The sequence below is a fragment of the Lactuca serriola genome, chromosome 4 (genome assembly GCF_051521515.1).
Source record: "Lactuca serriola cultivar US96UC23 chromosome 4, Lser_US96UC23_V15, whole genome shotgun sequence".
Taxonomy (NCBI): domain Eukaryota; kingdom Viridiplantae; phylum Streptophyta; class Magnoliopsida; order Asterales; family Asteraceae; genus Lactuca; species Lactuca serriola.
The window spans coordinates 40,859,779-40,931,867 of record NC_136411.1 but is presented as its reverse complement, the minus strand read 5'-3'; the positions used below and the strand labels follow the sequence as shown (position 1 = coordinate 40,931,867).

The following is a 72,089-nucleotide window of genomic DNA, read 5'->3' as shown; positions in this document are numbered from 1 at the left end:
AATTAAACTTTTAATTCAATTAAATTGTAAACCTAAACTTTTATGGATTTATTAAACCTCTTTTAATTATACACCTTAATTAATTAATAAAACCATAAGGGTGTAATTTGAACTTTTTCAAAACAATACTAGGGTTTTAGAATTTAACATTCCTAATTAAACTTTTAATCAACTTTTAAATTCCAAAACTTGAGGGCAAGTTTTGAAACATTTCAAAACATTAGGGTTTAGAATTTAAATATACATCAAATTAAACAATTAATCAAAATTTAAATTCCAAAACTTGAGGGCAAGTTTTGAAACATTTTTCAAAACATTAGGGTTTCAACTATTTAAATTTCAAAACAACAAAACTTTTTGGGTTCAAATTTAAACTATAAAACCTAAAGGGGAAAATATGAAACTTTTCAAAGCACAAGGATCAAATAAAAAATAATCTAAATTAACATTTAATCACATAATTATCCATACTTGATTTATTTAATGATTTCTTGCAAAACAATTTACCAATTTAATCAAAATAATTAATCAATTATCACATAAGGAAACAAATATTTTATTAATTGATAAATATCTTCAATTAGATCAAGAATATAGTCAAATATATCATAAAATCGGATTTATATTGATCTAATATGATAAGGCAACTATCCTTAAGCAAAAACAGCAAGAAATCTCGAAGTTTACTCCATCTGACGAGTTAACTCGTCGAGTCAACATGAACTCGGCGAGTTCTGCTATGGACTCAGCGAGTCCAGCCTCCAGAACACCAAAAATCGAATTTTTCAAACATATAATGCATCAATACAATAGAAACCAGTCTAGGCTCTGATACCACTGATGGGTTTTGGTCCTAAGAACATCCTATGTGCTCATACAAACCCTAATGCTTGGATCTAGGTTTCTCTATTGTACATGCAAGTTATCCAAGACTATAAATCCTAATTCTAGCATTCAAGTAATCATATTAATATAAGAATGGGTTTAAGATGTTACCTTGATTGTTATGTAGCAATAACAATCCCAAATCTCCTTGTATTGACTTTAGAAAGCTTAGAGTCACAAATGTCACTCCTCTAATGGTTCACAAACACCATAAGCAAGAGGATGAAGATGAGAGAGGATGGAGGCTGCCCAAAAACGTCTACAAACCCTAGAGAAGTCTTGTCCACGTTTTTGGTCCTTTAGGGATCTATATATAGTGAGGCTATTAGGGTTATCTAACAAGGAAACCCTAATTTGGATTCTTAAGCCCTAAGCAACCCATAGACTCCTTTAATTAAGGCCTTGGACGATTTCCTTATGGGTTTCCCCATAGAATTCGTCCACCCCTTAATACAAGGCAATCCATGGCCCAAATTGCAATTATCTTATAATTACAATTCCAGTCCCTTAAGTTTAATTAATCTCTTTTAGTCACAAAACTAATTACCAATTAATTATTGACTAATATTAATTAAACAATATGATTTCTCCTTTAATATATTATTCTCATAATATATTAATAAATCATATTTAATCCTTTCTCTCCATAATTCATCCTATCAAGTTGCTTTGGTGAAGGCAACCCAAAAGGACCATGCACCATCGGGTCAAGTACATACCAAAATAGTTATGGACTTAGACACTAATCCAACATATACTTTATAGCAAACCATGCTTTTTGATTGAACTGAGTTTCATATTCATTCACAGTCATTCCTCCCTGTTTAAGCTCGAGGAATTCTTTCTCCAATCCCCTCCTCATGTCTAGAGGACAATACTTTCCTAACAAGTGAGTTTTGAACATTTCCCAAGATATATTCTCTTGTTCATACTTGTTCAGAGCTTCATATGTTGCTTCCCACCAGACCAAGGCTTCTCTGATGAGCATTGCAGAAGCATAATTAGCCTTGTCTTCATCAACCACATGAGAGATACAAAATACTTTTTCTATGTTCTGGATCCATGTAAGAGAAATAATAGGATTAAGAACACCTGAAAACTACGTAGCACCATTACTCTTAAATGTTTTGAATGAAGGACATTTCGCCTCCCCTTTAGAAGATTCTCCAGTGACCTTCTATTTGCCTTTATCATTATTCTTTTTGTGTTCTTCGAGAGACAGTCGAATAATAACCAGTAAGTTTATCCATAAGTCGCTCCTCACGAGGGGATACTGGAGTATCTCCTTCATCAGGACGAGGATCTCCACCCACCTCTAACATATGGCTACTCACCTGTTCAGCCATTGCTCTGAAAAATTGGGGTAACATAGTACTTTAGAATATTAGGATTTATTATCTTGTAAAAGTCAACAAAAGTCAAAAATATCAAATAAAAGTCAAACTCATTTATTAATTAATTTAATGAACTTAAATTAATGTTTTTGAGACATATAAAAACTTAGTAAAAGTGTTGTTGAATTAGAAGTTGAAAAACCCAAGAAAACCGAGGATCCTCGCTTGGACCGAGAACCCTCGCAGCCTTCTTTTTATTTCTTCTCTCGGACCGCGAACCGAAGGCCGCAAACCACATTTACGGTTGTAAACTCTTCGGACCACAAACACGTTTTCGGCCGAGAACCTCGGACCGAAGACGTGCTACACCGACTCAGCAGTCTTATCTCCTCGGTTTCAGCAGGCTTATCTTCTCGGTATTAGTTCCCAATCGAAAACCATTCCTTGGGTTGTGTTCTTAGTCGAGATCCTTTAACAACCGAAAACTCTCTTTTATAAATATAAGATGGCAGAAATCTTCCCTCATTCTTACACATTTCAGTCGAAAACAACACTTCTATCTCAAGTATCATCAACTGAAGCCTCCCCTCTCCTCTCAAGAACATGCGAAACTTCAAATTTCTTTGATTTCCATGCGAAAAAACCTTGATTATTCTTGAAGATCTTGCAAGCATCATCCATTGATCTTGTTTTCATTATAGAAACACCTTCCAATCTTCAAGTATTGGACTGAAAACTCATAAAATCGCTAGTTTTCACGAAGAACATGAAGAACACGAAAAACATCCACACACTATTCTAAGGATTATTGTAAGTCTTTTACAATAATTAAGTGTTGTTTAACACTTTAAACTTCATTAGATTATCTAATTTAAACTTAATTTTATGTTCATATAAATTAGGATTCGGTCTTTATCACAAGTTTTAACTTGTGGATTAGGTCAATTACACTGTATCTACAACCGGAAACTCACAAAAGGTGAGTTCATACCCCTACGTTTTTACTATTTTTTAACTATTTTTTTTGGGGGGGGGGGGGGATACAAGTCTAACACAAGAATATTATGTTTACAAACAAAGGATTTCTAAATATTTCTAAATCAACTTTAAATTACTGAAACTCTTTTAAATGTTTTAAAAACTCTTTTAAACCTATTTTTGCCAAAATCATATATATATATATATATACACATATATGTGTGTGTGTGAGTGTGTGTCTATATATATATATATATATATAAGATTTAAAAGGCTTAGAACTAATAACTTGCTTTATTTCCTTTTCCTTGTTTGGATGTGGGCTTAGGGTAGAGTTATTTGTCAATCATATTAGAAAAGGGACATACAATCAGTTCATTTATTTCAAAATGACTTTTCATCATTTATATATATGTAATCGTCAATATGGTTTTTGTGAGACAACATTCTGTTGTTTATTCATTTAGGCAATACTATTAAAGTCCTGATGTTATAACCAAAATCCCCGGATAAAGAGTGAGAAAAATGTGTATAGATCTATACGAGATTGACAATCCCGCTCTCAGACTGTTTGCTACAGTTGGGTTGGTATGCCTGTGAGTGACAAATGTCATTAACAGTTCCGACGCCTACAAAGCGTCATATTAGGTCGTCTTGTCATATAATGATTATAATAACTCACAAAAAGTTATGAACAAATACTATTAGTGTATAATTAATTAAACCAAAGAGTACGAATACAAAGTACTGGATTACAATAATACGATTTATAGTATTACATTACGATTTATTATTATAGCTGGTGGAGCCAGGCATACTCACTTTTAAAGGGTTTTCAAAGAGTACAATTACAGAACTTGGAAAACATAAACAATACAGTAAACAATTTTCTTATAGTTTTATTGTGAAATAAAACTATGTTACACTACTTTATCGTACAACAACACTTATACAGAACAGTTTAATGGCATTAAAACTACTTTTCAGTTATATTAGAAAATATTGGATTTTCTGGAACAATAAACATGATTATTATTTCAGGAAACAAACAGCAAACCTTTAAACATAAATACTTATGTACTCACCAATATAAATATTGATACTCTCTTTTCAAAAACACTTGTATTCTCAGGAAACCAGTAGACAGATACATCCCCGGGATTTTTGAGAAGACAGAGTAGTATAGAGTCATGTCTTCTATCTTTTGTTCTATAACTTTTGATGTCAATATATACAAATGATTGAATACATATGTAAAACTTATACTTTATTAATGCAATGGTTGTTGTACTTTGATTATTATGATGCATGTGTTGTGATACTTAACATGAAATCCTCTACCCCTGAACGTTTCCGCCGCTCTGGTTTGAGGGTGTGACAGATTCATCAGTCAACAAAAGTAAAAAAAAAAAGTACAAAAAATTCGAAAAATCAACTTTTTTTACTCCAAAATTTTCAAAATTTCAAAATTTCAAATAAAATATAAAAATGTTCATATTTTCGTATTCAAAATTTCAAATTGCATATTTTCTTATTTTCTAATTTTGAAATACTTGTTATTCATAAGATATATTAATCGTTGATTAATTTTAGACAAAATTTCATAATTGGTCCATTTGGTTTGCAAAATATATCACTTTGAGGACTTTCAACGAAAACATCACGTCATTGGTCCCTGTGGTTTCCAAAATTACATGAAAATTCCTCCTGCCGTTAAATATAACTTTTTAGCTGTTAGATTTTAATGTAAAAGACTATCTGACCATTGTACCAAAATTTCAATATACTACAAACCTCAAGGACCATTTGTGCAATTTTGTAAATTTGAAATTTTGTATATATATAAATTATAAATATAAATTTTGTATATTTATAAATTTATAACATATATATATATATATATATATATATATATATATCATTTCAACAATTTGAAAACTTTTTTTATATGTATATCATATTGTTTTTATTTATTTTGATTCGTTTAATGAAAATAAAAAAAAAATGTTACATTTAACGGCAATATACTACAAACCTCAAGGACCATTTATATATATATATATATATATATATATATATATATATATATATATATATATATATAGAGAGAGAGAGAGAGAGAGAGAGAGAGAGAATTTCAAATTTACAAAATTACACAAATGATCCTTTAGTTTTGTAGTATATTGCAAATTTGATACAAGGGTAAAATAGTCTTTTTCATTAAAATCTAACAGCTGAAAAGTTAGATTTAACAACAAGATGACATTTCATATAATTTTGCAAATCACAGGGACAGTGGCGTGACATTTTCCTTTAAAGTACTCAAAATGAGATATTTTGTAAACCACATGGATCAATTATGAAATTCCGTCTTAATTTTAATATTTTATTAATAATTTATGGTCCTCAATTAATCAATGATTAATCCCCTTCAAAACCGATTATTCCCTTAACCCTAGTCGACATTCAAGCTACCGTCGAATGATTTTTACAACCTTTATATATATATATATATATATATATATATATATATATATATATATATAAGAACTCTTTGAACTACTTGTTAGTATTTTTTTTTTAGTTTTCAGAGCTTATTAATCGGTAATTGTTGATTAACACTTCTTCTTAAAAGAACTCTTGAACTACTTGGTACTATTATTTAATTTTTAGAGTTTATTAATTGGTAACTGTTTATTAGGACTTTTTTTATAGTTTAACAAGTGTTAATTGTTGGTATTTATTAGGTTATTTGTTAGGATTTACTAAATTTTGTTAGTTTGTTAAATTTATGTTAAAATACACTTTTATAAATAAAAAAAATTGGATCATCATTTTCTCTAACTATTGCTACATTGCATGTCCTTGCAACCCTTTGTGCATCTCTCTGTCCATCTGCTTCTAAGTATTAAAGGCGTGTTCGATATGGAGCCTATAAGAGCTCTTTGGATCTTTTAACTTTCATTTTTTTTAGTAAAAAAAAATTGTGCGATAGTAGGAGCTTTTAACGGAATGGGCGGCTTTTATTTTAAACAAAAAGTCTTGAATCTAAAAAAGAGATCAAAGCTTTTGCTTTTGGTTTTATCTAATTTTATATATTTAAAAGTTAAAAAAAAAATACTTTTATTGAATACTTATATATAATTAAAAGCTACAACTTCCAACTATCACGTAGCTTTATGAAAATTGATAAAATTTATGTATACTAATGTATAGGTGCAATCTTTAGAAAAATTCTATGATGTGATCCTATATCTTTCTTTCTTATATGATATCTTATCTAATAAAATTATTTGCAAATAGTCAAAATTGGAGTGCACGGGGATAAAAAAGAAGATAATGGTTTGATGTTTCATTTTGTTTTTTATTCTTATGTTAATATTTTATATAAATTATAATTATCAATTATAAAACTATTCATAGTTGATGGCATGATTTTGTTGTCATAGGAAAAACAACAAGATACGAATAATATTATTAGTGTTTTAAACGAGTTTTATTAAGCTTCGGGTCTAAAATATAAATAAATCAAATTTGTATAGTGTATGGTATTGGTGTAGACTTGAATGTGATATAGTTTATAGCCAAATCGGCATGTTGTTCCTCAACAATGCTACCGTTTCAATATCTTGGTATAGATCGGTTCAGAGAAAAGTTTTCTACTTGAAAAGTTAATATTCTCTCAACAGGTGGTTGCTTGACTCTTATCAAATCAGTGTTAGGCAGCCTTGACATTTATTTCATGTCTATCTTCCATGTTCCAGAAACAATTATCAAGACTTTAGAAAGATCAAGGGCAAACTTTATCCAAGGAGGTGATGAAGAAAAGAAAAAATTAGTTTGGATTAAATGGGATGTTGTTTTGGCATCAGCGGAGAAAGAGGGGTTGGGCATAGGAAGCTTAAAAGCATTTAATCAACTTTATTACAAAAATGGGGAAGAATAATTAAGAATAATGCAACCACTCTTTGGGTTAAGCCGTTAAGGCGATAAAGGCAATTTATGGAGAGGAAGACAGTTTTGTGTACTCTGAAAAAACATGCAAGATACAAGGTGTGTGGTCAAGTATTTTTGGTTCTATAAACGAGTTACATGATTCTAATATTATTCCTATTTCAACTATGAATTATAAAGTTGGAATGGGTGATAAGGCAAAGTTTTGGATTGACCCTTGGTTGGGTAATCAGCCTCTCAAAGATTGTTACAACAGGTTGTTTAGATTGGAAGCGAATGCGATGTACAAGGTTTGTGATCGATGGCAACATGGTACATGGCATTGGGATTGGGTTCGGTTTTGGAGGAGTGGTGCTATCAGAGATCAATTTCAGGATTTAATTTCAAATTTAAGTTTGTTTAATGTTATTTTTAAGACGGAATCGTGGCAGTGGGATTTAATTGCCATAGGCGACTTTTCGGTGAGGATTACTAGAAAATATATTGGCAATTTAATTATGCCAAATTAGGGTAAGGTTATACGGTGGATTTATGGTGTGGCTAAGAAGGTAAATGTTTATATTTGGAGATCTTTGGTTAATCGACTCCCGACTCGGTTCAATCTTTCTAATAAAAAGTGTAGATTTTCATTCGATTACTTGTCAACTATGTCATGTGGCAGTGGAATCCGTTGAGCATGTTTTTTTCAAGTGTAAAGTTGTTTCTAGCTTATGGAGGTCAATTTCTTTATGGTGTGATATAAGGCTACCGAATTCAGTTTTAATCCAAGAATGGGTATCTTGGGTTGATGATTCACGTATGTCACATGAGCATAAATAACTGGTACAAGTGGTAATTATTACCACTTGGTGGATCATATGGAGGTTTAGGAATAATATTGTGTTTGATTCTTGCAAACATGCAGAAGAACACTCTTTTTGATTCAATTCTTCTTTTTTTCCTTTACACGTTTTAAATTTAGATGTTCCAATGTTATTTCGTGGAAGAGAAATTAAATATCCTCCTATTTTTTTGTTTCTATAAATCTTCTTACCCAATTAAATGGTGACATGTGTAACATATAATGCTAATTTAATGAAATTTAATGATATTTTAGTATACTAATGTAACACATGTCATCATTTAAATGGATATGAGGATTTATAGGAACAAAAAGTTAGAGGATATTTAATTTCTCTTCTTGGAACCATTGGATACAAACTCCTTTGTAATTACTTTTCCTTCTATAATTGCTAAAAGTGTGAATATATAGATTGTTATGTTGTTCAAAAAAATGATGAATAATCTCTACAATATTGTAAGGCATTAGACGAAACCAAGTTCAATGATTTTCTGAACAAAATGGGTATGATGATGTGTGATCCTCAATTCTTTCAGGAGTTATGTACTCTCTGATGTCAACATTAGAAAGTATAGTTGGTTCCGAAGCAAAATTCTTTTACATTTCGGAGCAATCAGGATCATATTATGTGTCTTTTTATCAAACCTTCTATCTCATTGTAAGTTGTACAGCTCCTAACTCTTGAAGTTCAAAGACCAATATAGTCGCATTGGTTGGAATCTTATCTTCGAACCTGCTTCATAAAATCATCTCGGAATTCAAATCCAGAACGGTAGTAAATTCTTTCTATATTTTGCTTCGGAACACCCTAAACCTTGCTTTGTAAATTGTCTTACAAATTTTTCATTCCGGAATGTTGTCTCAAAATTTTGCTCCGGAATTTTAAAGAATCGTGCTCCGGAAAATTAAAGTTTTTTTTTTTTTGGATTTTTAAAGAATTTGGCTCCGGAAGTATTTCAAATCTGACTGGAATTTTTTAAATGCACTCCGAACCTTTTCAAAATTCACTCCAGATATTTCAACTCTTTGCTCCGGAATGTTCCTCAAATTTGCTCCAGAATGTTTTTCAAATTTGCTCCGGAACTCTTTTTCTCAAATCCTCATTCCGGAATGTTCTTTCAAAATCATCTTCGGAATCTTTCAAAATCATTCTCTCCGGAATTTTAAAAATATTTGGCTCCGAAATTTCAAAATTTTTTGATTTTTCAAATCGTGATCTGGAACTTAAACAATCTTCTCCGGAAATCATTTCAAAAATTCACTCTGGATTTTTTTTTTCTTAAAGGATATTCCGGACCTACTTTTCAAGATCACTTTGTTCCGGAATACACTTCATAATCATCTGGAAGACTAAAGATTTTAAGGTGAAATGTTTTCAAACGGTTACTTTTCAAGATGCTTATCTTGTCATCCTAGAAATTCGCAACACGTTTGCACGCTCACAAAAGCAAACATCCCATCGCCGTTTGACGGTTTCTATTCCTCCGTCGTTCCATAGAAACCTTCGTCATCATTAGTCAATTCATCCCCAAAATGGCAACATATTAAATGCGACCCATTTCCAAATCCGGATCCTCATCATTACCCTTTCTGACCCAATCTGTTTCCATCACCTATATAAACCTCTCAAAACCCGCATTAACACTTTACGCGCTCAAACTCTCAAAAACCCCAAATTTCTTCTGTGTTCTTATGTTCTTCAAGCTATCATCCTTCTGCAACAATGGCGTCTCAATCATTTTCTCTAAAAATTGCTCAAACTACCCAAACTGCTTCTACACCCAAGAAATCTATCGCCAAGAAGAAATCTTCTAAAGAATCATCATCCTCACACTCATCTGAACCATTCCTCAGAGACACAACTCAACTTTTCTCGATAAATCCCATGGATTTTGATGAACCCATTAGAGTGATGATCGAGTTCATTGCTCATCATCCAATCTCCATTCCACTCAATAAAATCCCAGAACCTCCTCTACCACTCAATCTTTTGCACACAGCTTTTACAAGAATCAAGATTAACGATGGCATTCTTGAAACCAAAATCACAAGTGACAGAATTGTGCCCATCCACAAATCTATGTTTCTCAGGGCTATTGGCGTCAAAGAAAACCCCAAAGGATTTAAGGTTCAGGAACCAACCAACGAAGAATTCCAACAATTTCTAAATCACATTGGGTACAATCAAGATTACAAAGCCAAGGAATTCAAGAAGTCGGCGGTTTCTGGTCTTTAGACTGTGCTAATGCACTCCATCATCAGAGGATTGTCCGGAAAGCATGGTGGTACGGACACCTTAAGCAAGGATTGGTTGTATGTGGTGTACAACATCTTCTATGGACGCAACAATGATGTGGATCTCCCTGAAGTCTTGTGGCAAGACTTCCGGAAATTCGCCATCAAAAGGAAGAACAATGAAATCTCAAGCCCTAGGTTTTGGGCCATGACGATCCAAGAGCTTTATAAAGAAATGTTCGAACCAATCCCAGCGTCTACAATTCAGAAAGAGGTATATGTCTCTTTCAAAACTGTTAAACATTATCGCATTCCGGACCAAACTTCTTTTGGACCTGTCAGACACCTACCAGAACAGATATTGGCCATACTGCCTTCCAGATCCACTCATTTGAAACACCAACTAGAGAATTTGGTTGTGTTTGGCCCAACACAACCTGCCCTACTATCCATTGATCCTATTCCGGAAGAGGCCCCTCCTACTATGTCCGGAGGAAAGGTTAAAAAGTCTGCAAAAAGGAAGACTTCTCCTTCTAATCCAAAGCCTAAAAAGAGAACCAAAGTCAGCTCTTCCTCTCAAAAGGAAGGAGCTCATGACATTCAGTCTGACTCTAGCCACCAGATCACCCTTCCTGCCCACTCATCTGAGGTACACCTCGATGTTTCAAAACCACTCGCAAACACTAACGGGGAGTCTGCTAATAAACCACCCACACTTTCCCAACACGGTGATGTTGGTGTTGAACAGAGTTCCTTGAACCCCCTGTAACGCACCCACATGTCAGATTTGACCTCCCAACTTCTTCAACACAAGAACAGTCAGGAACCCCTATTCCGGACCCTAAGCATTCCGGAGGTGGAGTTGTCCCTCCTACTCAGGATGCCCCAACTGGTTTGATACCTGGTAAAGGTACATGACGACTAGGTACTAATGATCCCCTATGGGAAGATTTTGTCAGAAGGGCACATTCAAGGCATACAGAACTTACTAGATCCTAGGTTAAAGCTACACTCATCTCGATGTGGAATAGAGCCATTCAGAGCAACTAACCATTTGTTTCTCACACCGATGATGAAACCGATCAGGAGTTTGTTTCCGAAGAAACTCTAGAAACTCCTCACAATAATTTTATTCAGACAGATCCAGAAAAAGAGCTTTCTGAGGAAGTAATGTTCAATGAAGATGGTACAACTGTTGCTCCACTCATATCCTACCCACTGTTCAATTTCAATCCAATCCATCCTCATCAAAATCAGCTTTCGATTTCGGAACATCCTCATCTACTCATGCCAATGAAATTGAATCCACTCAGAAACTTCAGGATGATGCTGCTACCAACAAGCCTGGTCCTTCAGTCAACCCAGAATCTCACAAAAACAAGCCTCAGAACTCCAACTTTGATACCGGATCTTCCGCATGAGACTACATTAATCCATTTGCTCTCCTTGACATCCAAACCAATGTCTCAGACACCATGAAGAATGTCAATTCCCTTGAAGCTTCTGTAGCTAGGCTTAACTCCAAAATTGATGAGAAAGTCTCTAGACTGGACTCAAAACTAGATATCATCCTTCAATCTCTATCCGAAGCCAACAAATACAGACCCACTTTTGTTGAACGTGAAGCTCAATTTGACCAACTCATCTCTCTCCGGCTCAAACAAACCATTGATGAAGTTGAACAAAAATATGATACTTCTTTCGATCACTACCTGGATACAATCACACAGATTCTTAAGGTTCACGATGACCTAGTTGCTGCTACCAATGATCTGATCAAGAAAACTCATGTTCGTCACGAGAAACAAATTCAGCGATTAGAGAAAGAGATTCGGAAGAAGGAAGAAATGAATCTGATTATGCAGCAAGTTCTTATTAAGCTTCTTCGATCCTGCTGGAACATTGTGAATGTTCCGAACAATAAGTTTGATGAAGCTTATGACACCCTCACCCTTTAACTCAACACCAGCTTTCAAAAGGTGTTTGAAAATTTTTCAGATCTGAAAGGGTCTCTCATGCTTGCTCCGGTTGACAGGTCCACTGTTGCAAGAGGGGGAGAAGGGCCAAATCAACCTTGGAGAACTGCCTCGGAATATCGACTCCAAGATGAAGATGGAAATTCGATGATGAAGTCCAATTTCTTTCCAAAATTCTAGGAAATGATGAAGAGGATGAAGAATCTCTTATTACAAATGGAGTGTTAGCCTTGCAAGCTCCAAAGAAATTTCCAGCCAAGGTGCTTATGGAGGAAGAGCATAGAATCTGGTCCGCAGTTTCATGGCCATCTACGCTACCGGATGTTCTGTCAAGAAGTATCCAAATGGCCAAGGCAAAAACCAAACTGACGATTGACGCCTTCCGGGCCACCTCATCCATGTTGCCTCCAATTCCTGCTCCAAGAATTGTTCCAATTGATGAAGGTTCTACCCACCGGATTCCAGACGACCTTCCGAAAGAACCACTTCAAAACACTCCTCCGAAATTCTCAATCAATGAAAACATGCAACATATCATCTCTACACTTAACAAAGATAAAGGTAAGAAACCCATCACCGAAAGCCAAAAAGCTCACTACTCCGGACCTCACCAAAGCAAAATTTTGGATGGTCTCAGGAGGAAATCAGCAAAGCCCTAGAGGATAGCATCCAAATCCAGGCACTTAAAGATAATCCCAATCTGATGCGCAGTATCTCTCCTCTCTGCCGAGAAGGTATCCTTCATGATGTCGATATAGTACCTTTCGTGTACTATGACATTCCAACAAATGATTCGGAACAACTGGATTTGCCGCTCTCTCCATACAACAAATTCTACATCAAGTTTGCTCCTCTTCACCCCAATGGCAATCTGGAGATGATCATCCAGACAGACCGTGAAAGATTAAAAACATTCTACTCCAAGAATGCACTGCCTCAAAAGGAAGTGTGGACGAGGAAGAGGATAACAAAGATCTCAAGGTTTGGAAGGAAGATTTCGACTAAATATGAACTCAACTATGTACTATTCCGGTATCACATCTTTCAGAATAAAACCAACTTCTCACACCATTACTGATGTCGAGTTCCCTACAATAAATCCGAACGATATTCTGACCATTGTTGTGCACTTTCGGAGTCTTCAAAATGATGATATCAGTACGGGTGCCTGTCATGCTGCCTTAAGCTTTCTCAAGGACTACGTTGCGGAATTTTGTCGATGCGACTATGAGTTAGCACACTTGTTCGGAACCGAAAATTTGCTTGCCAAAATTGGATATGTTCTTCCAAAAGCCGACTTGTTAACTGAAGGGCCTATTGATGAACCGGTTCTAGGGTTTGTTTACAAAACAAAGAATACAAACAAGGACTTCTTCCAAGTCCTTGACAAACACCTAGTTCCCACTAGAGCCCTTAAAAAGTTTATTAGTCGATCATTAGGTCTGAAGCTCCTGAACATGTCAAAGTAAAGTTTGTGAGTCTGTTACAGTGGTATATCGAAGTTAGGGATTGGTTGTTTAAAGCTTACACGTTCATCAAGGAAGAAGCGAACTGAGTTGGCCTGATTGCTAAGTTCACTTAGGGGAAGATTGTTGGAACCTGAAAGTGAACCTCTAGCAATCTCTAACCTTTTTGGAGTTCGGAATTCATTCTTAGTTCCGAAATAGAAGTTGTTGCAGAATCAGTTTTGTGTCCGGACTTGAAGCCTTGCTCCGGATGAGAAGATCAGTTGAAAGCATTCTGGAATGGATGTTGTGTCCGGAATGTTAGCTTGTCTGAATTAGTATTTTTTCCAGTTGTATTAATTGTATCTATCACTTAGCTTGATTTAACTTGTCATAGGACTTAGTCTCTTTTTTCAAACACGAATAATCAGAGTGTTAGAAGTAACTCTATTATCCAGACCTATGTATGTAATCAGTTAGTACGATGTATCATGTTCTCCTATTTATAGGAGCATTCAATGTTGAATCAAGTGACGGATTATTCAAACTCAATAGTATCACTTCAGCTTTCTTCATCTTTTATTCTATGCAAATCATTTTCACAAACATTCTCTTTGTTCTTCATTTACTATCTTTATATTGATTGTATTTCTCACTCTTCATTTATGACTTGAATACTTTCTTGAATGCATTAACTTAGACTTAACTGGTCTTGCTAGACCTGATAGTAAAATTACTTAGTAAGTAGACATTGATCTTAAGTGTTAACTCAAGGTTTGAGTTTTCAAACCTTATCCCCGCGCATCAGATCGTTTGTTCTCACAATTACTCTGTTGAAAAATTGTCTAATTGTTTAAGTCAAGACAAATACAAGTTTACGAGGAGTCAGGGTATTTATGAAAACAAGTTTGAGAGTTTAGGAACTCACTGGAAATTGCAAAGTAGAATGTTATTTTAAGAAATGTGTAAAAATATTGATCATTGAGAACGGTGCATTCTTAATTTAGTGATCCTATAAAAACAATCATTTAAAGGATAGATAATCGTAACATTTAAAACTTTTTATGTTTTTAAAAGAAAAGAAGAAACACAAGAAAATGTATTCTTCACATATATTTTATGGATTTAGAAAAATGATAAGAACAAAGGTAGTCTCCTTGTGTATTAATTGTAAGAGAAATACAATGAAAATCGCATTTTTAATAAAGTTTCTAAATTCTGCACAAAAGAACAATAAAAATAAGGATTACTCATTTACATTAGATTTTATAATAAAATCAAAATGTATAAGATAAGAGGTGTAATTGAATATATCAAAGTTGACCAAGTCAAAATTATGCTTCATGACTATACACGTATTAATTGCTAAGACGGAAATGTAGACTTCTAGTCTGTATACATAAGAATATGGTACCAAGGGAAGTAGATTAGACACGAACAAATTTAGACCATAAATTATGTTATTACTATGGGTGTGTAAGATCTCAAATCAGATAGAGAGCAAGAATTCAAGTTCGAGGGAAAGAACAGGAAGGTAGCAGCAACAATGTTTGCTATTGTTAAAATTTGAAGGACAATATATGTAGGTAGATTTAAAACTAGATTGAGATATTTTTCAACTTCAATCCTTGATGTATGTTGATGGTTACATAGACATGTCAAAGTTTTAAAGTGTCTGCTAAGGTTTGCTAAAAATTCATGAGTTGTCTATTAAGTTAAACTCCATTTGTAAAAAGAAGAAGCACCAAAACTGGTAATTGAAGTTTTGTTGTTTTTGACTTTTTAGACTAGAGTCCAACAATGGTTAAAATTGATAAGGTAAAGACTTGGTTTATTTAGAATAATAGTTATATAGTGTCGAGAGAGCGTTATTGGAAATTTAAAAGTGAACACTAAGTTTTGTAATACTTTAAAATTTAAGAAACTTTAAAGATTATAAAACTAATTTGAAATAAAATAAACAAATGAGGTATGTTTTGAAATGTAAGCATTAATGATTGCATATAAACATGTTTGGAGTAGAAAGTGGTAAAAATATCATGCATTTCAAGAAAACCCATTTAAGTAAAGTATAATACCTAAATGAGAAAGAGGTCAAAAGAGTTAAAACAAAAGTGATTTGAAAGATCTGATGAAGCTTTTCCACATAATATGAACATCAATGTCGTATGTTTTAGTTTTATAGAATAGAGTTTAAACACTTTTATAAAAGAAAATGTTTTTAAGTGTTTAGAAAATGTGTCAAAATGGTAATCAAGGTTTAAAATGGTTTATGTACCCTTAAAAAGAACATCTATCGATTGAAATGGATTTGAAATGAAATCGAAATAACAAGGTTAAAACCAACATTGCTTAAATTGAGCTTTGAAGAAAACTACTCAGTTAAAGTAATTTAGCAAAAGTAAAGTCGGTTGCTTTAGCGAGAAATATGGCTTACATTGTTAGGAAAATTTCTAGTAAGTTATATGAAGTGGTTATAAAATATTGTACTGACGGTAATAAAAGCAGTGAAATGAAATAGGTTTTTGATTGAAGATTAAAAAGTAAGGAATAGGTAGATTAGTGTAATTAGTTGTACCTAAATGCTAAGATGAGTATAAGGCAAGTACTAATGACTTTCCCCAATATAGAGGACATGAAAAATCGTTTTTAAAATGTTTTATGGTGAAGATGTAGTTTCACGCCTTTTATGGCAGTCAAAGATTAAGTTATAGGCTTGGCGTGTGGCGCACGACGTAAGAGGATGTAATCCTTGATAACAACAGGAATGTTAGTAATGTCGATAAGGACTCAAACAAATGTATGAAAATGATAAGGGTCGAAGGAGTATTCGAAATTATAGGAATGATTCATACAACGAAGTAGTAAGATGTTTGACCGGGCATGAAAATTTAAGGTTGAAGTTTGGGCATGAAACATGTTAGTGATTTGGAAACTGTAACATGATTGTATACTTGAGATGATTACTAGTGCATCTAGGAGCCTTGAACTAAGAATGGTAAACATTCATCATAATGGGGATGATTTGTGCTAGAATTCTGATATGCGAAGTAAAGATGGTAGGGTAAGAATCATTAAAGATAAGGTGTAACGCCCGTAGATTAGGGCTAGTCAATTTAGAAACAATAGGCATCAAAAATGACTTTTTTATGGAAGATTATTTAGAAGGATTAATCTTAACCAAGTTGTAGTATATGTCTCAAGGTTTCCGAAAATATAAAGAACGCCGAAATCCGAGTTATAACGAAGAAGTTATGACCTGTCGAAGTTTCGCGACAGAACCGGCACGACACAACACGACGTAAATAGTGACTTTACGTTAGAGCGATATTTATCCAAAACAATCTAAATTAGAATTGAAGATCTCATCGATAGTAGTGCAACGACGGAAATACGGACGAATACGGACGTCAGACGAAGGAGTTATGAGTTTATAACAGAGTTTTCCTGTCCCGGCCTACTAAAAATAATATATAAGTAATATAATTATAATATATTAAAAATAAAGTCAAAAATAGCCAATGGATTCTAAACGAGAGTTATAGATCATAATCTCACCTTCGCGTCGATATAAAGAACATCAAAAACGGAGTTCGTATGCGAAAGTTATGAATTTCTAAAGTTCGGGGCGCGAAACCCCAAAACTGTCAGATACCACGACGTGGCAAGCAGTGCCACGACGTGGCCAATCTTCTGAAACCTCCAGGAGTCCCCCAGATGCAACTTGCGATGACGCATGCAGTGAAGACCAAGCCCACGACGTGGAAAAAGGTGCCACGACGTGGCAAGGGCAGATTTTTCCCTATAAATAGATTTGAAGGGCCAGTCGTTTAAGGTTGTTATTTTCTCTTCTCTCTCCCGTTTTACCTCGATTTACGTGTAAAGAAGTACCCCCGAAGCCCCGATAACATCCCGAGACCCGAAGCAAATCCCGAAGCCCTGAAGATCCCAAGAATAAAAGAGTTTCTGAGCTGAAGCTCTGCCCGCGAGAAACCCGGTGTGTGAAGATATCCCGGTTTCACCGAAGAATACTACTCTTAGAGTTGTAGTGCTGTCTGATCATCTTCTGATCAAGTGAGTGTATAGTCCCTTTCATAACACGATTTTAATACAAGTATTGTGTGAATCTATTAAGTATATGTTTTGGGTGAGTATGTGATCACTTTCTTCTAACATATATATATATATATATATATATATATATATATATATATATATATATATTAAGTATTTGCTATGAAATACGTGCTATGTGTTTATATATTGTTGTTTATTTGAGATGAGTGTGGAATGGATGTTTTATATATGTGTTAAATGAGTTAATCTGTATATGTATTTTATATCTACAAATATGTTGGGTAGAACATGGGTAGATGAATTAGATGATGTGTGATGATAATTAGGTGATGAGAAATAGGTGATGAGAAATAGGTGATGATAATTAGGTGATGAGCAATAGGTGATGATAATTAGGTGATGAGAGATAGGTGATGATAGAAAGGTGATGATAATTAGGTGATGAGAGATAGGTGATGATAGAAAGGTGATGATAATTAGGTGATGATAGATAGGTGATGATAAATAGGTGATGTGAGATGAGAGGAGATACCATAACCTTGACCGGCGATGTGGCAATTTGGCGATGTAGTCATCTACTAGAGTATAGATGGCGACCACAGACTATTCTAGATGACCCCGTGGAAACACCAGCAGGCTCATAACCTGTAGGTGATGAATTACGAGTTCAGGCGATGTTGTAATTACGTATTCGTGCGATGATACTCTAACCCTTGCTATGAATTACGAGTCCAGACGATGTTGTGGCTACGTATTCATGTGATGATAGTCTAACCCTAACTATGAATTACGAGTCCATGCGATGTTGTGGCTGTTTATTCATGCAATGATAGCCTAACCCTTACTATGAATTACTAGTCCAGGCGATGTTGTGCTACGTATTCATGCGATGATCCTTAGGAAAAAGTCCTTAGGAACAAACATATAAGGAAATGTGATGTAAGGAGATGAGAGGTAAATACGATGTAGGAGATGACCCTTAGGATAATCCCTTAGGGAAGGTACTTAAGAATAAACGAAGATAATGGGGATGGGTAATTGGGTTGATTGTTTGATGATTGAATATAATAATTATATTATTGTGGGTTGAAAACCCTATATGCTCACCAGGCTCCCAAGTCTGACCCACTCAGTTTTCTTTGCATTACAGGTAATGGCACAAGGGTATAAGTTGGTGGACTTGACGAGAGAATTTGGATTATAGATCAGTAGCTATAAATAACTGTTGTAAGGTCTATTTTATACTGTTTATGCTTTTGTCTGTATCGGAACATGACATCCCGAGGCTTTATTATTTAATGAAAATACATTCTCTCTGAGAAATGTTTTGACAAATGGTTATCATTTTGTTTTTGGGACAATTTCCGCAACTGTTTTCCTTAAAAAAAACTTACTCTGATTTTAAAACAAAGCATAAACAAATCGGTCTTTTCTGGCCGTGAAACTGGGGATGTCACATAAGGTTTTGGGTCAAAGAGATCTCCTATGTTAAGTTTTAAGCTCAATGTGGAAACAACCTAAAGCTAAATTCGTAGTGTAGAAGAGAAGTCTCACGTATTAGTAACAATGGGTTAAACCTCCGTGTCTCCTCGTGAGTCGATTTGGGAATGCTCGCCAATGGTATCCATGTGACTACTCGTGACGACTTATCTACCTTCTAACACGATGCTACAATTGTCATCTGTGTCGGTATCAGAATGCTTTTCCTAGTTGTAACTCTAGTACAAAGATGATGAAGAGGTATTGAGGTATAATTGGTATTGGTTTCGACTTAAGATTATTAGTAGTGGCTATCTAACTACTAACCTTATAGCTACCGATGAATACTCGATCTCAACACTAAGTGGATTGTTCCTAGAGCGGCTAGTGATATAACCTAACTAGTTAGCCTAGCAATTGATAAGTGATAAAAATATTTCCAAATAAAGACATTTTGATAAAAGTGCACTTAGTTTCTAAGTGTACCTAGATGAATGCCTATAATATGGAATGCCTATATGCACACCGAAAAATTTTGTTTTTCAAAAGTTTAAGTTGAAATTGTTTTGAACATAATTCTACTATAACTATTTCCAGTCTCACATTAATTTTCCTTAAGTAAACATAATTGGTCAGGCTATATTTAATTAAAGTCCAATAATGCATACTCGAGTTGGTTATACTAGTAGTATGTTCAATGTTTTTGAAAGCCGTTTTGAATTTTTTTTGGCTATAGTTGGGGTTCTCCAAAGGAAAACAGGTATTCTCTATAACCTTCGGCTCTGATACCATTTTTCGTCACACCCCACTAAAGCGAAAACACGAGGCGCAATAGTATAAAGTGTTTCATAGTAAAAGATAAACACAACACCGACCATAGTATTAAAAAGCATTACAATTTACAATATCTTTTAAACAATTTTTAAAAGAAATTACAATGTATTAAAATAAAACAACACACACAAATGCTCCTACAAGTGATGTGTCCCTACGTGTCACTTACTCGATGATTCCTGAAAAAGCATGTAAAACGAGCGTCAACTATAAAAATAGTTGGTGAGTTCACAAGTTTACAAAAATGTGGTTTCATGAATCATAATCAAAGTTTTGATAGAAGTTTCCATAAGCAAAAGTACTTTTCTAAAATGCGTAAATAAGTTCGTTGTCATCATGAGAAATAAAGTATGTTGCCAAAGTGAGATGAAATGTTCATATTCTCATGGGAAATAATGTTCAATGTTATCATGAGAAACAAAGTCCATTGTTATCATGAAAAATAAAGTTTGTTGCTAAAATAAGTAAGCAAGTTCATTGCTATAATGAGTAAATAAGTTTGCATAACAAAGTTCATTGCTATCATGAGTAAATAAGTTTGCATAACAAAGTTCATTGCTATCATGAGTAAATAAGTTCGTTGTCATCATGGGAATTTAAGGCGTGTTGCTAAAATGAGATGCAAAGTTCATATTCCCATAGGAAATAAGTTCGATGCTAAAACGAGATACAAGGTTCGTATGTGCATAATAATCAAACCATGAGTTCACAACCCAAGCCTAATTACGTAGCAGTGCCCTACTGATTACTATGTCTATCGCTAACATAGTGAGAAAAATGGTAAAATGCACTCCGAGAATTATGCGAGTGAGGAGTTGTCTACCTCCTAATAGCTATATTCATAATGACCATGACCTCAAATGAGTTAATGAGTTGTGTGAACTGATTATAGGGACGTAATCGCGATAAGGCTTCATGAATTAACATTAACATACACATACATAGCACATCACTTTTGATACAGATGAAAATAAGTACAACGAACATAATTGAGTAATCGACATGCTTTTCCGCCCCAAAACATTTAAAAACGGATAATAGGGGGAGGCGTGAATACTCACAATGCTTTGAGATGATGCAAATGATGCCTTGAACTGAGTTCCACTCGTGCCACTACCGAGTGCTACAGCGATGTTACACACTAATGAGTCTCTAATCGAAATATAATACTAGTATACTTAACTTCTACATAGAATTATGCCAATAATGTGTCAGAATTTTGATATTAATAAGTTACAAACATATTTTTGTGAAATTTAGATTTCCATTAATCAATTTGTTATATAACAAATTTAAGTGGAAAATTCTCATTATTGAAATGTTAAATTTTAACATTTTAGGAGGTATTCCAATGATTAAATATTAAAAAACTAAATCAATTTAGTTCTAAAATTTTCCAAACTTTGTATTTTAGTTTTAACTAAAGTTAAAGACCCCAAAATAAATTTTTTTGAATTTTTTTTATTTAACTATTTTTCACCGTTTTAATTCCTTGAATATTCATAAAATCATGAAAATAACTAAATAGTTAATAAAAAAATTCCAGTATTTTTGTACAACTACTATACAATGTACATAAGCTGAGAAAAATGTCAAAAGTGGTTTTCATACGGTGGAGTCCGGTTTTTGGATTTATGGGTGTTTAATCTTAGGAAAATAGAAATAAATAGTGAACAGTTTATTTAAATCCTAAAACTTTTTATTTTCTATTAGACTATAATCAAGGGGAATCTGGTAAGTTTATATGATTTTTGGAATGGTTTAACTATTTTTCCTTATTTATTCCATTAAATAGACATTTAAATCGTAAAAAATAGCAAACAGTAAAGAAACACTGCTAAAATTTTTATTAAAATCTTAATGTTTTCATGATTTTTGGATAAGCGTAGCTATTTTTACTTGATTTACCCTGCTAAATATACAAAAATCGAGGAAAATAGAAATATGTTGTGAAAAATTCTCAAAAGTTTTATATAATTGCAATACTTAGTTAAGAAGCTGTGAAAAATCGTATATGTTGTTTTATATTTTAGAACTTGGTTTTATGATTTATTTATTTTAAACACAAAGAAAAACTAAAAATCATAGCAAACAGTAACAAAAATTGATGAAACTTCAGGGGAGATGTTTATTCAGTGTATAAGTCATCCTAGAAATTTCCTACGATTTATTGACCTAAAGAAGTATTTTATTTCATTTATTGCCCTATTTCCTTGCAAAAATTGAGAAAAATGATTTATTTTCTAAAAAATTTCAATTCATCTTATTTTGTTGTTGGGATTTTGGGAAAAATCTTTTTTGGACACAAAAGGAGTTTTAGGTATTTGTTTGTGAATAAATCCTTTATGAACATATTTGAAAGTTTTTTAGCAATGAACTTTGAACATCTAGCATCTAAGCTTGAAAATGATCACATGCATGTTTGTTTAAAGTACATGCATGACTTTGATTATTAAAATGATGATTGTAAGAAGAAAATTCGGATGCATGTGGTTTTTGATCTTTAAAAACATGTAAAAACTCAAGTTTTTTGGCTTTGACAAAGGTTTTGGTCCTTGGATTTCAACATTAACCAACATGCATGAGGTTTTTGGGTGAAATCCTACCACCATCATCATAAAAACTGACATATATCAGCATAAATGTGAATAATCTCAAAGAAAAGTGTATATGGAGAAGAAAAATGCAAGAAAACTTGTAATTTTTGATAGGAAAGTGAAGGAGGATGAAGGGAATTTGTATTTACCTTGAAGAAAAGCTTCAAACAGTCAAGATTTTTGAGTAAAATAGTATTCTTGTTGTCAAAATTGTGTGAGTTAGAAAGAGGGAAAAGAATTTGGGGGGGGGGGGGGGGGGGTTAGAGAGAAGAAAGGAGATAAAAGAAAGATTTTGTCTCTCTAGTCTAATGAGCCGAGTTGTTAGGTATTTTCTTTTGCTGCTTAATCAAATAATAATAATAATAATAATACGAATATGGGAAGGGGGTCGTACTCTCGACATACATAGTGTACGCACGGCGTAAATTGGTGTGAAGCGAATCAGGGGAAGCCCCTGCATACACTAGGGGCGTAGCCATGCGTACGTTGGGCATAGGTTGGCCAGATGCAAACCCTAAATTTTAGGGTTTTCACCTTATTTAAACACCTTAAGTCCCTCCTAACCCTCATTCTCTTAGCCTCCACTATCCCTAAAGTGTTAAACTCGAACCCTCGGCCTCTTGCATGCATATTGCACTTACTCTGAGCATTTTTGGTGATATTTGGTGATTTTAAAGAAGTAAGAGTTTGAAGAAGGAGTAAGGACGTTAAGAGGGCTTGTAGATCCAGAAGTTTGGCATCATTTCTGTCTCATTTGAGGTATAAAGCTTTAACCTTGACCATTGCATGCTTAGATCTAATTTTAGGGTGTTTTATGTCATATTTTGGTCCCATAGTTGAGGTTCCTTGAGTTTTAGAAGTGCTAGTCGATATTAGTTGTCCTTTTAGGCTCTTGGAGGTGTTCGGAGCCATAAAAATAGGACCTTGATGGTTTAGCCTCAACCATGCAAGTGCTAGATAGCAATTAAATGGGCTTATGGACTTAATTTGTGTCTTAATCCCCATCCATGCATGCAAAAGCATAAAATTTATAACTTTATGGCTTAGGACATCTTTAGGGGCTTGGATTTATGTTTTAGACGTTATGAATTAATGGATTAAGTCACAAGGAAGTTCTTAAGATGGCTGGCCGATATGTTGGGCGTACTCCTGGTATGCTGCATGTACATCGTCGACCTCTCGTATCTGGTCAAGGCTAGCGTACGCTAGGCGTACGTGTCGAGTATGCCGTGCGTAAGCATGTAGTGGATCAAAAGTAGTTTTTGGACTTTAGGATTTTGGGCTTGGAATTGTTGGGCCTCCAGCCCACCTATGGACTAAGGCCTCTGGGCCTAGGCCTAGGACTTATGGTATTGGGCCTTAAAGCTAAGTTGGTTAGACTTTGACATTTTGTTTTGAAAGTTGGGCCATGGGTGGAAGAGGCCCAATAGGGCAAAGATTAGGGAACCTTGCCTTATGTTATGAATCAGGGTTTGGACCTTGGGGTCAAGTTTAGATCCAATGACTAATTAGGAAGTTTGTTGTGTTATAGGGAGAGGAGTCCTGAGTCATCAGAGGAGTACGATTTGACATTCATAGTTGAGGTGAGTCTCTCTTCATAGAATTCGTGAGTCGAAGGCACCAAGGCCGACCCACTAGTTATGATATGGCATGATGATTGTCTTTGTTATAATTATTGGTTGTGCATGTATTATTTGATGATTATGTGAATTATGTGTGATGTTATATAGTAGTGGTAAGGGGTGAAATAGACCCGATATCCGGTTGAATGGACCGAAGGGGCAGGTTGAGCACCTAGATATGCTCGAAATTATCCGGTTGAAATAGACCGAAGGGGCAGGTCTAGCACCCATATATGCTAGGCATTATTCGGTTGAAATAGACCGAATGGGATAGGTCAACACCAAGAATGCTTCGCAGTATGTTTATTTTTGTATGGGGTATGATGGGGAAACTCACTAAGCTTTGTGCTTACAGTTTCAGTTTGTGTTTCAGGTACTTCTAGCTCGAAGGGAAAATGGCTGGCATGATCGCATTGCATCACACTATGATTTTCTACAATAGAGATTTTGGGAATTATGCTCTGATAACACTTTTCTATGTTATTTTTGTTAAAGTACTATGATCACCGTATGTTCACATTGCTTTGAAATTGATGATGTTTTGGGATATGGATTTAGTAACTTTGAAAATGAAATTGTTGGGTCGTATTTTTTTGGGATGTTACATCTGGATATCCAATCTCTTGGGCTTTCTCTCCACCAAAATCAATCAAGAAAATACAAAAATATATGAGGACTCATGATTAATCGAATGACAAAATCTCTCCTACTGATATTGCTTCTAGATTAATCTTTTTAGAGAGAAGGAAGAGTGAAAGTTTTAGAGAGAGAAGTGGAAGGTGGAGTGAATGGGAAGTGAAAATGATTAGGATTGTTATGAAGGGGAAGAGTAGCTGAATTTGAGGGAGTGAGAGAGGGTTTCCCTTTCTTCTATTTTTATAAAATACAAATATTTTATAAAAATTGTCTAATTTTATAAAATATACATCTTAACCTAGTTTTTATTCATAAAAACTTTGATTTTTGACTTTTAAATTAGAAATAAGGTGTGGTTAATTAAAATTTTCTTTTCTTGATTATATTCCATCACTTAATTCTTTAAATTTTGGTATAATAAGGTTCATAACAATTTTATGGAATTTTGGATGTTAAATTTTATGAAATTTAGGTTTTTAATGCTTTTAGGGTTTTGGGATTTAATAAATCTTTGGATATCAAAATAAATTGAATTTTTGAGAATTCAAATGGTTTTAAGGTTTCATAACACTTTTCTAGTTAGAAATAAGGCTTAAAATTCATTTTCAACGGATTATTGGCATTCTATGTAGTGATTATGAGATTCAAGTGAAATTGAAGAATCAACTATACTAGTCCTAGTTTTCAACTTTGACATAAGTTCCTGCGAGACTCTGACCTAATTTCAACTACCAGGTTAAGTGTATGACGTGTCTATATGATTCATGCAAAGATGTTCAAGTCAAGGAATGACCTGTATTTGGATAGTCGTTAAGTTAAAGTAGTGGTAGGATACTCATATCAATATGAAATCTAAGCACACTACCCCTCGTTTCTAATTCTTTCCGAGTTTCTAGTTACTAAGTCTAGAATGTGGCATGCCAAAACATGCAACCGAGTTTAGTCAAATCTAGAACGGACTCGAATTTTGACAGTTGTCATAGTATTTATTTAGGGTTCTTTCTGAGTCAACAAATGAAAGCCAGGGTTCCATATAGAAATGGTCGCCACAAGCTTCTAGGTAGAAGATTCTTTGTGGATGCTAGTTTATTTTTGATTGATATGGAATGAGTATACGACAATGAATAAAGAGAAAACATACGAATAAACCATTAGCAAATGGTAAATGAGTAAATGGGAGAAGAGTTATCGATCATGGAAATAAGAGAGCCCCATACCTAAGTTGACTAAAATAACCCTACTTATGGGCTCACTGACAACACAAGTTGATGGAGGGTTAGATTTAGGACATATCGTGCAACAAATTTGACATTTAAGGACTCCACATATTGAAAACCCAACTTAGGGACTAAACACTCAAGCAGTACAATAACACAAGGACCATTCATGTAATTTACTCTAATATTAATAAAAGAAAAAAAAAACAAAAGACAAAATAGACTAAAGACAATAAAAAACTTAAATAAGGGGTATAATAAGTAATCAAGGTGTACATATTGACTCACCCATAATCAGGCTGCTAAATCAAATACTGCCAAGTTCAAAATTCGACTCGAGTAATAATTTTCAAGCTCATGCTCGAACTCGATAAAGTAATCGATACTTTTGAGCTCGGTTCAACTTGACTTGATTAGTTATAAGAAAATAATTTTACATTAAACTGCAATAAAAATAGGATTATGCTCAACTCGACTTGACTCGATTACGTATATATGAATAAAATAGAAGGTAAATGTGTGAAGATAACTAAGTGTGATTAAACTCACAACAAACTATTCCAACACTCAAGCCCGACTCGATAATAAACTTGAATAACTCAAAATTGATTTAACTCGACTTAAAAATGAATTGATTTCAAATATTTTTCGAATGGATAACAGACGCCACGTGACTTAGTTAGATCGGTACATAAAATTCATACAATCATATATTGTGTGACTTAAAATTGAATTGATTTCAATTCTTTTGGCTCGTCGTTTACTTCAAGGCATAATGACTTCAGAGGGTAATGTACTTTAGCGTTTGGTCACATTTGGTCACTAAATTATTTTTCGTGCTTTAGTAACCTGTAAACTTGTCGAAACAAGAACCTTATACTGGTATGACCGGTAATAGTGGGGTTTGCCGATTTTCGGCGTTGTTTCCGGCCAAACGTGAGTTTTCCGGTTATCTTCTTCGGCCAAACTCGATTTTTCGGCGTTGTTTCTGACGAAATCTCCGTCGTACGCAAGCTTCGACGACATCTCTGATGGATGTTGCTTCCTTCCTTCACAGACCTCTCCATCACCGACTACACCATCTCCCTCATCGTTTGGGATTTCTCTAACGAGGTCGTTGGTTCCTTCTTTTTCTCTCAAAATCGATTACAAACTTCCTCTTTCCCCCTTCGAGTTGTAAGTTTGATGGATGACAGATAGAGAAGGGTGTGTGGGTTTAACTGGGTTCACAGAGAAAACGAGAGGTTTTTGCAGTTTCCGATCTCGTTTGGGATTTCTCCGACGAGGTCATCCGGTGGTTTTAGTGGGTTATGGTGGCTAATTGAAGGTGGTTGGAGGTGTTTTTAGGTGGGAATGGTGGAGGTAAGGGTGGTGATTGGTGGCTGATTTGGGAGGTGTTGGCGGTGGTTTTAGGTGGGAATCAAGTTTTGCCGGAAAAAACATGTTTAGCTGGAAACAACATTGGAAATTGACAAAACTCACTATTACCGATCATACCGGTATAATGTACACATTTCAACAAGTTCAATGGTTAATAAAAACACAAAAAAATTTAGTGACCAAATTAACTAAAAACTTAAGTACGTTGCCCTCTCAAGTTATAATCCCTTCATACTATTATTATTATTATTATTATTATTATTATTAGTATTATTACTACTACTACTACTACTACTACTACTACTACTACTACTACTACTATTATTATTATTATTATTATTATTAGGCTGGACGGAATCATCGCGGGAAGAAGGAGCGGGAGACTTCCCCCACGACGGAACACCGGACCGTCGGTGCGGGAACCGGAGAGGGGAGGATTTTGTCGCGTTCTCTCTCCGTCGATCATTGGACGATTTTTTTTAATTAGTCGTTGATTAACGGTATTTTTTTTACTAACGGATATATGCATTAAAAGTCTTTTTTTGTTATTTTTTTTTACCTTTTTAAACACCTATAAATACCCAACTATTTACCTTCAATCAACATTCAAACAAACCCTCTATTCCCTCTATTTTCTTCTAAAAAAAATGTATCCCGACAATCAAACCCCAACTTCCGATCGAAGGAAAAAAAGTCATGGTTCGAGTTTAAACATCCCTACTCAAAACATTTTTGCTATCGATTCATCATCACAAGGAGTTTATCGCCCCCAACTTGATGCTCCCATTCAATCTCCACTACAATTTTAATACCAAAATGTTAGACAATATTACCCAATCCAAGTTCCAAATGTTACGCTGCAATTGTTTTCAAACTTTGTTATTTTTTCCGGATCAACAACTGTCAAATCAACCTTAAAACCAAAACCCAACCCCAAACCAAAACCAAAACTCAAACCCAAACCCAACAACAATTCCAACTTGCTGATGAGTTGGATGACTCTGAAAAAGAAGAGATGGTTCCCGAAACTCAACCCACACCACCCCCACAATGACACAAAGGAAAACAGCAAGCACGCAAGGGTGTCATACAACCGGAAAGACAAAAGCCCACAACATGGCTTCCACACGAAGAGTTAGTTTTGGTAAAAGTTTGGGCTAACATTTCTGAAGATTCGATTCATGGAAACGCACAACCGGGAGACCATTTTTGGTTTCGTATTTTAGAACAGTTTCTAAAGGAGCTAGAAAAAGGTGACGACTACCGTACAAAACATCAACTGAATTCGAAGTTTCGAGAAATAGGAAAGGGGGTTTCAAAAATAAACGGGTTGTACAACAACCTAAAAACCCAACGAAAAAGCGGTCAAGGCGACGAACAAATACTTCAAGAAGCTTTGCAATTTTACCTTGAGGAAGTCGGAAAACCATTCAAGTGGCACGATTGTTGGAAAATATTGGTCCGAAGTCCTAGGTGGATAAAATACGAGCAAGATTTTATTTTTGGAGTCCAACAATCAAAGCGAACAAAACGGGCTCTAGTGGTTACACAGCCTCCTCCGATGCTAGGGTCGGTCTAGATTTGTATCAGGACGACGAACTCGAGCTAGATGAAATTGTCCGCCCAATGGGTAGGGACAAAGCAGAGAGGAAGGGAAAAAGGGACTTCTTCGGGTGCATCGGATTTCAGCATGGACGTTGACGAAATGCGGAAAATAACAGCGCCGTTTGATCGATATAATCTTAATTTCTCCGAACGTTTGGTGTTTGACAAAGAAAAAGAAGCAGCAAGGAAGAAGGAGCGGGTAGAGATACAAAAAATGGAGGGTATGAAGTTTTTTACGGAAAACATCGATCATCTATTGGGACCGGCTCTCGAGCTCGTGATGAAAAAGAGGGAAAAAATTATGAAAAAATATTTTTCGTAGGTCGTTGTTGGTTTGTTTGATTTTTTGTTTGTGTGTGTGTTTTTTTTTAATTTTCTAGTTTTTTAAAATTTAGGTTTATTGTAATTTTTATTTTAATTAATGAAATGCATTTTCTTTTAATTAAAATTTTTGGTTATTTTTAATTTAAAAATTATAAATCATAAAAATCAAATAATTTTATTTAAAAAAATAGTGAGGGAAGTCCTTCCCACGCATTCATTGAGTTTTAGGTGAGTGAAAGGGTGGTGTAGCCTACAAAAAGTGAGAGAAACACCGCTCCCATACCCTCCGGTCTTAACGTTGGAATCATGCCATATACCGTCTGCTTCCCATGTCCGAGAAAAGGGCGGTGCGGATTTGAAAGCCAAAGTTTTGCCCAATAGCCATTTCAAAACCTGGGAAAATAAAGGGTTGTTCGCCTGGGATTACTGGATTTAGGGTTTTCCGGAGTGGAATCTTCAAGCCGCACGACAGCTAAAGACCAGTTATCATCGTGAAGTAAGCGAGAATCATCAGGTGCAACAATCAATTTCTCCTTTTCTGTTCATATGTACAGTAGCAACACAACTTAACGAATGTATGTATTCATGATTTTACAAATAGAATTTATGTTGTTATCCTTAAAACCCATTTGTAGACCTGACGTTTATCTAATTTCTTGGTGATATACTGACGTTTATGATATATCATCTTAGTTGGCTTATGGTTCATGTGAAACTACTATCCCTATTGCAACGTGTTACACATTCCTTGTGGGTTGATTTGCAGTCGAATTACGAGGGTTTGTGAGGGAATATGTTGATTTCTTTTTGGGGATTGCTAAATTTGGGCACTGAAGCGTTTGTGTTGAATTGCATGTTCGTTCACCATCTGGCACCATTTTAGAATTGATCTTGGTTAGGGAAAGTAGATACTTGGGTGTCTGTAATGACATCCATAGATAAGCCGGTAGTGAAGCCCAATACTAGGGTTCTTCCTTCATGGGGTTCTTTATCTGTGTCAAGTAATACAGGTAAATACATCCGCCTATAAATTGAAATCTCAAAGCCATTGATAAAAATGATAAATTATTAAAAGTGAATTTTTTTAATCTTTTAAATTTAAATAAATAAACAAAATAAACTAGGCTTTAATTTGGAATTTTGAAATAAAAAGGTAAGTCCATTAATAAAAATGATATTCATTTATTACTACATTTATTGTACTTATTACATTAAAGTATTATATGGAATTTATTAAAATAGAAAAAAAAAACTAATAAAATAACATGTGGAAAATAAATTAACTCAAAATAATCACAAAATGACATTTGACAAATTGAATAAGAGTGTGACATATCACAAAAAAACCTTTACTTATTAGAACAGATTTAAAAAAATAAATTTACAGTAAATTATGATAGATATACAATTAATTTTATAGGCTCGATTCGATTCAACTTGGATTATACTAGATGAGACCCATGTATTATATGAGTTAATTAAAAAAAAGTTAAATATAAAGGTCAAAATACTTGAGAATTTTGAATTTATAAGAAAAAAATAATGATTTATTATAATGAAAATATTTTTATCTTTTAAATTTAAATAAATAATTTAAATAAAAAAAAAAGAAATTAATGAGTTTTAATTTTGAGAATTTTGAAATCAAAAGGTAAGTTTATTAGTGAAATTAATATCCATGTATTACTATATTTATTGTAACTATTATATTAAAATATTATGTGGAATTTAATAAAATAGAAAACTTATAAAATGACACGTGAAAAAATAAATTAATTCAAAATAATCGCAAAATAATATTTGACAAATAGGATGAGAATGTGATAAGTGAAAGAAAAATAAAACTCTTCATTTTGTTAGAGAGAATTAAAAAATATAAACTTACAATAAATTATAATAGATATACCATTAATTTTATAGGCACGATTCGATTCAGTTTGAATTATACTAGATAACTAGATTATAACCCGCGTTATACGTCGGGAACGTATAAAAAAATACAAATCGTTAAAGAACATAATTGTAGACAACTTTTTTATGTTAAAAAGAATTGGATGCATTAATGGGTTAAAATGAATTTATTCAATTCTTCAATACATATACTAAAAAAAATTAATATCATAAAACAAAATAAGAGATGAGTTGACGATTAAAAAAATTAACGCTACCTTTGATATCTTTTTTTTTCCATCAGCCACTGATTATCACAGTAAATAACATCTTTAACATGACGGTCAAACAATATAAAAGAAGCAGACCCAATTTCATATTGAACACGAATTACGACACTCACCCTAAAAATTACAAAATGACACTTTAATGGACAATGAAATAAAATTGGAAACATTCGAATATAGATTAATGCCACAAGAACTTTGTAACATCCCGAAATATCAAGAGTAGAGTAGAAGGGCTAAAAGAGTAAATTGGGAAAGAGTGACTCGCCGAGTCCATGGGTGGACTCGGCGAGTAGAGTCGCGACTGGGTCGCGTACTTAGTAGCCGACTCGGCGAGTAGGCGCTGAGTGGAGAAAACCCTAATTCTCGGGGTTGAGCCCTATATAAAGAACATAACAGCCCTCTCTCAGCCTCTTTTTTCATCCTCAAGTCCAGAAACCCTTAGCCTTCGTGTGTGAGTGATCATATCTCATTGGGAGCTTGAAGGAGGTGTTTGTTGAAGGAATTTTGGGAGTTTGTAGGCTTGGAGCAAGGGGCTTTGCTTGGATTCGAGTTTCATTTCAGTTGGGGTGTTCCTTGGAGGTAATATCTCGTTCTTGGGCTGTTGTCATGTTGTATCTTCATTTTGGGGTTTGTGGGGAGCTTGTCTTTGGATGCAATTGGAGCCTAGAGGGTAGATCTAAGGTTGCTACCTCAGATCTGGAATGGAGAAGGATCAGAGAGCATGAAAGTCCCTGTGTTGGAGTGTTTAGTGGAGCCATCATGTCCCAAACCCTAGCCCAATGTGCAAATGGCCTAGATCTCTTTGGATTCACGTAAAGTTTGCCACTTTACGTGATGGATGGGTTGTAGGGGGCTAGATCTATGTTTTGGATCAATTGCATGGCCTGGAATGTTTCTGAATGGATTCAGACCGGTGGTACTCGGCGAGTCACATGGGTGTACTCGACGAGTTGCTTGAAGATGAGCTGGGACTCGGCGAGTTGGAAGAACAACTCGGCGAGTTGGATGAAGATGGCATGGAACTCGGCGAGTTGTATGAACAACTCGGCGAGTAGGTTGGAGATAGCCTTAGACTCGGCGATTTGTTCTTGCGCTCAGCGAGTCTTGTCGAAGAGGTCCAATATTTGCTGGTCGAGTCGGGAATCAGTGAGTCAAGGGATGACTCGGTGAGTTGCATGCGAGTGGACTCGGAGTTGTTGAACTCGACGAGTCTCGGGGTGACTCGGTGGGTTAGGTCGCGGATTGAGGGAAGTTCTGAGTATGGGGACTCGGCGAGTCATCGGGTTGACTCGGCGAGTAGAGTCAGTCAGGGGTTGACTTTGACCTTGTCTTTGACCAAGGGTTGACCAGTGGTTTCCAGAGGCATTTTGGTAATTGTTGATTATTGTTTTGAGTTCAGTGCATTGGTGGTTGTCCAGTGGTGGAGATCATATCAGGGATCGGAGCAGCTTGGATTATCTGTTCAGTCGGCAGTATCGAGGTGAGTTATCCTCACTATATCAATAGGGTTTAAGGCACCAAGGCCGACCCTTTATCGGATGGAAATCCGGGTTGTTGTCTGTTGTTATGGTATGGGCCGGAAGGCATTATGTTATGGGCCGGAAGGCATTATATGTTGAGGGTCGGAAGGCATTATATGTTGTTGGCCGAAGGGCAATATATGTTGTGGGCCGGAAGGCATTGTGATGTGGACCGGAAGGTCATGGCCTGGAAAGGCGTATGTGCGTAATTAGTATGTTGGCTGAGTCGTAGGGTGATGTTATGCTAGTGATCAGCTAGGTCGGTATCTTGGTTAGGGTGATCATATGCTATGTGATTTGTTTGATGGATTTGCTGACTGTGAACTGTTATATGATTATATGTTATGTGCACACGGTTGCTTGGACTGGAGTTTGATCCGGTATGCATGGCTGTTCTATGTTCTGTATGCTTTTTATGTTATGGGCCGGAAGGCAATATGTTATGGGCCGGAAGGCAACATGGTATGGGCCGAAAGGCGATACGATTTGGACCGGAAGGTCGTGGCCTGGAAGGGCATATGTGTGGTTGGTATTTTGGGGATATCTCACTAAGCTTTCGGGCTTACAGTTATGGTTTCATGTTTTTCAGGTTCTTCAGGAGGCAGTGGCAAGGCGAAGGCGTGATCGTACCGCTCCTCATGATTTTGTAGCATTGTGAATTCTGGGAACACGTTAAATGTTTTGTATTGAAAACCTTTTTGTAAAGATTTAATGGAATCGAGATGTTTTTGAAAAAGTTAAAAATTGGTTGTATTTTTCGGTCGTTACAAGTTGGTATCAGAGCCTTGGTTTGAGTGAATTGGAGGAACATTCGTGTGACTCCAGTCTCAAATCGATGAGAGTTTTCAAAAGAGTATTTAAAATGGTTTTCAAAATGAGTAAGGGAGGATGCGGAGGTACGATCAGCCGGAGCCAGTAAGTAACCCCAAAATATCATGCATGTTAATTGTTTTTGAGCTTTGATAGAACAGCATGCTAGTGATAGGCTAAGGATCTTCAGGATTTCATGATATGTTGCCTGATTTGTGATGCATGTAGCCTAGGGTTCCTTATGGGATATTTTCAGTGTTCCTCTAGTGGTGAGGGTTGAGCGTTGCTATGCATGTTTCTCTAGGGCGTTGTGGTAGTACTTCATACAAATATGGGTAGGTGTGGAAGGTAGTATGGGCCCGTACTACTGAAAGCACAGGACCCATACGCGTATCAGGGAAACCATGATCTCTAGGGCTGGGTTGAGAGAGTTGGATCCTAGGTTGTGGGAAGAGTCTGAGATTTTGTGTGGTGTTTTTCAGTATGGAGATTCCGAGGCATGATGAGAGTGGATCCGGATCAGGATCGGGAGCTGGAGAGAGAGTTCCGGGCGGATCGGTGCCGCCCGAAGTCATCGGTCAGATGAGCACGTGCGAGTTGGATGCGAGGATTCGGGAGATCCTGCGTGAGGAGATTGTTGAGTTGTTCCGGGCTGAGTTGCCAGAGCTGATTGGGTCGATTAAGACCGCCATGGTTGTGTATTTTGATGAGCGCTATGCGGCTCTCGCAGAGACGGCTGCCGCGGCGGCTACAGCGGCTGTAGCAGCAGCAAGGGGAGGAGCTGGTCGGGGTTTTCAGTATCGGGACTTCGCTAATGCGAAGCCTCCCACCTTCGATGGAGTTCGGGACCCGATTGTTGCTATGAGATGGTTATCAGACGTGGAGGGGTGTTTCTTCACGTGTTTATGCCCTGCTGATCAGAGGGTGAGGTGTGCTCTGAACTTGTTGAGGCTCAGGGCGAAGGATTGGTGGAGATCGACCACGGGGTCATATTCAGATGCGCAGAGGGCTGCGGTATCATGGGATCAGTTCAGAGAGATGTTCAACACTCGTTATGTTCCGCAAGTTGAGAAGGAGAGATTGGCTCAGGAGTTCCTTGAGCTGAAGCAGGGTTCGGAGTCGGTGACTGAGATCATCAGGATGTTCACTGAGACGGCGATGTTTTGCCTAGAGTTCGCTTCGGAGCAGGCTCAGATGTCTCAATATCTGAGCATGCTCAAGAGGGACATCAGGCAGTTTGTGTCTGCGCAGAGGTGCGAGGCCTAGTTGGAGTTGCAGGAGGCCACTAGGCGGCGTGAGTTAGAGATTGAGTTGCAGTTGCGTGAGTTGAGGCAGGCTCCGGTGCAGTCGCAGCCGGCGCCGAAACGGTCCAGGACCGTTGATGTTAGAGTGGGGGATCTGAGCAGTCACACTTGTGGGAAGTGTGGGAGGGGTCACACCGGGGTTTGTAGGTCCGGTGGTGCATGCCGCAAGTGCGGGAAGGAGGGGCACTATGCGAGGGATTGTCGGCAGTCAGCGCCAGTTCGGGATTTGAGGATTTGCTATCATTGTCATTAGGTTGGGCATTTAAGGGTCAACTATCCACAGCTTGCTGCAGGACCGGTGCAGGCTCCATCACCGGCCACGTTGAGGATCACAGGTGGAGGTCAGGGTGGAGCGGAGCCCCCAAGGGCTCAGGATCGTGCTTTTCAGCTTGTAGCAGAGGAGGTCAGGGCAGTGCCGGATGCGGCTGCGGGTATGTTTCCTTCTTGATGTCTTGTTATCTTGTGATTATTGTGGTGTAATGTTTATGAGCTGGTATTTTGTTTGGTTTTCGATGCGGTATTCGTCTTTTTGCGGTTTGTGGTTTTGGTTATGTGTTGTTGTTTTGGGAATTCCGTTGGTTATCATTCATGGGGGTTATTAGTGGAAACCCGGCATTGGGTTGCAGGTCGGGTAGCATCTGCTTTCTGAGGAGTGGTTAGATGCAGATTGAGTTTCTTTCGACCAGGTTGATCAGGGTTGATGTGAGATCTCGTTGAGGTTGTTTATGCTTGTGGGAAGCAGTCCGCGTGTAAGTGTTTTCTTTGTGCAAGAGTTGTTCTAGGAGGTCGGTGATGGCGACCGGTGGTGGATAGTTAGTGCCCAAGTGGGGGAGAATTGGAGAATTCTCCGGGAGATCGGTGAGTATTCGAGAGTGCTTAGCTGTTGGGATTCAGCAAGTGTTCTGTCAGCCCAGAGTATAGGTTGATAGGAGTAAGTGTCGGACTTGCGGGGCGGGATTCAGACCTAGGGCATTTGATTGTGGAGGGCCTGGGAGCAGGCCGGGATTGAGTATGTATGATGGAGTTTGAGTTCGGAACCCCTTGAGGGCTAGAACGGTATGCATGGGAGAATTTCCGGGGGGATAGCCCGGAATGTTGAATGCTAGTTGAGCGGTCCGGATAGACTGAAGGCCGGTAGGCGTACCAGTCAGGCCGAAGGCTCGGAGAACGGTCCATCCAAACTGAAGGCACTGAGAGCGGTCCAGATTGGTTGAAGGTTCTGAGAGTGGTCCAGATGGGCTGAAGGCCTGGTAAGGCGGTCCAGTCATGCTGAAGACTCTGCAAGTATTGTTGGATCAGTTTGAGGATATGGTTTGTGTATGTTGCAGTGTGATTGCGTTAGAAGGTCTGGCCCCGGGTAGTGATCTTGTTTAGTGGAGTTAGTGCAGGGGCTTGAGAGTCCCTGCGATGAGAATCCGAGTATGTGTGTGTTGGATGGATAGCGGATACGCTAAGAGGGTGGTGTGGCGTTGGGCGAGCACCGTGGCACTTGTTGGGTGGCATGCGGCCAAGTGGATTCCTTGGAAAAGGAAGTGAGAGAGGTGTGTAACTCCGAGAGGGAGTGCAAGTTCACGGAAGTGAAAGCGGCAGAGCAGAATTATGATTAGAGTAATTCGAGTATGGTTTTTGAGCAGCATGTTTGCGGCAGTGGAATAGAAGCTCATCTGGTTTGGGATGTCTGCTGAGGGTGCGAAGGAATTCCGCAGATGTAGAGCCAAGAGACTCGGGAGGGATGCAGGGAGAGAGTCTTGGGCTCTCAGTGTGATTCTGATCAGGGTATTGGATATGTATTAGTGGTTCATCCTGGGGGATGTTGGAGGATATCATCAGTGTATCAGGTTTTCCCAACCTGAGGGTGCTGGAGAAAGTTCAGCATTTGTATGTGATTGCAAGAGGAGAACTCGTGGGAGTTGCTCTGAGATTGAGAACGGGTCTTTCTGTCATCACGGAATGGATAAAGTGGGATTCGGATCGGGAATCCGATGGTTCATGGCTTTCTAGCTCTTATGGGCCGAGTGATTGTTGAGATTTGGGGCAGTGATGCATCATGGGTAATTCTCGGTTGTTGAGTGTGATTATCAGAGGGTACAGCCGGTGCCCGGCTCGAGACGGTGGTCAGGACACCGTAAGGAAAGAGAAAGTGTGTTTGAGTTCCGATGGGTATGCCTTGAGGAATTGGCCCGGTTAAGGCCAGGTGGCGCGTTGTGGGAGTATCGTTGGGATAGAATTGCAGTAGGCTTCGAGGACGAAGCCTAATTTAAGTGGGGGAGAATTGTAACATCCCAAAATATCAAGAGTAGAGTAGAAGGGCTAAAAGAGTAAATTGGGAAAGAGTGACTCGGCGAGTCCATGGGTGGACTCGGCGAGTAGAGTCGCGATTGGGTCGCGTGTTAAGTAGCTGACTCGGCAAGTCAGTAAGATGGACTCGGCGAGTAGGTGCTGAGTGGAGAAAACCCTAATTCTCGGGGTTGAGCCCTATATAAAGAACATAACAGCCCTCTCTCAGCCTCTTTATTCATCCTCAAGTCCAGAAACCCTTAGCCTTCGTGTGTGAGTGATCATATCTCATTGGGAGCTTGAAGGAGGTGTTTGTTGAAGGGATTTTGGGAGTTTGTAGGCTTGGAGCAAGGGGCTTTGCTTGGATTCGAGTTTCATTTCAGTTGGGGTGTTCCTTGGAGGTAATATCTCGTTCTTGGGCTGTTGTCATGTTGTATCTTCATTTTGGGGTTTGTGGGGAGCTTGTCTTTGGATGTAATTGGAGCCTAGAGGGTAGATCTGAGGTTGCTACCTCAGATCTGGAATGGAGAAGGATCAGAGAGCATGAAAGTCCCTGTGTTGGAGTGTTTAGTGGAGCCATCATGTCCCAAACCCTAGCCCAATGTGCAAATGGCCTAGATCTCTTTGGATTCACGTAAAGTTTGCCACTTTACGTGATGGATGGGTTGTAGGGGGCTAGATCTATGTTTTGGATCAATTGCATGGCCTGGAATGTTTCTGAATGGATTCAGACCGGTGGTACTCGACGAGTCACATGGGTGTACTCGACGAGTTGCTTGAAGATGAGCTGGGACTCGGCGAGTTGGAAGAACAACTCGGCGAGTTGGATGAAGATGGCCTGGAACTCGGCGAGTTGTATGAACAACTCGGCGAGTAGGTTGGAGATAGCCTTAGACTCGGCGCGTCTGTTCTTGGGCTCGGCGAGTCTTGTCGAAGAGGTCCAATATTTGCTGGTCGAGTCGGGAATCGGTGAGTCAAGGGATGACTCGGTGAGTTGCGTGCGAGTGGACTCGGAGTTGTTGAACTCGACGAGTCTCGGGGTGACTCGGCGGGTTAGGTCGCGGATTGAGGGAAGTTCTGAGTATGGGGACTCGGCGAGTCATCGGGTTGACTCGGCGAGTAGAGTCAGTTAGGGGTTGACTTTGACCTTGTATTTGACCAAGGGTTGACCAGTGGTTTCCAGGGGAATTTTGGTAATTTTTTATTATTGTTTTGAGTTCAGTGCATTGGTGGTTGTCCAGTGGTGGAGATCGTATCAGGGATCGAAGCAGCTTGGATTATCTGTTCAGTCAGCAGTTTCGAGGTGAGTTATCCTCACTATATCAATAGGGTTTAAGGCACCAAGGCCGACCCTTTATCGGATGGAAATCCGGGTTGTTGTCTGTTGTTATGGTATGGGCCGGAAGGCATTATGTTATGGGCCGGAAGGCATTATATGTTGAGGGCCGGAAGGCATTATATGTTGTTGGCCGGAGGGCAATATATGTTGTGGGCCGGAAGGCATTGTGATGTGGACCGGAAGGTCATGGCCTGGAAAGGCGTATGTGCGTAATTAGTATGTTGGCTGAGTCGTAGGGTGATGTTATGCTAGTGATCGGCTAGGTCGGTATCCTGGTTAGGGTGATCATATGCTATGTGATCTGTTTGATCGATTTGCTGACTGTGAACTGTTATATGATTATATGTTATGTGCACACGGTTGCTTGGACTGGAGTTTGATCCGATATGCATGGCTGTTCTATGTTCTGTATGCTTTTTATGTTATGGGCCGGAAGGCAATATGTTATGGGCCGGAAGGCAACATGATATGGGCCGGAAGGCGATACGATTTGGACCGAAAGGTCGTGGCCTGGAAGGGCGTATGTGTGGTTGGTATTTTGGGGATATCTCACTAAGCTTTCGGGCTTACAGTTGTGGTTTCATGTTTTTCAAGTTCTTCAGGAGGCTGTGGCAAGGCGAAGGCGTGATCGTACCGCTCCTCATGATTTTGTAGCATTGTGAATTCTGGGAACACGTTAAATGTTTTGTATTGAAAACCTTTTTGTAAAGATTTAATGGAATTGAGATGTTTTTGAAAAAGTTAAAAATTGGTTGTATTTTTCGGTCGTTACAAACTTTACAAATGTAAAATTATGAACTTATTTGTTGTAAACATCAGAAACGCCACCACAACCATCGCAAGTAAATGGTGTAGCATTAGTATCATCATCATTCATTCATTCTTACTTATTTTTTATGAACGGTCACGACAATAAAAAGAATATCAGCCTTCATCTAAATCAAAACCGATGACAGTAGCAATGATGGACAAACCAATTTTCTATTTCCTAATTTTTTTTAAAAATATATAAAAAATTCATATATATATATATATATATATATATATATATATATATATATATATATATATATATATATATATATGTTCATTGTGTTATGCACCATAAATTTATAAAATTAATGGAAAATATTAATATTGTTAAGTATACCTCATTGTAATATGGAATATCATTAATGTTTTTTATTGGAAAACGGAGGTAGTAATCCTTTGCCTTGGCCACAACAGTATCGGTGTTAAGCTGTGTAGTACCAATGGAAGACTTAACATTCAAATCCATATCAGCAATACTACATACAAGAAGAAAAAAAATAAAAAAGTTAAACAATATAAATAATTAATGAATTAGAATAAGGAAAAACAAACATTAAGCTATTAATTAATGATAAAAAGACATACGCTTTTTTGAATTCTGAAATGTGAGACATGTCATCGTTAATATGCAATCTCGACCAAACAAGTAGTTACCCACTTGAGGCTAACTTGGAAATAACAATTAAAGTTATAAATTAATTTATCTTATAAATAAAATATTAATGTAGTGACATGGGCATATATAATAAAAAAAAAATATTCTTACCACCCAAGTTTTGAGCTTTGCTATACGTAGGAGGATGATAACACCTGCATTATCATTTTGATGTAAACAAATCATTTTACAACATGTATAATAAGGCAATATCAAAAGTACATTGCCTTTTTTTTTTTACCTTTGGACAAAACAACATATGATTATTGAGAAACACAGACACAAACATATATTAAAGAAATATATGAATCATTCCCAAAAAAGTAGTTTTTACTGCAAGGGTAAATAAGTCATTTTGAAGAAATAATATATATAGACACTAAACCTTTCGGGAAGGTACTCCACTTTTACTTTTCTTTATTTCTATTTTCATTCGATCCAAACACATAATCAAATCTAAACACATAACTAATTAAACTGAATTTTACATCATCAAATACAAACACAAAATCCAATCCAAACACACACACACACACAAACACACATACACATGCACACACACACACACACTGAAACACAAACAGACACGCAACAACAATGGTAAATAGGTCATTTTACAACACACATGTATAATACGACAATATCAAAATTACATTTGCCTTTTTTTACCTTTGGATAAAAATGCATATGGTGATTGAGAAACACAGACACACACACACACACATATATATATATATATATATATATATATATATATATATATATATATATATATATAAGAATATACGAATCATTCCAATTAAAAGTAGTTTTTACAGCAAGCCTAAATAAGTAATTTTGAAGAAATAACATATGAAGACACTTAACCCTTCGGAAGGTACTCCATTTTTTACTTTTTTTCATCTAATCTAAACACATAATCTAATCCAATTAACACATAACTAATTAAACTGAATTTTACTTCATCCAATCCAAACATAGAATCCAATCCAAACACACACACACACACAAACACATATACACATACACATACACACATAGAATAGAAAATCTGTTTATCAAAAACCCACTAATAAGCCATTGATACGTAGACTGAACACATAAATTATAATCAGATGTAAGAAATTAATCAGTAAATAAAAAAAAATTCTAACCTTATGAAGTTGGTATTCAAACATGATGTTGCAAAGTCAAGATTTCACGAAATAATGATAACAAATGAATGAGATTATACTTATACATAATTTTGAACAACAATTTTGGAAAGAATGTGAATAAATTAATATTGTGATTCATATCATACTATTTTGAATTTTTTGATTTTAAATTCTATAATTATGAAAGGTATATACAAATTACTTGATTTAAAAAAAAAGTATATTTGTGTTTTGACAATTATATTGACATTTATTTCAGTTCAGTACGTTCCAATTAAAAATTTCAGTCACCATTAATAAGTTTTCAAATTTCCAAACGCAGTCAACTTAATTTAATTAATATTAATTTTATTTTATTTTACGATGACATCATCAAAATGATCCAATGTTTGAAATTAATCAAAGAAACACAATGAATGATCCTGATTGTTGACGATGATGTCATCAAGTTTCTCTTTTAATATATATATATATATATATATATATATATATATATATATATATATATATATATATATATATAATAAACCCTTCTAGAAGGTACTCCATTTTTACTTTTCTTTATTTATTTTTTCATCTAATTCAAACACATAATCCAATCCAATTAACAAAGAACATATTAAACTGAATTTTCCTTCATCCAATATAAACATAGAATCCAATCCAAACACACACACACACACAAAGAGAGAGAGAGAGAGAGAGAGAGAGAGAGAGAGAATAGAAAATTCGTTTATCAAAAACCCACTAATAAGCCATTGATACATATACTGAACACATAAACTATAATCAGATGTAAGAAATTAATCAGTAAATAAAATAAAATAAAAATTGCTAACCTTATGAAGTTGATATTTGAACATGATGTTGTAAAATCCAGATTTCACAAAATTGTAATAACAACTGAATGAGATTATACTTATACATAATTTTGAACAACGATTTTGGAAAGGATATAGAGAAATTAATATTGTGATTCATATCTTACTATTTTGAATTTTTTGATTTCAAGTTCTATAATTTTGAAAGATATATACAAATTACTTAATTTTAAAAGGAAGGAATTTTAGGTTTTGACAATTATACTGACATTTATTTCACCTCAATATATTCCAACTAAAAATTCTAATCATCATTAATAAGTTTTCAATTTTTCAAACGTAGTCAACTTAATTTAATTAATATTAATTTTATTTTATTTTATGATAGAAATCATCAAAATGATTAAATTGTTGAAATTAATCAAAAAAATATACTCGGATGATACCATCAAAATGATTAAATGGTTCAATATATTCCAATATAAGATGATGCTATCAAATTTCTCTTTTAATCTCAAAAATATACTCGGATCTACTCATTTTTTGGCTCGTCATTTGCTTTAGGGGGTGTTTGGCTTGTCTTTTAGAAGGGCAAAAGTCTTTTTTGAAAAAGTTACAAAAAGTCAGGTTTTCCTAACTTTTCCAAAAAGTCACTTTTTCTTCTATCTAAAATCCAAAAGTAGCTTTTAAAATGTATTTACCAAATATCTTTTACCCTTTATCTTTTCCAAAAAGTCCTATCTTTTATCATTTATCTTTTCCAAAAAGGAACAAACACCCCCTTAATTTATTTATTCTTTTCTTTTGGAGCACCGTTTTGCTTCTCGTGTACGAGAAAAGGGCGGTGCGGATTTGAAAGCCAAAACTTTGAGCAACAGTCATTTCAAAACCCGGGAAAATAAAGGGTTGTTCGCCTCTGGAATTACGGGATTTAGGGTTTTCCGGAGTGGAATCTTCAAGCCGAACAACTGCTAAAGATCAGTTATCATCGTGAAGTAAGCGAGAATCATCAGGTGCGGCGATCAATTTCTCCTTTTCTGTTCATATGTACAGTAGTAACACAACTTGACAAATGTGTATATATTTATGATTTTACAAATAGAGTTTTCTGTTATCCATCAAACCTATCTGCTTTTGGTGATATACTGATGTTTACGTTCTATCATCGTAGTTGGTTTATGGTTCATGTGAAACTACTCTCGTTATTGCAACGTGTTACACATTCTTTGTGGGTTGATTTGCAGTCGAATTACGAGGGTTTGTGAGGGAATCTGTTGATTTCTTTTTGGGGATTGCTAAATTTCGGCACTGAAGCGTTTGTGTTGAATTGCAGGTTCGTTCACCATCTGGCACCATTTTGGAATTGATCTTGGTTAGGGAAAATAGATACTCGGGTGTCTGCAATGGCATCCATAGATGAGCCGGTAGTGAAGGCCAATACCAGGGTTCTTCCTTCATGGGGTTCTTCATCTGTGTCAAGTAATACAGGTAAATACATTCGCCTATAAATTGAAATCTCAAAGCCATACAAAACCTTTCTGTTATTATTCATGAATCATAACAAACATTTCTCTGAATTCCAGGTTCCCGTGGATCAACTAAAAAGCCCCCTTCTTCTAAAAAAGAATCTGCTTTGAATACTCAAAAGCCTCAGTCTAGTAAAGTTTATAAAAATTCAAGATGGTATACAGTCAGACACGACAATCACAATAAAGCTCTTCTAAATCATGGTAAATGTGCTCCCTATAATATCTATATCAGTTTAAATAATAATTCTTACTGAAAATCACTATTATATTAGGTTCAGATTCTGATGATCAGTTACCTCAGAAAGATGCCAAAAGAATGCTTCCATCATACCTTCAGAATCCATCTTCTTCTAGTTCCAGTCCAAGCCTTCAAAGACATGAAAGTTATCCTGTTCCAGCATCATCAAGTCAAACAAAGTTTGACTTTCACCCACAAGACAATTACATTTGGGCCCACAATGATTTAGCTATGAAAAACAACCATGGCAGTAGGCTATTACCACCATCAATGAAGCCACCTGTGTCTGTTCCTTCTACAGCACATTATGCAGGGCAATCTGGTCATTCTCGCCCTGGGATTGTTGAAGAAACAGTTGGTGATGAGAGGCTGATTTATCAAGTTGCACTACGGGTATTAGACTAACCTTAACCTGTCTGTTATTCTGTTATCTTCCCTTTTTTTATATTGTACCTTTTGAATGACATATCATGCACTAAAATGGTATATTTGTTTTCTTATCAGGATCTTTATCAACCAACTATTGAAGCAACTTTACCTTATGGTCTTTTATCTATCCCTCTTTTCAAGCATCAGGTTTTGGATACACCTTATTACTGTCTTCTAACTTTATGTGTATCTATTCTATACATTATACATATATGCAAAAGTTTAATTTTGGTTATTCCATGTGTTGTGATAATTTTCTTTCAGAAAATTGCATTGGCTTGGATGCTTGATAAGGAAAACAGTGTGGCTTGTTCTGGTGGAATTTTAGCTGATGATCAGGTTGCTAGCTTGTTATATAATCAAACTTTTATTTGATTTAATGCATATAACTTTTTGATATGCTTTTATATTTTATTTCACAGGGACTTGGCAAGACTATTTCTGTTATTGCACTTATACAAATGCAGAGATTTTCATCAAAACCAAAGTTAGAGGATCCTTGTGGTTCAGAAGCTGAAGATTTGGATGTAGATGATGACAATGATAAAGGCATCATGGATGAAGACTCTGATGAAAGGAAGTTAATAACTAAGGTTAAGAGTTCAAGGTCAGAAGAGGAATTTCACAATCGGAAGCCTCAAGGAGGTTCATTGGTGGTGTGTCCAGCAAGTGTGCTGCGACAATGGGCTCATGAATTGGATGAAAAAGTTGCAGATGAAGCTAAACTTGAAATTTTAATCTATCATGGCTTAAACAGAACCCATGATCCTGATGAACTAGCAAAATATGATGTGGTTTTAACAACATATTCCATTGTTGCAAGAGAGGTCCCAACCAAAGCTTTTGATGATGATGATGATGATGATGATGATGATGAATTTGGTAATAAGAAAAGGAAACAGTCTCATGTTAGTAAGAAAGGAAAGAAGAAAGGAAAGAAGGGTAAAAAAGGTAAAGGGGCTCTTGCAAAAGTGAATTGGTTTAGAGTCATATTAGATGAAGCTCAAACAATAAAAAATTTCAGCACACAGGTATCTAATTCCTGCTGTGGACTTAGGGCAAAAAAGAGATGGTGCTTATCTGGCACACCTATACAAAACTCAATCGATGAACTTTTCAGTTATTTTAGATTCCTGAAATGCGAACCATATTCAAATTACAAATCTTTTTGCAACCTTATAAAGACCCCAATGTCCAAAAACACAAATCAAGGTAACAAGAAGCTTCAAGCTGTGTTAAAGACAATAATGCTTCGAAGAACAAAAGACACTTTGATTAATGGAAAACCTATCATCAACTTACCTCCAAAAACAATAAAACTGACAGCTGTCGATTTCTCAAAAGAGGAACGCGCTTTTTACCTTAAACTAGAAGCCGAATCACGATCACAATACAAGGCATATCAAGCTGCTGGAACTGTGAGGCAAAATTACGCAAATATCCTTCTGATGCTTTTGCGCCTTAGGCAAGCATGTGATCACCCTTTACTTGTGAAAGGATTTAGTTCGGAATCAATCAGTCAAGATTCTACAAAAGTAGCAAAGAATCTTCCAAAAGACACACAAGTTAAGCTTTTGAAGCTTTTGGAGACTTTGAATATTTGTCTTTTGTGCAGTGATCCACCTGAGGATGCTGTTGTTACTATATGTGGACATGTTTTCTGCCACGTGTGTATATCTGAGTATTTAACAGGGGATGAATTTGACAACACGTGCCCTTCATTTAATTGCAAAACTCAGATTGGTGATGATGTTGTGTTTAGCAAAGCCACCTTAAGGAGCTGTGTACATGATGATGGTGATGATGATGATGATGATGATAGGATTGATGATGAGAGTTGTTTGGTTTTTGAGAATGATTATGCTTCTTCCAAAATCAAAGCGACTCTGGAGATCATTCAGACTCATTGCAGCAGATCAAATATAAAAGCGATTGTATTCTCTCAGTGGACAAGAATGTTGGATTTGGTGGAAGCATCGCTGAGTCAGCATTGTATAGAATACAGGAGGCTTGATGGATCAATGTCTCTAGTGTCAAGGGATATGGCAGTTAAAGAGTTCAACACTGATCCTGAGGTGATTGTGATGCTGATGTCATTGAAAGCTGGGAATGTTGGGCTAAACATGGTTGCAGCATCTCATGTGATTCTTTTGGATCTTTGGTGGAATCCGGCTACTGAAGATCAAGCTATTGATCGAGCTCATAGGATTGGACAAACTCGTCCTGTTACTGTTTCAAGATTGACTATTAAGGATACAGTTGAGGACAGGATTCTTGCACTCCAGGTATATTATAATTATATTTATATTTATATTATAGTAGGGTTATCACTGAATTTGGGAAAGAAACTTATCAAGTTGCCAACAAACGGATTTTGTTTTTTAAAAGAATATCCAACTCATGTTTTCTGTATGTTTCACAAGTTGAAGTGTTGAACAGGTCATCATTGTATCCAACTCACAGATTTTTTTATAACATTTAAAAAAGAAAATTTTTGTTAAAGATAAGTCATATGAAGGTGTAAAAAAAGTTTAAAAAAATGTAAAGCAAGTTTAAATGTTGGATTTTAAAAATTGTAAAAAGAGCTTATGAACTTTTAGTTAAAATGTATAAAATAGTTTATTACAAGTAGTAAATTTTTCTATAAAAAGTTGCAAAAATATTGTAATTTTTTTTTTCTTCAAAATCTGTAAAAAATTAAGAAAACAAATCGTGAAAAAGATTGTAAAAATTTCTTACAAAAGTTATAGAAAAATAAATTTGCAAATTAAACTAAATTTGGGATGAATTTGTAATTATTTTAAATGTTCAGACCAAATTGTTAATAAAATTTAAAATCTGGGCCAAAAGTGTAAAATTAGAAAGAAGGGTGACCTATTCAACGTGAGAACAATTGGTGTTGAGTGAAGCTTGCTTTAAACCGGAATGATAAATCATACAACAAAAGCACCTGAATGTGGTGGTGATATGATTTTGATATTTAATTATTTATGCAGGAAGAAAAGAGGAAAATGATTTCTTCAGCTTTTGGTGAAGATCAAAGTGGAAGCTCAGGGCCTCGACTAACTGCACAAGATCTTAAATATCTGTTTATGGGTTCTCATTAACTTTCTATTTTCTAATTATCTAATATCTACCACCTGTCTGTGGCTGTTTATTTTGGCCATAACATAATGGCATTTTGTTTAGAATGTAGCCATCCCTGTAATTGTAAATACTCCTGTATACTTGTTCTTTATGCATATCAAAAGTTTGTCTGTTTTCTTTCCTTTTTCTGGTTATTAATAATTGTCTGCATTCATTGCTTCAAATTTTATCTAAAGGCACCTGAAAAAATGTCTTTTGTAGTTTGAATTACAGCCTTGGAATTTATAAAGTAGTGCACCATAGTGCCACTAGAGCAACAAAAAAAAATGTAGGGAATTGGCCATTAGAAATGAGGTTCCTATAACATGCCATAAAGTTTTGCTGTAATATAAGAGCATCTACACCGGGTCTTGCAAACCCCTTTCCAAACCAAATTGAATGTCACATGGGATAAATCTTTTCAGACCATCCACATCAATGCAATACCAATCATCTTTCAATTGTGACATATCATCATTTGCAATACCACATCACCATTTGCAATAAACACTCACATCAATGAAATATCAAACACTCTTTCAAAGGTGGTCCCCACTGACACATCAACAATAACCTTATATATATATATATATATATATATATATATATATATATATATATATATATATATATATATATATCTTAAAAGTTATTTTTGTTTATCTATTTTGAAAAGTATCCCTACAATTTTTTTTAAGTTAATGATAAAAAAAGTACATGTTTAGATTTAACAAATTTAATGAATTTAATAATACAATATAATGTATAGTTATGTTACTAAACATAAAAAAATAGATCAAAATCTTGACAAAGTCATAAAAAGAAAAGCATAGACAATTACTTAATTATACAACCATTTGAAATTAAAAATAATTGCAAGGAGATAAGAGATAAGAGGGATATGTGGCAGTAAAATAATATAATAAATTAATTAAAGTATTGTGGGTTCCCTTGCAATGTCCTTTCAACAGTTGAAAGAAGTCTTTCTACATGGCTTTCAAATAATGAGTACGTGGCTTTGCAATTTGGTTTGAAAGAACCGGTGTGGATGCTCTCACAGTCTACAAGGCTTGCAAAGGCAAATTCTATGGTACACATGGATATTTAAAAGTTAATACAAATGATATCTTTGATTTTCTAAATATTTTATGAAGACTTATTTTGATTTTAAAATGAAATGCAGACCAATTAAAACATGATCACACTAGAAATATTGTACCTATATTGTCCTGATGAAATATAAAAAAAATTATATTAAAACTATATTTAAAAAAAGAAAAAGAATGAGTGATTATTTTTATGTAAATAACATTTTTCTGTTAGAACTTTTGTTAAGTTATTTATTTATTTATTCTAAATTGGTAAATTCATCTTATCAAAAAAATTTAGTACTATCTAAAATATATGGTTCTTGTTTTTTATTTTTCATTCAGGAACCTATATATATATATATATATATATATATATATATATATATATATATATATATATATATATATATATATATATATATATATATATATATATATATAATATTTGTTGAGGTGTAAGTGGGGACGTTTTTGAAACAGTATTGTTATTGTAGTGGTGTGAGATTTAATTGAAAAGCTGATATGACATAATTAAAAGATGAGTGGCGTTTAGTGATGTAGATAATATAACATGATAGAAAAAAATGTATCCTAAACTATTTATGGGTGTTTAAGAGCTGTAATTGGTGATTGTTGATTATATTCGTATTGATGGGTGGTTCATTCAAACCTAATGTACATCGACATAATGAGAATTGAATTTTGGAATTAAGAAGGAAGGGACAAAGCAAGTAAGCAACCATGTAGGGGGAGGATGGGAGTGGACCAAGTTTAAAGTACAAGAGGTAAGACTAAAAGAAAAGGAACACTTCTTTCTATATGACTGAAACTTACCCCAAACATGATAAAGAAAAACAATTTTTTTTTTGTGTGTGTGATTAATGAAATGTTACGTTTCATGGAAATTGGTAAAGCCTTGGGATATGAAGTGAAGGATGTGAAAAGCTTTTAAAAGATTAGAGTAAATTGCAAAATTTGTCCATGCAGTTTACCAAAGAGTACAGTTTTGCACCAATTTTTTTCATGTACGGATGATCCAAAATTGAGACTCGATGCAAAATTGTTCCCGCGACTTAACTGTCGTTATCTTTATCCAGCTAAGTTTGTCACATGCTACTCATGTGAAGGCATATTTGTCATTTATGTCCTTATAATTTACATTTTTCAGATTTTTTAATTGTTATAATACTTCAATTATTAAAAATTAAAAATTATAAATCCCCACCACCACTGTCCTCTCCCTGTCACCATAAACCATCGATATCACCGAAAACCATCGCCACTACCGCCATTCTCACCGGAAACCAACGCCGACGCCACCATTGTCGTTGGGAACCACCACCGGAAACCATGCGGGACGACCTTACCCAAACCACATTTACCGACGCCGTCACCTACCCAAACCACCTTCACCGACACCTTCCTTCATCTTTCGACGTTTAGGGTTTTTAACCACAATCACTACCGGTCAACGACGCCACTTCCACCCTAACATCGTCAGAACGTACGATGTATCAGGCTACATATCTGGACCGAGAAGGCTATAGCCGGAGAAGACGAATCGAGCTATAGATCTGGAATGTGCCACTAGGGTTTCCTCCTCCCACCACTCTTTCTATCTCAATGAGAGGAGATAAAAGGAAAGAATATTATTTAGTTTGAACTGAAGAAACATGCACATGCACCTGTGGTTGTGGACGTGATTTGAGTGAGTTTGTGATGGTTTATATATACAGGAAGAAAAGAGGAAATTGCATGCTTCAGTTTTTGATCGAAGTGGAATCTCAATGTCTCATTTAACTGCACAAGATCTCAGATATCTGTTTATGGGGACACTCCTTGACTAACTTTCTAAATCATCTGCCTCTTTTGGCTTTTGTTATAACAAAATGTTTGCTGGTTTTTGGCCATAACTGCAAAATGACATTTTGTATTTTGTGTGCAAAATGCAAATCCAATCAAACCAACCATGTAGCTGTAAATATAATCACGTATATATACTGGCTTTGTTGTTAGTCTTGATTTCCTTTTGCGTTTTAATAATTGTTTGTCTGCACTAAATCTTAGTAAAATGCACCTGGTGAGAACATCCTTTCCGGAAGGATGTCTTGTATCACTGTCTTATATTGGTTACTTCTTTGGAATTTTTGAAGGCAATACAACAAGTTCCTATATAAACAACAAAACAATTGTTCATGTTCTACCACATTATTATTACTGTTATTTTCAACCATAAGATTGTTAAGAGATGGTATTTTTTTTTTTGAATTTTTGACAATATCGATGCACAATTAAAATAAGGAAACATCATTCATGGATATGATGTCACCCTGCCAACTGGTTCCACGACCAATATTTAGCAAAAAAAAGTGATTTTCAGGCTTTAACCTGTAATCATACTTAGATGGGTTGATTCCTCCTTAGTTACCACTAGGGAAATGCATCTTAGGAGAAAAGAAAACCAACACTCAAGTTCAAAAAGAAGAACCCTACATACACTAGCTAATACTTAGCTAGATTCTCAGCATTCCGACCCTCCAATGAAACCCGAGGAAATATAACCTAGAATACACAAACAACAACAATTGTAAGGTTATATACGTCATCCGTTTGCACCATTTATATAACAATTTAGCGGCTTAAATGACAATTGAAATAGTTAAATAGTCATACGAAGGAAGAGAGTTATAGCTTACATCAAGATCCTTCTGCATGCATGGTTTTGTTCCTCTTCATCTTGTTTCTTGGAAGCTTCTTTCCAGTCATGGCAAGATAATCTTCTTCAATCTCTTCTCTAGTCAGCATGATCAATAATTTAGGTCTCTCGTTTTGTGGATCCTCACATATCATGTTCTTTGAAACTGAGTTTGAGTTTTCGCCTTCTATAGGGACCTTACAAGTGGAAGCCTTGGATCCATGGTCACCTACAGCCGAATTAGCTTCCTCTAATTTGGCTGGTTTAGACTTGATATCAACCTTAGTGGATTTGGAGCTGTTGTGGTTCATGAACCAGGGGTGCACCCCGTGGGAGTCGTTGGTTTCTCTCCTTGCTAGGCCACTTCAATTCATCTGGCATGTTAAAGTTATGTAGCTTCTTGTTGGAGCTTGAGGTAGGCATTTTGTTCTAAAAACATGAAAAGTAGAATCAAGATACAAACAATACAATGGAAAGTGTTATAAAATAAGGACAAGCCCATTGACGATTGCTAGTCATGATAGGATTGCAACTCAAAATCGACAAGTTGTGATAAATGTGGTGATGGCGGTGGCGGTATCAACAAGATGGTGGTTGTGGTGGTGGTAGCGATGATGAGGGAGTGGTGTTGATGGTGGTTTGGTGATTGTGGTAGTGCAGTGAGGGTGGTCAAGGCTGATCCATTGTTTTTTACTATCCGGGACGAGATAAAAAAATTATGCCCTTATATGTGTACCGTACAATAACAAAAACATATAATCAAACAAATGTAGTAATTTCTAATATAAAAAATGCAGTAATTTTTATAATCAAACAAATAATACAAACAAAATATACAAAAAATCACCTAAAACGATGTCTTCGCGCATTTTTTGAAGCGAAAACATCTCTTATTTTACAATAATCAATATTTTTAAAAAAAATCACTTTCAATACTTAAAATTGCTAATCCATTCAATCTTTCTTGAGTCATGATACTTCGGAGCTACGATTTCAAAAGCTTCAATTTTGAAAAACTTATTTCCGCGGAAGCAACCGTAACCGGCACCGTCAATAATATCATATATGTAACCAACACATTAGGGAACATATCCATTCTTCTTGCATACTCCATTATTTGAATAGATGTCCAAGGACTTCGACTTTTGTATGCTTCATCCGACAACATTTTCTACAAAAGTTTTAACTCAATGAATAAACCATCTCCATCAATATCATAATCTTCACCATTTTTCAAATTGGACTCAAGATTTAAACAACATTTCTTTAATTCATCATCAACTAAAGAAACTAATTTGGAACCATCAAACAAAAAACCAAATATCGATTCAAAAAATTGCATTTGTTCAAATCTACTTTTCAATTGAACAAGAGTCATATCAACAAAAATAAAAAAATAATCCCTTTTAAATGCTTCTTGAGAAGATTGGTGTTCTCTTTCGGTATTTGGAATTTCATCAAAATGTTGTTTTCTTTTTTTATTGCGTTTTTGAGGAAATTCGGGTTTAACTTTAACACTATTTGCTATTTCTTTTGCTTCACTAATAGCAAAGTCAAACCCATTTTCCCTATATCCTTCAAAATAATTAATTAACCCCTCTAAATTTTTTACAGCAACATCAAGAAGCATTTCTTTGGATTGTAACTTTTTGCTTACCAAATTAATTTTGTACAAAATATCATACCATATAACTAAACTTAAAATAAATTCAAAACTAGAAAATTCACCATTTACTAGTGAATCAGCATCTCTACACACTTGTCTATTATCACTTATTATAGATAGTTTTTTTAAAGCTTTTCTTATTTGATAAAATTGTGTTTTTATTGCTTTAACACATTCAATATGACTTTCTCAACGAGTAGCTGATAATGATTTAAGTGTTAGATCATCAACAAACTCAAGTAAAACACTCCATCTTTTGGTTGAATTAGAAAAAACATTATAAATCATTTGACATGTACCAAAAAAAGTTTTTGCCTTTTGGCAAGAATTTGCCATATCACATAAAATCAAATTTAAACTATGACATCCACAAGGCATATAAAAAGCTCTATTATTTATATCAAGCAATCGTTTTTGAACACCTTGGTGTTTACCTTTCATATTTGCCCCATTATCATACCCTTGACCACGAACATAATTAATATCCAAATCAAGAGATTTTAGGGCATCTTGTAAAACATTAAAAAGACCTAGACCGGATGTATCTTCTACAATTAAAAACTCTAAAAAAAACTCTTCAACTTTTAATGGAACACTTTCCAAATCTACACATCTTATAATCAAATTCGTTTGTTCTTGGTGACTAGTATCCGGAGTGCAATCAAGAATTACAGGAAAAATATTTTGCCTTTTTGATTTTTTTTATAATTGCACATTTTACTTCGGATGCTAACATTTCAATTAATTCATTTTGAATTTTATGACTAAGATAATGATTATGTGTTTCTTTGTCTTGAATCATTCGAAAATGTTCTTTCATTACCGGATCCCACTCCGCAATCGATTCAATTACACTTAAAAATTTGTCATTTGAGTTTTCATAAATTTTTTCATTTGTACCACGAAAAGCCAAATTATTTTTTGCTAAACATTTTACAACAAAAATAATTCTAACCATAACTTCTTTCCAATGTTCGATATCTTTTTTTTTATCATTTTTTGAATTTCTTTGTCAATTGTTTCGTTTTTATTTAACCTAATTCGCGTTTCATTCCATGTTCTTAAATTATCCATATGATCGGAACTATTTTCATGTTGTTTTAATGTTTCACTAAGATGTTTCCAATCTTTAATTCCTTCGGTTGCCAAACTACTTTTAGTTTGAATGGTTTTAAACAACTTACAACAAAAACAAAAAACTTTATCAAGTTCTTTTGAATACACTAACCATTTTTTATCAAAAGAATCACCATTTCTTAATTTCCGAATGAAAAAATCAAATGAAAAATGTCTACCAAGTGAATCTTTTGGAAAAATTGTGTTGGTATCAACTTCTCTTTTTGGCCATTTTTCTATTAGTAAATCTTTCATTTTTGAATCTAAATCATCCCATACTCTAGGATCAAAAATATTAAAATCACTTGGTTTATCTTTATCAAAAAAATCATTTTTTTCAAAATCATTGGAAATATCAACCGAATCATTGGAAGTACTAGGTGGAACATTAAAATCATTAACCGGATCATTAGAATTTTGATTTCTAACAAAATATTTATTCAAAGACCCTCTTAATTGATTAGCCTCTTCGTGTTCTTTTCTTTTTCGTTTTCTATTTTGAGCACCCGATGGTTGTTTTCGGGAAAACATATTTAAAAATCAGCAAATCTAGTTATAAAAGTTAAGCAAAAAAAAATCAATAATTCTAGTTATAAAAGCTAAACAAAGAAAGATACAACCTGGCCAAAGTTTTTGTCTTTATTTCCCACTTTGAAGATGCCGATAATCTGAAAATTAAAACATACAATCAGAAATACAAATCCATTTTCAACAACTATTGACTAATAACACTACAATGATTCACATGATCACATCACAGAAACAAAAACAAAACAAAACTTTAGAAAATTAATTCAGAAATTTGTATCATAAACAAACCATAGACTATAGTAATCAGAAACTATACCTAAAGTAAACCATAAATCCCATATACCAACAGCAGAATTTGATGCTTTTATTTGTTTCATAAACAAAATATTACTTTTTTTTTTATTATTATTGTAATCCAGCAGATCCAACAGGTAAGAAAAAAACTTCCTAACTCATAATCAATTGAAGATGCAACAGCCAAGAAGTTTGATGTTCAACCAGAAATAAAAAAAAATCATTTGAAGAAAAGTAGAGAACTTACCCTAATCAGTTGAAGAGTAGAAGATGAGAACTGAAAAGAGAATTTAGAAACTGTCGTTCACTTCGTTTTCTATTTGAAAACAATAGAAAATTCCAATTTCCAAGTCTGCAACTCAAACAACAAATCACAAATTCACAATATTCAATTAAACAAAGAAACAATGATTGAAGAAAACTCACAGTCAATTGAAGAAACTCACCCAAAATTCGAGTTTATGAGTTTTAGAGAAGAAAACTTGCAATCGGATTGTGTCTCCACTCTCCAGTCACGGGTTGTGTTTGATTTGTTTTTTTCCCGTCCCCTTTCGTTTGAAAGATCGATTGAACCGAAGTAGATTGATTGATTAAATCAGAATTTGAGAAGAAGATTGAATAAGAAATTGAGAGCGAGAGGAAGGAATGAGAATCGGCTGAATCGATGATGCCCACACTGCCACACAACAAATACATTGAATCCATTTGAACGTTGGTCGACCGACGACCGTCTCCTCGATCTCTCGACTGCTTCAATTGACGATTGCGCTACTCAAGGCGTTCAAGGTCAAGAATCGCTGAATCGATAATATTGCTGCCCCTAAGTAACGTTGATTATTATTGGATTGGGTAATTGGGTTTAATTTTTGGGCCAAAATTACATAGATATATTATGACTTGCTGCATAAAAAATATGCTCCCATTTTTTTGATGCCCTGGGCCTAAGCCCAACCGGCCCATATAATAGGGCCGGCCCTGGGGGTGGTGGGTGGATGTGTGTGTGTTTATGGGAGGTGAGGGCATTGAGGCTTGGGAGTAGGTAGTAAGTACATGTTTATATTTTAGAAAAAAAAATAGAGTTAGAAAAATATGAAAAAAATAATAATAATAATGGGTTTTCTAAGTTCTTTGCAATTTTGAAAACCAATTTTTTTTTATTTTCTATTGGAAATTTTAGAAATTTTTTTAAACTAAACGTGTTTTCAAATTTTTTTTTTTTTTGGGAAAACGGATCATTTTCCGTAAGTAAATGACATTACTAACTTATGTGAAATTTATCATTTTTTATTTATTATTTTTAAAAGTATAAGGTATGAGACATCTTGCATCTTGGTGTTGCTCATGTGGAGCATCCTTAACCCGGTTAAGAAGCATCAATACAGCCCTTTTTCTTGATGTATCTGGTTTGTGATGCTTCTTCTTGTGGCCATGACTAGATGAAATGTGATTTTCTATTGTCTGCACAAATTCTCTCTATCTCTCTTTCTTAATATGATATAACACCATCAACGCCATCTTCTTATTGCATGTTGTTATAACATTTCAAGTTGCTTATACACATATGCTCTAAATGCGATGGCACAAATCCCCCCATTGTCCTCTTTGCCATAACCGCGATGGGAACTGAAGAGTCATAGTCGCTACAATTTGCCATAAATAGTCGTCAGTCGTCGCTCATCAGGAGCGGCGACTAACCTTTCTCTTTCTCCTCATATCACAACTTGTCAAATGTATGTACATGATTTCACAAATAAAGTTTCCTGTTGTTATATATCAATTCAATTCCATTTGTAGAATCGACGACCATCTGATTTCTTCGTTACAAACCGACTTGTATCATTGTAGTTGGAGTTGCTTTTTTTGCTTGTAACGTTTCACTTTTGGAATTGTTAATCTTTTGGGGATTACAAAATTTGGGCACTGAAGCATTGCTATTTAGCTGCAGGTTGGTTTAGCATTTGATACCATTTTGGAATTGGTCGTGGAAAGGGAAGGTCGCCAGTTGCCCTTGAGAGGCTGAATTATCTACTGATCAGTTGTCTCTGCAATTTTAGTACAAAAAATTTCCGATCGAAGAACCCTGACTATGTTTCAGCTGCAGTTGCCCTTGAGAAGCGTACGTACTGACATTATGGGTATTTATTTATCTGAGCATCGTTACATCTTACAAGCCGCTTTGACATGGACGTAGTGAGATCTGTTTTCGGGTCTCTTTTTCTATATGGTAGACTAGGAGTCTTGCCTAATTAGATATGCCAAGAGACCTGCCACAACGAACAATATGTTTTCTTGATCTTCATGTGATTATTCTGTGTAATGAGAAAGGATTTAGTGATAAAACTTTTCTACATATCAACAAAGGAGTCGATTTTCAGTGAGCTAAAGTTAGAATCAAATTTTGATGATTTTCAGAATTTTAGACGACCAATGAAAGAAGCAACTTTACCTGAAGGTCTTTAATTTGTTTGTCTCTCTTTTCAGGCACCAGATTCTGGATACATCTAATTTCTAATTTGATGGTTCCACGCGAATGTTACGATAATTTCCTTCCAGAAAATTGCATTGGCCTGGATGCTTGAGAAGGAAAACAGCATACTTTGTTGTGGTGGAATTTTGGCTGATGATCAGGTTATTAGCTTGTAATAGTGTCAACATATGATTTTTCTTACATTAATCATGTATCTCTTTCACAGGGCCTTGGCAAGACTGTTTCTGTTATTGCACTTATACAGATGCAGAAATCGTTATTGATTCCAAAAATGGCGGATCCTTGTGTTTCAAAAGTTGAAATCTTGGATTTAGATGTTGAAGTTAAGTAATAAGGTGAGTAGCTCAAGTTGTGCACAAGAGTTTAACAATCGGAAGCCTCCAGCAGGCTCATTGATTGTGTGCTTCAGCATTGGGCTGGAGAATTGTATGAGAAAGTTGCAGATGAAGCTAAACTTGCTATCATGGAGGAAACAGGACTAAAGATCCTGATGAACTAGCAAAATATGATGTAGTTCTCACAACATATTCCATTGTGGCAAGAGAGGTCCCAGCAGTCAAACCTTGTCATGATGATGATGATGATGATGATCCAGAATTTGGTAATAAGAGAAATTAAGAAGCGTAGAAGTTATTGAGGGCACTCTTGCAAAAGTGAATTGGTTGAGGGTGATATTAGATGAAGCTTGTACAATAAAAAATTGGAATTCTGGGGTTGCAAAATCGTGTTGTGGACCTAGGGCAAAAAAGAGATGGTGCTTATCTGGCACACCTATACAAAACTCAATCGATGAACTTTTCAGCTATTTTAGATTCCTGAAATGCGAACCATATTCAAACTACAAATCTTTTTGCAATCAAATAAAGATACCAATAATATACAGCAGCTCAATAATAGGTTATAGTAAACTTGAAGCTGTGCTGAAGACAATAATGCTTCGCCGGACAAAAGGTGATTTTGTGTGTCTTCTAGCCTCTCTTGAAGCTTAGTGAATGTGTATTAGCCATCCTAACTGTTCTTAATTGGAACGATTTGTTTGCTGAACTTTGAAATCGTTTGAGTAGTGGTTCTTTCATCTTTGGTTGCCTTGATATGGTGTTTGGTAATAGATATATCTTTATCAATTACGACCTAGGGATGAGCATTTGGACCGAATACCCGAACCGGAGCGGACAAAATTAGGACCGAAAGTTTTTGAGTACGTATTTTAGGCTTATCTGGTATTTTTGTCCGGGTTACCCGAATAACTGCTAAATCGGTTTTAAAGGAACCGGACAGAATTAGGAAGGGAAAATGAAACAAATGACCTACGAGCTTTCTAGGGTTTACCCGTTGAGTCCCTAAAGTTTTTGTCGGACTCTATGGGTCCCTAAACTAGGATATGACCTGTTCTTTTAGTCCCTGTCAACCTGTAGTAGCCGGTTTAGTGACCTTTTACACCAAAAAAACTCACATTGTGTCCGTTTAAAGCCAAAAAAATAAGTTTAGGGATCAATTCGTACAAAAAAAACTCTCCTTTTCTTCTAAAGCCGATTCACACTCAATTCGTATTGATCCCCGAACTTATTTTTTTGACTTTATAAGGGCACAATGTGAGTTTTTTTGACTTTATAACTGACTTACCTCCAAAAACAATAGAATTGACAACGGTGGATTTCTCAACTCAGGAATGGGATTTCTATATCAAAATAGACGTTGAATTGCGCTCACAATTCAAGGTAAGATAATATATAGCAGAGAATCTTCATGGAAGTTACTTTCCTTTTCATTCTCAACCATTTTATGTGCTTTGTATAATTAAATTTCCCAAGCATCTAGTCATTTTCCATGACACGAACATGACATCTACAAATGTTTTTTGTTCATGGGAAAGATACAAGAAGAAAAGGTCAGAAGTGGAATGAATCTTGTTTACTTAGCATAAATACTTGTTAACTGCTCTCTTGCAGGCATATTATGCTGATAAAAGTGTGATACACAATTACGAAAATATCCTCTGGATGCTTCAGCGGCTTTGCCAAGCTTGTGACCATCCGTTGCTGGATAAGGGATTTAGTTCAGAATCAATCAATTCAGTTTCTACAAATATGGCAAAGAATCTTCCCAATTTGTTGAATCTCTTGGAAACATCAAATACATGTTTTTGTTGCGGAGTGAGTTCCCTTAACTCAATCTTAATTCCTCTTTTCTTAATGACAGCATATACATATGCCTTAGGCTTCTTTAGTTATCTTTTTTGCGTTTGTCTAGCAGTAGACAAGAATGTTGGACTTGGTTGAAGTTTCACTGAAGCAGCTTTGCATACAATACCAGAGAGTTGATCATTCAATGTCTGTAGTCTCCTGGGACAAGGCTGTATTAAAATATATACTCTTTTCATTTTATAATCTGTAACTTTTAATGGAATAAATGTTGCAGGTGGTTATTATGTTGATGTCATTGAAAGCTGAGATTGTTGATCTGAACATGGTTGCAGCATCTCATCGATCTTTTTCTTTTAGATGTTTGGTGGAATCCAGGTATTGAAGATGAAGTTTTTTACCTAGCTCAAAGGATGGGACACACTCGTCCTTTCACGGTGTTGAGAATAACTATCAAGGACACGGTTGAAGACAGGATTCTTGCACTCCAGGTATGAATATGATTGATTGATCTCCATATAATATGTGTTAAAAAAATTCTGCTTACATCAGTTTTCTTATTTGGTTTAACTCATGTGATGGTTGGTGATTTATTTATATATGCAATGCAGGAAGAAAAGAGGAAATTGCATGCTTCAACTTTTGGTGAAGATTGAAGTGGAATCTCAATGGCTCGTTTAAATGCATAAGATCTCAGATATCTGTTTTTGGGGGTGGGGGCACTCCTTAACTAACTTTCTCAATCATCTGCCAACAAAATGGTCACTGCTGCCTTTTTGTCGTTTAATAACTAACTGCCTGCACCAAATCTTATTAAAATGCATCTGGTATGTATTATTGTATAAAAATATAGTTGTTGAGTCTTTGGAATTTTTAAAAGCAATACAACAAGTTTATGCAAAACTAAAAAAAGTAAGCACCATTCACAGATGTCACCCTGGCAAAGGGTGATTTTCAGGCTTGAACCTGTAAATGTAATCATACATGTGGCGTATTGACTTATTCCCTCCTTTCCACTAGGACAAGCATTCATGTTGGGAGAAATATTAAACTAACACTCAAGTTCAAACAAGAAGAATACTACATACTACATGCACTAATACTTCTTAGCTAGATTCTCAGCATTCCGGCCCTCCAGTGAAACCCCAGGAAATATAACCTATACACGAATAACACCAATAACACAATTAGATTAGCAGCCAAAATCATAACAAGTTGTAGAATATACTCAAAATGTAAGGGCTTTAATCCAACTATTGCATGTAGCTAATTATAATCATTTTAAACAAATTTTGTGTGAGGCTACGTCACCCTTTTGCACTACACGATGGAAGAGAGTTTTAGCTTACATCAAGATCCTTCTGCATAGTTTTGTCCCTCTTCATTTTGTTTCTTGGAAGCTTTTTTCCAGTCATTGCAAGATAATCTTCTTCAATCTCTTCTCTAGTAAGCGTGATCAATAATTTTGGTTTCTCGTTTTCTGGATCATCACACATCTTGTTCTTAGAAACCGAGTTTTCACCTTCTGAAGGGACCTTAGAAGAGGAACCCTTGGATCCATGGTTACCAGCCGGATTAGGCTCCTTTAGTTTGGCTGGTTTAGACTTAATATCAACCTCAGTGGATGTGGAGCTGTTGCTGTGCTTCATGAACCGAGGTTGCTCGGAGATAGGTGGTGTTCTCATGGGTGCACCCCTTGGGAGCCGTTGGTTTCTCTCCTTACTAGGCCACTTCAATTCATCTGGCATGTTAAAGTAATGTAGCTTCTTGTTAAAGCTTGAGGTAGGCATTTTGTTCTAAAAACATGAAAAGTAGAATCAAGATACAAACAATACAATGGAAAGTGTTATAAAATAAAGACAACCCGATTGGCGATTTCAAGTCACAATGGGATTGCAAAAAAAATCAACAAGTTGTGATAAATGTGACAGGAATCATGCATATTCATATGCGCGATTGTTACTCACAAATGCCCGTGTCACATGTAGCGACCCCCTCTTGTGATTTCATTCGTATAACGGGCAAAAAACAGGTGTTACTCGTGGGAACCAGTAAAAAAGCATGCTCCATTCATAATTCCAACTCATAGTCATTAGATTTGAATTTGAAGTGGTGCAGGTCATATGCCATATAAAGCCAAGAGTCGAGAAAGTTGTTTGTTTGATAAGAACATGATACGACTTGGAACGTTTTTAATTCATAATTATGTGTAAATATTGCTAGATATCAATGTGATTCCTTTTATAAAAAAAAATTAGTTTTGAAGATATTTTGTGTATATATATGGAGTAAAATTAAATTATAATAGATATGATTAAATGGAAATGATTTAAATAAAATCACTTTTTTCGAGTGTTAGGTGCATGTTGTGCACCTATTTTGTACATTTATTATTGTCTTTCCATTGCATTTTACTTCCTAATTCTTGCATTTAATTTACTATATGGGCACTTACATGTTTTATTCAGAATGTCTGGTACTTCACTGTCTTTTGATTTATTTTGCATGCATTATGGAGCATGGAACATTGGAGTTATGGAGGCGAGCATGGAGCTTGGAGCATGAAAAGAAGATGTGTCGGTTGTGTAGCGGAAGAGAACTTAAAAACACAACCCGAGTCTTCATCATATCAAATGACTACATTTGAAGCTAAGTTTGTATCACACCGACACAAGTCGTGTTTATCCTTTTCATCTTATATTTGACCGACATGACTCGGGGTAAAGCTAGACCAAAGACGGAGCCAAGTTTGAGGACTTCTTGGAGTTTTAGCAAAAAGCACAATCATGCTAAAAACACATGGGCATACTAAAAACACAGTCAAAATACACGACCATGCTAAAAGCACATGGTTAAAATGTATGGTCATGCTAAAAATGCATGGTCTTATGGAAAGCAGGTGAGCAATTATTTGTGGCGCTAAATAGGAGGAAATCACCATTTTTCAAATATAGACGGTTTCTAGAGCTACAAGGGAGATTTGGGCAATTCTTTGAGTTTTTTGAGGGGACCAAATCGTTGCAAACACTTTTGATTTCCATTTTTAAGCATTAAACATTTCAATTTCATCTCTTTGTCTAATTTGTTCTTAGCCATGTGTGGCTAAGAAACCCTAATTTCTAGTTCTTGTTCAAAACATGTTGATTGCCTGACTTGAAGCATATGGCTCTATATTTGATTTATGATTCTATTCTAGTGATTATGTTCTTGTTTAAACTAGAATCCTTGAATTTGATTTATGTTTGATTGACCACTTATATGACTTGAATTCTTGTGTAGTTAATTAACTTTTAGGGTACCTAATCGTTCTATAAAGTTAATGATCGGTAACAAACAATAAGTTTTTTTTTTATTGTAGAACATATATCACATGTTTTCACACTTCCGAGCGTATAAGAAGAAATGAACATTGTTAGGAAGCTCGTACAAAACTTAATGCAACTTTTCAATACAATCAAAGAATGTGTTTAGTTTCAATTAGTAAAGCTAGGTCTTATCAAAGAGCGTGTTTCGGTTTGATAATTTGGCAAGCGAGAGGTATTAAAGAGTGTTAATATCTTGAATTACATCAAGTCATAATTAAGTTAAACAACAACATTGAGAACTAGAACTAAAACCATTTCAACAACTTGCTTACAAATCTATTTAGTTTTCTGCATGTTTTCAAAGTAGATTGGTATTTACATTTTTATTCATATTTTGCATGTAAATCCCCCTTTTGTGACTAAAGTACCTCGTGCAAAAAGGTATATAATTTTGACCCGTGTCTGTGAGGATTGACCCTGTTTGTCTTGTACTACTTTTTAGTGCATTGAAGCAGTGTATTTGGAGTCCATAATAGCCCTATCATTTGTTGGGTTTGACACACCTAACAACGAACATGTTAATAGAGAAGACTGTCCAAAAAAACATTTGTGGAAAGGATTTGTTAATACGACTTTGTACATCCTGCATAATCAACAAAAAATTCATTAGAGCTTTGGCATAGACACAAACCCAAGCAAACCATTGGTTAGTCCAAAGTTCTTCCATTTTTTGATATTTTTTTGAATGCTTGTATTTTATAAGTTAACAAGAATCTAGAATCGAAAAGAACAAACAATTACTATGAGATAGCCAACATTGGGCTTTATAACCATGAAACCTAACTAACTTTAAGTTTGTGATTTTTAAGAGACCACGAAAAAGATTGTGAAACAATTCTATCAAAAAGGAATCCTTGTGATAAGTTTGAAAGTCGATGACCTTTTTGTTCCTAAGATTGCAGATAATCCACAGTGTCATCAACATAACCACATGAATAGCCAAGCGCCTCATAGTAGTCAAAGTCAACGAATCCACCCATGAGACTAATTTAGTGACGGTCCCACTATTAGAAACCACAATATCCAACCAACAGAGACCATATATGTGCCGCAACCTCGCAAGTAACATATAAATGATCATTATTCTCAGACTAATTATAATGCACGACACTAAATCCAAATCAAGAACCCTATTCTTCAAATTTCATCTAGTTAATACCTTATTCAAAAAAATCAATGTTTTCTAGGAGATATCTATTCCACCTTATAGAATCATTTCCATCTTCTAAAGTCACGCCATCAATAAAAATGTCTAGTGGAACTTACAATAAAACTTTCCGAATGATCAAGATCCCAAACCCATTTGTTGATTGATCCACGGGAACAAAAAAAACTAATAAATTGGGTTAAAGACTTGAAGTCAAGAACTGGGAAGCTTCGCTCCCCCAACTTAGTAGCGTTGGTTCCAATTTCAACCTATAGGCCTCTGATCTGTAATAAAACAATTTTTTATCTCATTCCAACAAAAATAGTCTCAGGAAACGATTATAATCTCCAATCAAAACTTTTTTTTCCAACATAAGTTAGAGAATGTAACATCTCAAAAATCACATCAAATTTAACTTTTCAAAACAACACATTTATTGAAAGAAGTGTTTACATAACCATTGTTTTCAAAACATTATTAAAAAACAGAGCCTTCCAAGATCAACAACATAAAAATCAGGAAGTGTACGATCATGCCTTTACCTTGTCACGGTCCTCTGAAGTACCTGAAATAAAACTAAAACTGTAAGCCAACGCTTAGTGAGTTCCGCCAAAGTACCACCACATAAACATAACAAACACAACATGCAAACATGAGCAGCCAGCCTGACTAGACCGCCTCGCAGGGCCTACAACCTATATGGACCGCTCCACGAGCAGTTGTCCTAACTGGACCGCTTTACAGGGGCTACAACCCATCCGAACCGCGCTACCGTGGAACGTCCCAAAATTCCAGACTAAAAATTTCTTTTAATAAAACATTACTTTAAGCAAATTCATCATTTCAAAACCTAAACAGAGTATTAGTTTCCAAAATACATGTTCGTTATCAGAGTAAACATTCCCAGGCTGTCTAAACTATGGTGTGTGCCATGCGATCACCCCGAGCTCTTCCCTCCACTACCGGAAGTACCTGAAACCAAAACTGGAAACCGTAAGCACGAAGCTTAGTGAGTTCCCCACCCTACCACATACCATGCAAGCATATAACATACAACATTCAGCTAGAAGTTACGGGCCTCGCCCACACTCGTGAAGATACGGGCCCTGCCCACACTTCGCTAGCCGGGAGATACGGGCCTCGCCCACACTCGTGAAGATACGGGCCCTGCCCACACTTCGCTAGTCGGGAGATACGGGCCTCGCCCACACTCTACTATCTGGGAGATACGGGCCTAGCCCACACTCCACTCTCGGAGAGATACGGGCCTTGCCCACACCCAACCGCTAACTTATAATATACAAGTATATACAATCATATACTAATCAGCTAGGAGATACGGGCCTCGCCCACACTCATGGAGGTACGGGCCTCGCCCACACTCCGCTATCTCTGAGATACGGGCCTTGCCCACACTCAGCTACTATCACAAATATCATAACATAACATATTATCAGACATATATGGGGTTTCCGATCTACCCTTCGGTCCTAACGACCGAACTTGGGGACTATTCCCCCTCCTACTACCACTATCACATATAACATAACTTGCCAGCATATAAACATATGATCACATACTGTCAAACGTTTCTGGGGCGTCTGACTACCCTCCGGTCCTAACAACCGAACTCTACTGATGAGTCATGGAACCCCATCCATGCTCCTACTGATAGTGAGATACGGGCCCAACCCACACTTACTCTTCCCTAACTAGGGCCTCGCCCCTGATCTGCTGCTAATGAGATGCGGAACACCATCCACACTCTGCTATTAGTGAGATACGGGACCTCGCCCACACTCACCTCCCTACAAGGCACATACAAGTATCACACAGACAACAAGTATAAACTATCACATAAACCATTCCTTGGGCACCCGCCCTCTATCATTAGACCTCGTCCCGAATATCATACTAGCATACTGTGCCTAGGACTAACCCCCGGGTCTTCTACTCATAGTTATACAGGCCGGCATTGTGGCCGTAGACCCATTCATACAAAGGGAAACTCACATGCACTGGCTGAACTAGCTGATGAACCCACTAGCTGCTGCCCGACAACTCTCTGAACTCCTGCTCCACTCGCTCCCCAAGCTACCAATGTCAATGCAACACTGAGTCTAACTGACCCCCGAAAGACAACCAAATCAACTCTGGTCAAGGTCAAAGTCCTAGTCAAAGTCAACCTTCCAGGTCAACCCTACTCGCCGAGTCACCCTATTGACTCGCCGAGTTCATATGTTCAGAGTCCTTCTATTCGCGACTCGACTCGCCGAGTCAGTCCATGACTCGCCGAGTCTACCGATTTCTAAGTCCTGACCTGTCCAACTCACCGAGTCTCCATTCGACTCACTGATTCGAGTCTCAACTCGAAGGGTTTGGGGTTTTCGCGACCTGACTCGCCAGGTCCAAGACAACCTTCAATAGACTCTCCGAGCTGTTCATCCAACTCGCCGAGTTCCTGCCCAACTTCATCTGACTCGACGAGCTGTTCATCCCACTCGTTGAGTTTCTCCAAATCTTCATGCTACTCGCCGAGTCCACTCAAAGGACTCGCCGAGTCCATTCAGATCTCCATACATGCAGAGGACTTTTGAGTCATGCATGGACTCCAAACTGTAGATCTACCCTTCCTAAGCCCATTCCTCACGTAAAGTTGAAAACTTTACGTGTAGAGAAGGAGATCTAGGCAAAATACACCACAAACTAGGGTTTAAGGCAAGGAGGCTCCATAATCAACTCAAGGGCTGCTACTTTATGCTTCTCAAGACCATAATATGCTTAGATCTGAAGTAGCAACTTCAGATCTGGCTTCTAACTCAAAATAATAACATTATGGCTAAAAAGCCCCAACAACCACACATAGATCTAGGTGCAAAAAGGGTCCAGGTACTAGTTTATTACCTCCAAATGCTCAGAATGAACTCACAATCCTAGATCTATGGTCCCTTCTTGCTCCTCCAAGTTCCTTCTTCCTTCTTCAAGCTTTAATGCACCTTCCAAGGCAACAAATGGCTCAAATAGAGGATATAGCGGCTAGGGTTTAATGTTCTGGGTGAAAGAGGCAGTAAAGGAACCCTAGGGGAGAGAATGAGGCGCTTAAATAGGCTCCATGTCCCGAATTTAGGGTTTTCCTTGCACAGACCAGACTCGCCGAGTCCACTTGGCCGACTCGTCGAGTTGGTCACTTACACCTCGACCTGGATCTCGCTCGGACTCGCTGAGTCCCTCCTTGGAATCGCCGAGTCGACCCCTAAACTTAGGGTTTTCTTTACTTTCTTGGTCTTCAAAACTTTGGGTGTTACAACTCTCCCCCACTTAAACTAAACTTCGTCCTCGAAGTTTGCTATGGCCCACCGCCTGCGATCTGCCTCCAATAACTTACCAATTAATCCAACACCAACTGCCTACCTTCGCTGGCCTCCCGCTCGGTCATTCCGGCTAACACAAATCCTTGCGAATAATAGACTCGGGTCACCCTGACCCTGAACATCCTGGGAACACAACTTACTTACCGACAATCCTTCTGGTACTCACCGAGTACTGCACTGAACCTATAGGGGTTCACCCCTTCTTTCCTTGCACAATTCCTTGCCTTCCCAAGGCAAAGATCCATAACCAACTATTTCTTCTGTCACTGTGAAGGCCCTATCCTTCACCAACTCCATCACCCCCGCTAATCCCGGTACGAGTCATCACCGTCAGTAACCACAGACACTCCTCTCTGCCAAAACTTGGTGCCGAGTACCCCTCGATTCAACTAACTGAATCCTACCATACACTGCTTACCCGCAGTACTACTGACTGAAAATTCTGCTATTCCTTGTCTGCCTTCCGGATGAACTGAGACCACCCTGGTCCCTACCAACCTATCAACGTCTGGATTACCGGCTCCCACCGGTAGCTGACCCAACGCAACTACTAGTCGCTCCCAGCGACTTTCGAAGAAACTTCGACCACCTAAAACTGCTCAATCTATCATGCCCTACAGGCTCTAAAATTTCCCTGGGATCCCCGATCCCCTATCTTGACACTAAGGTCCTTACCAGGTCCCACCTGTGCTGCTAAAACTCACGGGCCTCGCCCACGGGTCTCACCCAACTATATCTTCGAGCGGCGTCTCCTAAAGTCTCACCTTTCTAGGGCTATACAGGCAAACTCCCTATCATTCTCATCCACTACCCATTCCTGATCCCTATCTGATCACTAGGAGGTAGGGGCCTCGCCCCAACTCCACTAACGAAGCTACTAAGGAATGCTACGGCTTACCCGTAGTCTTGCAACACTTCCACCACTGACTGCTAATACAAAGGCACCCATGTGCCATTAGCTCCCAAGATCCTCATTCCGACTCCCTCGAGCCCTTCGGGCGATCCACAACCTGAATTCCCAACCACGTACTAACCATTACCATCACACGCACTAGCTGATGGGGAGTTTCTCAAACTCCCAACCCTGAAATCCTCAATCCATCAAATGCTGAACTACTTCTTTTCCTTCTCGGAGGTCGCACACTCATTCTGGATCTGCGTGCTCCTACCTTTGCACACTCGGAGGATTCTCCCCCACTTCGATCCTGCTTACCCCTTGTTGCTCAATACTCAAAAGAATTCCTTGCTACCATTCCATAATCAATCTGCTGAGGGACCCATGCTTACCATAGCTAGGGATCTAACCAACCCATTTCTAACACTATACAACCTCGATCTAGCGAGACATACCAAGTCCCTCCCAAGCATGCTACAGTTACTGCATCCTATGTAGCCTTCTCCAATAGGGTACATCCCCTTACTACCATTCGAATATCCAAGGTATGCAGATGGCATATAACTCGATCACAATCAACCGCTCGAAAAATAAAATACTCATACCGATAATGATGCAGAACCATAACAATATAATCATGCACAAATAAAAGAACTGAAAACGGAAATCGTATACCTGCAACGTCCGGTGCTGATCGCGCCTCTAAGGTAGTCATCTGAAGAGCTCTGCCTCCTACCGCAGGCGCCTCTGCACGGCCCTGACGGCCGTCTGTGATCCTCAAAGTTGCAGGGACAGGTGCCATCACCCGCCCTGCTGAAAACAAACTGGGGCACTGGGCCTTCTTGTGACCCCGCTGATGGCAATGAAAACATAACAAGTATGATCCCTGTGCGGTGGTAACAGTACAATCCCTGCTGAAATGACCAGTCCGACCGCACTTGAAACAGTCAGACTCACCACCGCTACCACTCCTGCACGCGCCCCCGTGCGCCCTGCCACACTTCCCGCACCGACTGCGGTCCTGATAATCCCTCGATCTCGAATCCGATCCCTTGGACCTTTTGCCCGAACCTGCAGCTACCTGAACCTCATCCGGCTTCCTCTTCCGGATCGGCTCCAAATCAATTTCCCTCTCTCTAGCCCGAGAAATCATATCTTCCAGCGTCTTACAGCTGGATCTGCTCACGAACTCCCTGATGTCATCCCTCAACATCTCATGGCATCGGGCTTTCTTCATCTCCTCATCCGTGACATATTGCGGTACAAGAGGAGCCCTCTCCCTGAGCTTGGCGGTGATCTCTGCCACAATCTCAGTGGTCTGCGTCAAATCCTGAAACTCCCGTGCCAACTGCTGCACCTCAATAATCGGCGAAAACTCCGCCCTGAACCTGGCCGAGAAATCGCTCCAAGTCATCGCGTCCAACGCGGCATCATCCCCCAAAGCATGACCAATCTCCTCCCACCAATCCCTCGCTCTGTCCTTTAGAAGACAGGAAGCGAGTCTGACCTTTTCCCCCCTCAGGACACCGGCTCGTACGAAATGCGTTGGCAACATCAGCCAACCATCTGCTGCTAGTGATGGGGTCCCTAGCCCCATGATAATCTGGTGCCCCGCAAGCCCTGAACTCTCGAAATGTCAAGGTACGCGCTCCCATCAAAGCCATCATCTCAGTATAGAAGACTCCCAGCCTCTCATCCAAAATCTCCAATATACCCTCCTTGACCGTGCCAAAGATCACAGGAGTCTGATTCAAAATACTGCGCGTAACCTCGGCGGATATCAACTCCCTCATTCGCTCCTCGAGCTGCTCGGCCCCTGAACCCGAGCCTGATCCCTCTCCAACGCCTGATCCGCCCGCTGGTCTCTCTCACAACGTCACCATGCTGACAATATACCACAACCACTATCAGAATACTCATCACTGATGCGAGACCAAACACACCCTACCAGGTTCCTGGTCTTGTCTCGGCCTTTCCCGAATCGAGTACGGATCCTCTACTTTCAGTAGTACGGGCCCATACTACCTTCCACATCTATCCGTACTTTCCTCCGGAATTGCTTTGACTCCACCAGGTCCCTTATCCACTACTACTGCTCCCAGCACTATCTCATCCTAGGCTGGCCCTAGGGAAACCTCTGACTCAACTCAAACCAGTCCTCAGCTGCTGAAGGCCTCCTCGCGATGCCAGTTAGCCATCACCTGGATACCATCACATGTGACGAGGCTCATATAATCCTTCGAGTAAAAGACTCGTCCCTACAACGGTTAGACTCAGATGAGAGCTGCGCAATAGGGCCAAATCCAGCACTCTGAGATTATTCAACCCTGATCACATGTGACGTGGCGTATCCACTTAATGGCTAACTCCCATCACTCAGAATCCCATAATGCACAAAGCAAGCAGCATTCAGACAAGGGAAAATCTAACCATAACATACTCAAGCAATCATATCCACAAGGAAAGAAACTGAACTAGCATGCAACACAAGCTCATAGACTCACACAAACTCATAAACTCAGGCATAACATAAACAGGCTATCCTACTACTGTCTAATCAGCACTACTATGCAGCTCAAAAGCACAAATAACAGGCACATAAGGCATCATCCCTAGATCCTTAGTCCTATTCTAGCATGTTGTTCTATCAACTGATAATCATAACATAAGCTTGTATGGGTATTTTGGGGTACTTACTTGAGCTCGGTTGATTGCATGCACCACACCCTTTTTCTCTTTTCAAAGTTCTTTTCTTTCTGAATTATTTTTGCCTTTCTAAAACTGTTTTCTTTCCCAAAACTCTCTTTTTACAAAACTGTCTTTTCATTTTGAAAACTTCTATACCAATTCCTCAGTTTGAGTTCAGACACACCCGAGAGCATGTCCGAATCCCTCAAACCAAGGCTCTGATACCAACTTGGAACGTCCCAAAATTTCAGACTAAAAATTTCTTTTAATAAAACATTACTTTAAGCAAATTCATCATTTCAAAACCTAAACAGAGTATTAGTTTCCAAAATACATGTTCGTTATCAGAGTAAACATTCCCATGCTGTCTAAACTATGGTGTGTGCCATGCGATCACCCCGAGCTCTTCCCTCCACTACCGGAAGTACCTGAAACCAAAACTCGAAACCGTAAGCACGAAGCTTAGTGAGTTCCCCACCCTACCACATACCATGCAAGCATATAACATACAACATTCAGCTAGGAGTTACGGGCCTCGCCCACACTCGTGAAGATACGGGCCCTGCCCACACTTCGCTAGCCGGGAGATACGGGCCTCGCCCACACTCGTGAAGATACGGGCCCTGCCCACACTTCGCTAGTCGGGAGATACGGGCCTCGCCCACACTCTACTATCTGGGAGATACGGGCCTAGCCCACACTCCACTCTCGGAGAGATACGGGCCTTGCCCACACCCAACCGCTAACTTATAATATACAAGTATATACAATCATATACTAATCAGCTAGGAGATACGGGCCTCGCCCACACTCATGGAGGTACGGGCCTCGCCCACACTCCGCTATCTCTGAGATACGGGCCTTGCCCACACTCAGCTACTATCACAAATATCATAACATAACATATTATCAGACATATATGGGATGTCCGATCTACCCTTCGGTCCTAACGACCGAACTTGGGGACTATTCCCCCTCCTACTA

The 72,089-nt window shown here is 36.8% G+C and overlaps 2 protein-coding genes and 1 pseudogene across 4 annotated transcripts; 2 read left to right on the top strand and 1 right to left on the bottom strand.

Annotated features, from left to right (window-relative positions):
* Positions 1 to 43,083: 43,083 nt before the first annotated feature.
* On the top strand, positions 43,084 to 47,760 carry LOC145101373 (helicase-like transcription factor CHR28). Of its 3 annotated transcripts, XM_079038561.1 has the most exons (9): positions 43,084 to 43,308; positions 43,467 to 43,552; positions 43,629 to 43,783; positions 43,879 to 44,025; positions 44,097 to 44,455; positions 44,567 to 44,638; positions 44,756 to 44,830; positions 44,914 to 46,776; positions 47,488 to 47,760. In XM_079038561.1, the coding sequence occupies exons 3-9, from the start codon at positions 43,699 to 43,701 to the stop codon at positions 47,596 to 47,598; spliced, it is 2,712 nt and encodes a 903-aa protein (XP_078894687.1). In that variant the 5' UTR covers positions 43,084 to 43,308; positions 43,467 to 43,552; positions 43,629 to 43,698; the 3' UTR covers positions 47,599 to 47,760. The 3 variants fall into 3 exon arrangements, with proteins under 3 accessions (XP_078894687.1, XP_078894688.1, XP_078894686.1); XM_079038562.1 differs by lacking the exon at positions 43,467 to 43,552 and having other exon boundaries at positions 44,103 to 44,455; XM_079038560.1 differs by lacking the exon at positions 43,467 to 43,552.
* A 4,814-nt stretch (positions 47,761 to 52,574) lies between these two features.
* LOC145098271 (uncharacterized) lies at positions 52,575 to 54,440 on the bottom strand. Its single transcript, XM_079035922.1, has 3 exons — positions 54,298 to 54,440; positions 53,504 to 53,757; positions 52,575 to 53,095 (listed from the first exon to the last, which is right to left on the bottom strand). The coding sequence occupies exons 1-3, from the start codon at positions 54,438 to 54,440 to the stop codon at positions 52,575 to 52,577; spliced, it is 918 nt and encodes a 305-aa protein (XP_078892048.1).
* Positions 54,441 to 57,581: 3,141 nt separating this feature from the next.
* On the top strand, positions 57,582 to 60,373 carry LOC145098270 (helicase-like transcription factor CHR28; annotated as a pseudogene).
* The last annotated feature ends 11,716 nt before the right edge of the window (positions 60,374 to 72,089 follow it).

Coding starts and splice junctions, on each gene's coding strand:
- LOC145098271 (XM_079035922.1), bottom strand. CDS start 54,440: ATGAAAGATTTACTAATAGAAAAATGGCCAAAAAGAGAAGTTGATACC. Junction 53,758..54,297: donor GATTCTTTTGATAAAAAATG/GTTAGTGTATTC, acceptor AAAATCAAAAAG/GCAAAATATTTTTCCTGTAA. Junction 53,096..53,503: donor TAATGGGGCAAATATGAAAG/GTAAACACCAAG, acceptor TTTTAAGTTTAG/TTATATGGTATGATATTTTG.
- LOC145101373 (XM_079038560.1), top strand. CDS start 43,699: ATGGCATCCATAGATGAGCCGGTAGTGAAGGCCAATACCAGGGTTCTT. Junction 43,784..43,878: donor ATCTGTGTCAAGTAATACAG/GTAAATACATTC, acceptor TCTGAATTCCAG/GTTCCCGTGGATCAACTAAA. Junction 44,831..44,913: donor GAATTTTAGCTGATGATCAG/GTTGCTAGCTTG, acceptor TTTATTTCACAG/GGACTTGGCAAGACTATTTC.